The following is a 60,948-nucleotide window of genomic DNA, read 5'->3' as shown; positions in this document are numbered from 1 at the left end:
AAGGAAGGAAGGAAGGAAGGAAGGAAGGAAGGAAGGGCAAAGCAAAAGGAAGGAGATAAGACCTCTATTGTGTGGGCTCAGCAAAGAGAATGGTTCAAAGATGGGAGACTCATAAAACTTGAGGAAAGGATCAGGTTAGAGTGGGAAAACATTAGTTTATGCAAAAGATATGGGCCAGCAGTTTGAATGGGGCTTCGTGCTGAAGGGTGAATAACGTGGAATCAATGGTTAGTAATTCAGGAAGCAGGCTGGGGAATAGTGGCATACACCTTTAACTGCAGATCTAGGGAGGCAGAGGCAGGTGGATCCAGGTGAGTTTGAGGCCAGCTTAATCTACACAGTTATAAAACAATCAAGATCTACAGAGGATGGGAAATCAGAAAACATATAAGAAGTCTTTTTGAGTGGTAGTTCGAATTAGTATGACAGACAATTCCATGATTTACTCTTTATTTGTATGTTTTTCCAGTTCAGTACAAATACGCTTCCCCCTATTTTATCTTTATAGTGATCTCAGTAGGTACCCACTATGGTTACTGTCAAACGCTGCCAAGGAATCTTAGCTTCAGAGAAGGCATGGAACATCCCTAGCGTGATCCCTGTGGACTTCATCACCCTTCACCTTTCTTAGTTATTTGTTAGACTGACTGACTGACTCTCTCTCTCTCTCTCTCTCTCTCTCTCTCTCTCTCTCTCTCTCTCTCTCTCTCTCTCTGTCTTGTGCTTTTGTGCTTATGGATCAAGATGTAAACTCTCAGCTGCTGCTCCAGTAGGAAAATCCTGCTTTTATAAGTTGGCTTGGTGTTTTACTACACAGCAGTAGAGAAGTAGCTAAGGCAGTCACATGAATTCAGAGTATATTCAGGCTGTAATTTAGGTCACTGGCTCGATGTCCTTTTTCATCTCCGAGGCACTCTGATGTACTGGGACAGGCTCCATGGTTAGGTGTGAAAAGACTCCAGGGCCCAGGAATCTCACACCTGTCCACTGTCCCAGTGCCCATGTGCACTGGGTGCACTCCTCATGTGCTGGTGCTAGTGGATCCCTGCCACTAAAAGGGATAGGATCTGCCTCCCTGAGGGCATCAGGAAAGAAATCAAGCCTGTTACAGGAAACAAGGCACTGGGACAATCTCCCATACCACCCATGACACAGAGGTTTGGAGGATGACCTAGCCTCACAACTGACCAGTCCCTCTTGTGACGTGGATCCAGGAGTGCTGAGGCTACAATGCCCATGTTCATCTAGCGGAAGGAGACAGGGTTAGTCCAAAATGGTCTGAAAGTCTGTGCTTAGGGCTGGGTCAGCTGCAGCTTTAAGGATGGTCATTGTCGCCTCTGGGAGCTTCCGGCACAGCAGTTTTTGGGCTGCAACACAAGATGTACTCAACTTTCATTCCAAAGGGGTGAGGTAGTTCCTTAGCCTGCTTGGGTCAAGTCCTGGCCATGTGTAGGCCAGGCGTAAGCAGGAGTCCCACCCAGGAACACACCACCACCACCACCACCACCACCACCTTGGACACACAAAGACCTCAAGCTTGACAATCTGGAAACAGAAGCAAGACAGGAACCTGAGGACCCCCACCCTCATCCCCTGCATCTAGGAAGCGGCCAAGCAGAGGTGTGAAGGGACCAGGCAGGGATCTTGAGTGACACATGTCACCCCATGGGCCTCTTCTGACATAAGAGTCAGAACAGAGGGAGCAAGAAGGAGGAGAAGGAAGCTATGGTCTAGAATACTAGCTCCACTCACCTGGGGGCTGCCTGAGTGGGCCCCTCTCCAGGAGATGGGCATGGAATCTACCATCTAGCTTTGGGTTCACCTAGGCACTCACTGTTTGAGGGGAAGGAGCTCACTCACCTGTCCTCAGAGGTCCCAGGAGACATTTGTAGATGACAGAATGAGCAGCCAGCTTGAGCAGGAAGGCCTGGTAGCAGAGCCAATGTGCGGCTTCAGGAGGAAAGGAGCCAGAGGCCTTTAGTGTCATTCCTGGGGGATCAGACAGAGGCTGAAGAACCCAGCTGGCCACAGACCCTCATGATCTCTCAACACCTCCCTAACCTGCTAGGGCTGAGGCCCAGGAAGGATGGTTGGTTACACTAGCTCCTGAGTGAGTGCATGATGCCCCCCTGCCCCCGCCCCCCCGCCCGCCCACCATGAGACCCCGCCCACCGTGAGAATGCTGGCCCTTGGCCGTCTACGCACCTGGATTCTTGACCTTCAGGATAGCATAGCAGCAGGATGCTTGGCTGGAGATGATGCCCAGAAAGAATGTGAGGTTCTTCCTAACACGCTGGTCAAAGGGAAGCTGAATCACACATGCATGGAACCTGGGCGGGAGCCACAGTGGAGAGGAAGAGGCCCTGGTAAGTGTGCATACACACAAGTGCAAGCTCTCGTCTATGCATACATGTGAATTATAAACAGAGATTCATGTGCATCACATATTTGCGTGTACAAATGGAATTACAACTACAAGTGAACACACAAGCATGTGTGTGTGTGCGCGCACACATGTCTTCATTCCTATATAATGTCATGAAACTAGTCCCTTCCCAGGTACCCTGTGCACCTGCTACGTCATGTCATATCGGGGGTAGACTGCCTGACACTGAAATTGTGTCCTCTATAGCACAAGCTCTTCCCCACACCCAGCCCCAGTGACCAGGAGGTTACTTAGAGGCAGCCAGATCCACAGTGGCATAAATCTGACCTGTGGTTGGTATGACCATCTGCCAACTCTCAGCAGAATGGTGCCCTCTGCTACAGCTCTGCAGGGCAGCTCTCCTTTCACGAATCAAGGGAAACCAATTCCACCCCTACAGGAAACCTCAGAAGAAAGGGCCTACGTATGCTGTGTGCCTATGGTCATGTAGAGTAGTGACTGTGTAATGAATGAATGACATGGGTCTGGCCTAGTGCACCTGACTTCAGATGCATAGAACCGAGGACAAAAATGTTCCAGAGGCATAAGCCAATGTGTAGGGCACATTGGTGGCCAGGATACTTTCAGCTGGGTGCTTGTTGTGCCTTCTGGTGCAAGACTGGTGACACTATCAGCAATAGCTCTGGTTCTCTGCTTTCTGGGGCTCTGGGTCCCCCTGCTTCCCTTTCTCATCTGATTCCTTCTGCGGTGCTTTCTTGGGGGGCTCCTTATGCCAGCATCCCCTCCTGTCTCAAGACCACGGGCTCTGGTTAGCACATAAGGTTACATGTGCTCTCTCAGCACAGGGAGACCAGAAGAGGGTCTTACCTTACAAATATGGGGTTGTGTGGAGACTCAACTAAATGCTGCCTTTTCCTGACTGCATTTCAGTGGCCACCCAACCAGGGGGAGCCAAGAGCAGCTCCGCCTTGAGCTTCAGAACCCCAGCCGACAGCAAGGCCGGCATTTCTGGTCTGTGCCTCCCTCTAGTGGTGGCACAGCCCATGACTCACCTGTAGGCCTGAAGCAGGAAGATCTTGTATATATTGATGCAGACTGTCTGGAGGCTGTTCACCTGGAGTCCCAAGAGAAAGAGAACCATCAGCAATGTCCCTGAGATCACAAATGAACACTTTCTGTGTTGTTGTCAAATAGGATGAGAAAGCCACTTGTGGGGAAACTCCCCCACCAAAATCATGCCAGGCCCTCATGGGGAGGAAGCAGGAGAGAGCTGAGGCCAAAGCCTACCACAGTGGCCCCTGCTGGACAGAGACCTCAGCAGTCATGGCCTAAGAGTCAACCGCCAAGGTCAGGATCCAGGGAACCTTTCTCTCTGTGGGAGCGAATGTCAGGATTGGAAAGTGATGGGGATGAGCAGGGTGAATGCTCAGGGATCCTCAGTACACATCCACTTTTCTACATGTTCCTCACATACACGGCTTGCACCTGTACACACATGTGCATATCCATGAACACCCCTGCCCCCCCAGAGAACAGGATCTATCCTAAGATCCAACAGGTGAGGTAGCTGCCTGTTTGCTCACCTGCAAGTCTAGAAATAGACCGTGACACTTCAACCGCAAGACCGACAGGAGCTTGTTCCGCATGGTCTTCCCAGCTTTGAAGACACTCTGGAAGGTGAGGCTCGTCTTAATTGAGGTCTGGGCATAACTGCAGCACAAAGGTATTCTGTGTGATTCCCACACTAAGCTCCTGAGAGACCGACATCAGTGCCCTTCCACCTCTTGTCCCTCTCTGCCACACAAGGCAGGCTTAGATGCGGTTGGACCTTCACACATGGAACCCATTCCGGCTCTTGGGACTCGCTTACAGCACCGCCAGAGCCCTGGACAGCCAAACCCAACCAGATGTAGTGAACAACATACATCTTATCCGGGCATGGGATTACCAGACATCTTTGCTCATCGGTGGCAAATAAGAGCTGTGAAAATTCAGTTCAGAAGGAATTGTAAATCTATAGGAAGTCACAACCCTGTGTGTGCTTCTTTAAGTGTGACTGCAGCCTGACAGAGCACCTTCCCAACACAAGACTGTGATTGGAGCATATTATCTCCAGTCAGAGTTTGGTGACAGCAAACAGTAAGGGATTGCCTACAGTGGTGTCCAACCACCTGCAGACTGCAGGATGCATCTTGGTCACTTTGGGACAACAGATGGGACATGTCCAGGACAGGATGAAGGGGTGTTGCCTTCTTGTCATCCAGTGACTTTGCATGATCCTCAAAGATGAATACAAGCGACAGGTACAATTACCTCTGTCAGGTTTCTTATTTTTATATGTGTGTGAATGCATGCCGGTGAGTGTGGGTGGAGGCCAGAGGAAGGGGTGCCATGCTTCACGATACTCTGCGGTATTCTGTCACTTCTCATCACATTTTGTATGTGAGGAGAAAAAAGAAATTCTTATGTTCACTATGTTTTCCCTTTAGGATGTTGCTAGTCACTCCGGCTGACCTCCAGACACGCTGTCCCTGGCTCAGGCAGAAGGAAGAGCTGAGCTGATGCATCCACACCGAAGCCTCAGAGGGTGAGCTCACAGCCACTCTTGACATGGACTCTGGAAGCAGGAACCTTATGGTCTACATATGGTCTCTCATGGCCCTTGTCCAAGGCCAGGCTGGCTTCCTAAGGGTACGTTTTCAGGCTCTAGCAGTACGCTCAAAGGGGAAATTCTTCTTTGACTGATTTACCCATGACTCCATGACACTGAAGAGTGCCAGGGGCTGGAGCAGGTAAGTTGGTGTGCTCAGCACTGAGCTGGGGGCTGGGGCAGCAAAAGTGGGCCTGGGAGGCAGAGGGGAAGTCAAGAAGTTTGAGCTCAATCCCAGGGCCTGGATGGACTCAGCATACAAAGGCAGGGAGGCTGAGGAGCCCAGGCCTGTGAGGGCACTGTACAAATGGCTTATCTGCACCCAACTTTTCCCTTACAATGTGACCCTCCAAAGAGCACAATGGAGACCCAGAGTTTGGATCTGAGCTCAGAACAGACAGCTGTCAACACGGCAGGTTATCAGTCTCCTACCGGAAAGTCATAATATTCATACTTTTCGCTCATAAAAAGAAACGGTCCAGCTCTTTTCACCTGTGCCTAACTCACATCTGTCCTATCAACACTGAGACATCTGGGCTGTGAGTTCTTGGTAGGTAGAGACCAACTCCCATCCCTTCCCAGTCTCATACAGAGGGCAGCCTTGGCTCCATGGTCTGCAGGAGACTTGGGACAAGGCTGAGGATGCTCTCATATTGCCCATGCCCATCTCCATGAAGAAAGGGAACACCTTTTGACCTATCACGTCAGGCCTCACGGTCACTTGTGTCTAGAAGTAGGAAACAGAATATAGTACCCACAGCACCATCTGCTCCCATGACCTCATGGCTCCTCAGTGTGCTTACCCTGAGTAGTCACAGAACACCTCCAAAGTCTGAGTGTCCAGCAGCAAGCCACACCAGGGAAACAGGCAGTGAGCAGGCAGCTGGTATGGAGCTGCACCACCCAGGGTACCAGGCTCCACAGGGAAGTTCACCACTGTCTTCTGCAAGTTTATCATGCACCCATACTCAGGAACGCCATGGACCAGGGTGCTGAATAAAAGAGAAGGAACATGTTATGGGAGCCTGGAAGCACCCAGCATGTGCCACACAAGTTCTCAGAGGTGTTCTGGGACCAGAGAGAACAGAGGTTTGTGGGTATCCTGATGGAACACCAGGCACTCTTGCTCTGGACTGTAGCCTAGCTCCCGTCTTCTGTGTAAGCAATGGATCAGTAAGGTCCTCTGCCCAGGCCTCAGACAAGTGGAAAGTTTCACATGACTCTGTGGGTCAAATCTTAGCATCTATGTAGCCAGGAATCCTCTTCCTATGACCCCCAAAGCCTATTTTCTTGTAGTTTCTTTGAGATGCTTGTAGATGTGCATTGCTTCCCCTATCAGCAAATGCTAAACGATAAGACTGTTTGCCTATGGATAGATTTTCCAATAAGTTGAAGGCAGAGGTGTAGCCCCCTCCACAATCCCCCAAGGTGAACTCACAGCAGCAGTCTGGTTCCTGTACCATGAGTGTGTCTACTTGATGTCATCCATTGCCTGTGAGCTCTACATCCTTGTGACTGGTCAGCCCCTGCAGTAAGTTTTTCCTTACAGGTGTCCATGGACAAGCCCACCTAGCAGCCCCTCGTGGTTGCCCTGGCATTCACCCAGGGCATCCTGACATTGCCCTGACAAGGTCTTAGGGGCAAAACTGACTTCTGGAAATTTCCTCAACAGCAGCAGTGTCCTCTGTCCCCAGTGGCAGCAGCCTATGGGACACTTAGCTCCTAAGTGCTACAGATGTGGTGGGGCCTTCATTGGGGCTGGTTTACTGACCTTGAGAAGCAAGGCCTATTGGGCTCTGAGATTCTGTGCTACAAGTATAGGCAGTCTGCACAGAGCACTGGAAACACCAGTATCTCAGTGGTGACAACTTCTTAGGGCTCAATTTCATTAACCACTTTCAGGTTTCTCGTCTCTTGTCAATTATCCTAAAAAGAAGCCTACAAACTTCACAGTACCTGGAGGGAGCCTCTTCTGTAATAGCTGATCTGAAGAAACCTCAAACTCTGCAGTGCCTAAGGAACCTCAATGTATGGTTGCTGCTCTGAAGCTAGGCTGTAGTACCTGATTCTAGTTTGAGCCACAGAAATTAACTTTACAACCAGATGTGCCCAAATCCCTGGCCTAACCTGTATATACTATAAACACAGTCTAGAATACACACTATAACCCACTAGTATGAATATTATGTAAGAGAAGTGATCACTCCTCGTGCAATAGCAGTGCCTCAATACACCAATGTTTAGTAAATCCAAATTCTCTAGTCTCTTCCTAACAATCCCATAAAGAAAAGCGACTCCACAGAACCTGTTCACCCAGTGCTTGTTCGTGGTGTGATGTGAAGTGTCCAAGTTGTCAGGAATGTTCTCAGGGACAACACATCTCCCAGGAGGGCTCTGTGCCTCAGGCCTTGGCAAATAGCCCTTCTGTGGACTCAGCTGGGAGGGATGGGAGTTAATGCCTGCTGTCCTACTTGGAGATTCTTTAAATACTGACACTGACCTGGTCTCTCACTGCATGCTCGGTGAGACCAAGCTGGATCAGCTATGAGTATCAGACTCTCTTCCTTGGTGCTACAGGCGTCCCATGCCTGGATGCACAGGTGAGGTGCCTCTGCCACTTGGTCTTGGTGACCATATGAGCCCCAGGCATGCAAAATTACTAACCAGTTAAATATGCTGCCTTAGCACATTTTATATCTTATACAGATGTAAACACACACACACACACACACACACACACACACACACACACACACACACACCCCTTGATAATACAGTAGAAACCCAGGCATGATGGTCCTTACCTGAGGAAGGTTTTTGCTTGGTCCAAGTGAGGCGTCACCAACAGAAAGTCATCAACAAAACGTAAAAGCAACCTAAATAAAAGACACATCAAGAGGTCTCACAGAGCATCTACCTTTAAGTGAGCCAACTTGTAACACTCTAAGTATAGGGATGCACATAGAAAAAACAAAGTGGTTCTTCAAAAAAAGAGAACAACAGTTTTACTGTCCTAACAAGAATGGCTCTGGGATGCTTCACAGCTTTTCATGAAGCGAAGGCAATGGCCTTTGTGTCTCGAACATAAACCAGCTGTGACACACACTCAGTGACCCAGCCCCTGGGAGCAGTAAAAGGAAAAAACATTTACCCATCCCGCTGCACCTCAGCAAACAGCTTGTTCTCCATGTCTCCGAAACACAGACTGCAGAGCAGGGTGGATAGGCTGGAGCCCTGGGGGATGCCCTGGCACTGCGTATAGCACCTGGTGGTGGTGATGGATATGGTCAGAAGCAGCAGCCGTGATGGGTTTCACACTTGTATCTGACATCCCTCCCCATGTGTGCATGAATAAACAGACACCTTCAGTGAACCTGCTCACAGGCCACATACACAAACAGTGGTATCTACCATTGTCAGCTGCTAAGACCTAAGAAGATAACAAGTTAAGTACTACCCTTATCTCTTCCATTCCCCACTCTTGCTACAACCTGGGGTGGTGCAGACCACATCCCTGTCCACCGACTCCAAGGCTATCCTATGAATAACAAGCAATCAGCCTCCTGAATATTTATCTGGGACAATTCATAGCAGCTTTATTAGTGAAGGGACATTCTTGGTGACAGCCGTGTGAAAAAAGTGAGTGCCTTCTCAGAGAACACAATGGAACCAAACATACATGCAGGTGCAGACACGCAGGTGCTGGCAGGGGTGGGTGTCACCAGATGGTCAGGACAAGGAGGTCACCCAGGCACCCCTCACATTTGCTAAGATCTTCTCCACTAGAGTAACAGGCAGGAAGCTCAGAGGCACTGTGCACTTGGATTTGACTTTTAAGTGCGTCAAGCAGAACCACGTGAGTAGGTTAAGTTTCCTGCCACATGGACATAGACTCATGAGTCTGTGCTCAGTGCTTTCAGGAGTCAGGCCCACCCTTGGCTGTGTTTGTGAGAAGACACTCAGTTGCACACTTGTAGCTTGTGGTGTCCCAGTATGCCCATCTAACATTTCCAATTACATTCTAATACATATTGTGAATTTAGATAATCAGGTATTCCTTGTCATGCCTGACTTCACCTCTAATAACCCTGGAATTCTGTTCAGTATTGGCGCTCCTAACAGTTCAGCAAAAAGGAGCCAAGTACTGTTGTACCAGTCTCACAGGTGGGGACTTTGGGTACAGAAGGTCCAACCAAATGCTTAAGCACTCAACCTTACATCGGATCCAGACACACAAAACAGGCCTTTGCAGGCTGGTGGGCTGCTCCAGCATAGAGCCAGTCTGGGCTCTCTTCACCACAGCAGTGCTTTTTAAAGAGTACCTGTTTGTTGATTTTTTTTTTTCTCCTTGAAAATGGGTTATAAACTGAATTATTTTACAGTGTGTTACATATTTAGCAAATGTCAAGTTACACAGCCTCTGAGTTCTATTGTCAAAAGCCTTTACTGAATCTATTGAGATGATCATGTGATTTTTTTTCCATTTTTTATTAGGTATTTAGCTCATTTACATTTCCAATGCTATACCAAAAGTCCCCCATACCCACCCACCCCCACTCCCCTACCCACCCACTCCCCCTTTTTGGCCCTGGCGTTCCCCTGTACTGGGGCATATAAAGTTTGTGTGTCCAATGGGCCTTTTTTTTTTTTTTTATCTTTAGGAGCAGCATTTGTGTCAGTAAATGTGTTTATAGAACTACACACGTCAAACCATTCTGTGCATCTGTAATTAAAAAAAAAAGAGTGCCTAGCCTGGCTTGTGACTCATGGTAGTCTTGGGCAGATTCAGCCACGGGCACTGTACTCTCTTCTTTGGTGCTTCGTGTGCCCCATGCCCGGCTGCACGGGTGAGGTGCCGCCTTGACAAAGTGGTAACATGAGCTCGAGGCACACAAAATCATTAACTTCACTGGAGCCATGCTTATCCAGGGGCTCCTAAAGCCCCATGGGTAGACAGCTCTGTGGCCTAAAAGCCAGCAAGCAGAAGGCCAAGACAATTCTATGAGGAGGAGCAGGGAGGGAAGAATGAGGAGGAGACAGACACTCGGAGTTCTAAGTGCTGTAGCCAGTCAGCAGGCACCTTGCTCAGCAGCCAGGATAGCCTCTACCTACCTGCACCTGTCCTGCCTCTGCCCACCCTCTGCACACTTGCCCCATGCCTGTGCCCACCTGTCACCAATCTTTACGACACTGTGACGCAGGAAGTGCAGGAAGAAGTCAAACAGGCTGCTGCTGCTCTCATTCATAGAGATGCTCTAGAAAAGCATGTAGACAGACAGGCATGAGGATGCTCAATGCTGCACCCAGGCCGCCACCAGATGCCCACTTAAGCCCAAGTATTTATGATAAAGTTGGGGTGGAGCTAGGGTCAAGTGTCACTGAATGGCTAGGCTGAATTTGACTCAAGGTGACAGGGTATGTAACTTACAAAGCAGTGATGTGACCTTTTCTGTTCCCACAGCACTAGGTCTGGAACCTTGACGCTCACACAGTACCCCAACGAGCCAAATGGCAATCGTCTAAAAGTCTCAGTGAGTATGGCCATCCCAAAGGTAGAATATGTATCAAAGAAGGTTCTATAGAACCACTGACTTTTGCATGGGGAGATCTGTGTGTGGCTTATGGAAACACAGCTTCTGACATAATGGGCCAAGATGGGGATCACAGATCAACTTGTCCAACTTGTCCTCCAAGAGCAGGTGAACTGTCCCTGGATCGTGAGGTCAAAACTGAGGAAGGAGATATCTTTACCAGTTCAGCTTAGGTATGGGAGACAAGAGGGCACTTCCAAGCAACCCTTAGCATGCCCACCTAAGTGGCAGGGTTCTGGTTATGTCATGAGGGCTGCTACCAGTCCTGCTACTCTTGTTCATGGGTCCCACTACCAAGGAGCATGTTGGTCACATTCCTGCACTAAGCAAATAGCCAAGTAAAGGTGGAAAGCTCCCCCCAGGTGTGGCCCATTAATAGGAAGCCCAAGGACCTGCTCGATGACAACGGAGTTCCTCAGTGCACTGGCATCTGAATCCTGCAGATGCTTAAGGAACTGGCCCATGTATGGCTGGAGGTCAGAGAGGGTGGTGACCTGTAGCAAAGAAGAGGTGAATGCTTGAGGGGAACCAGAGGGGCACATGGTTTTTTGGCCAGGCCAGGCACAGCCCAACAACAGAACACCGTGGGACCACGCCATTGCAGAGTCTCGTGTGGGAAAGAGAGACTCCAGCACCCCAGCAGGAGGCGCCACAGTCAGCTTTCCTCAGGCCAGGCATCTCCTTAATTGTGGTTACCAATAATCGCAACACAAGCATCACCCTGATTTCTTCAGAGACTATGTGTGGCCAGGAGGAAGAGCTGACAGGGGTAGGGAGGAGATGGCTCGTTCATCTTCTGCAACGGACTCTCTAGGAGGCCTGACTTTTATCAGAGTGGCCACCAAGACCTGTGTCTGCAAGACAGGATGTCACCAGAAGGAATATAGCAGCATCTACTGATACAGCACAGGAACAAGGCCAAGTACGCTAGGTGTGAGGTATTTAGAGGCGTGAACACTGCAGTCTCTATGTGGCCCTGGCTGGCCTCAAACTTACAAATCCTTCTGCTTCATTCTCTCAAAGGTTGAAATCACACATTGGCCTTGAACTTTAAAAAATTTCCTATGTTAGTCTCCATGTGTGAATATGGTCAAAATGCATTATGCACACTTATGAAGCTATCATACTGAAACTTATGTACCATTAACATGTGATAGCACAAAATAAACAAATATCCCATGTGCCAAGTGGGTTTTCTGTAGTGTCAGGAGTAAAGTCAGAGGAGTTATAGCACAAGAATTAACCTAGAAAAGAGATGCAAGATATATACACAATGCCTGCACTCTCAAAATAACTAAGAGGTTATCAGAAATTAAAATAAATAGCCGGGCGGTGGTGGCACACACCTTTAATTCCAGCACTTGGGAGGCAGAGACAGGCGGATTTCTGAGTTCGAGGCCAGCCTGGTCTACAAAGTGAGTTCCAGGACAGCCAAGACTATACAGAGAAACCCTGTCTCGAAAAACCAAAAAAAAAAAAAAAAAAAAAAAAAAAAAAAAAACCCAAACCCCCCCCCCCCAAAAAAAAAACCAAAAAAAGAAATTAAAATAAATAAACAAAGATTTTTGAACAGGATGATAAAGAACTGGCAACATGCCAGAATGTGCATGGCACGACTGAGAGCTCTTAAAGAGAAATGTGTAACTTCAGGTGTTTACCTAAGGCTGGCACATCAAAGGCTCAACAAGTAAAGACATCCACGGCCAAACCTAATGACTTAGTTCAATTCCCAGAATCCACGTGGTGGATGGAGAAAACTAACTCGTGCCATGCTGTCCTCACAGGTGCATGGTGGTTGCTCTGGCCGAACCAGGGAAGGAATCTCCTGGGTGCAGTGATTATGGATATGCCCTTGGCACAGAAGGCACGTGGCCACTGCACACACATGCATGAGGTTTGCCTGTGAGCCTTGTATGTCCTACCTCAGGGAGAAGCAAAGGAAGTCACTTTGTGCCGCTCCCAGGCCTAAGTGCAAACTTTTCCATTTTTAAACCTGCAGACCCCATCTGCCTATTGAAGAGGTCACTGGATGCATAAATCATGAAGTGGCCCCAGAGACTGAGAATAGTTGCAGGTTATCTCCTGGAAGGGGACGGCTCTCCATTGGGAGTTCCCATAGATGGAGGCAGGCTGGGTCAGACAAATGATCATTGGCACCATGGACACAAGTGTGGACCTATCACAGCCACACCAGTGTCACTGACAGATACTAGATATCCACGACGTGAACAGGCCCGGGTCACCAACATGCTCACAGTCTCGACGAGAGTCCACTATGGTCTTACCTGTCTCCTAAAGGACTTGTGGACTTGGCCTTGGCTATCTCTCCGGACCACTGCATACTGGCGGATACAGTACGTGCTCTCCGAGTGCCTGATCATATTGGCAACAACCTCCACCAGCTTACCCTGGGGGATGGCATCATAGGCCCCGGTCACATCTGCCTGTACGATACATGTGAGTACCATTAAGCATGGCTGGATCCAGGGACAGGGGTCCTGCTGGCTCTGTCCTTGGTGCCTGGGTTCCAACCTGCCCACAGCAAACCTGCAGGAGATAGAGATGCAGGAGGATACTCCACGCTTCTCCACTCCACTACCGCACATTCCCATCCCACGTTCCAGACAAAAGACCCTGGGGCATGGTGGGCCTATAGTCCTCTCGCTATCCCATTGCCCCAGATTGAGTACCCTAGGACAAGGAAAGCCTTGAAGACCCTCGAGGCCTACAAGGGCCCCTGGCTAACCCAGATGCTGAAGCATCCAGGCCCTGGTGGTAGAGTCAGGCTTTACTTCTCTGAAGAGGACCCAGAATCCAAAGGGTCTCGCACAGAGCGGAGACCAGAGAGGTTGGAATGTACTGTCAAGGGAACCCATATAGAGCTCAAGACTGTCCTGGGAGCTAGTTATCAACCCCTCCCCCACCATGGGGTCTTTCTGATCTTGAGAGAACTGGGGGCCATAATATTTTTGGCCTGTATAGGGTAGCAGGCTAACACTCCCAATCACCAACAAGAGGCTGCAACAGGGTCACCCAGCATTGCTTATTTCAAGGAGGTCCCTAGAGCCCAGACCATGAGAGCAAATGTGATAGACAGGAGTCCAAATGACCACCTTAACAAAGTACATCCTGGGTGTCTGGTCCAGAGCACGCACACGCAGCACAAAGGCCCGCCAGGTCCTGTAGATGTCATTCATACCCAGTACAGAAGACCCCATAAGGTGAGGATGTTTTGTCCGCTCATAGTTGAGCATGCTGAAGAGAGTCTTGAGACGCTGGGTGAAATGCTGGGCCTGTGCCAGGGCCATAGAGGACACATTAGAAAGGGACCTGGCAGACTGTTCCCTGACCACCCCGATTTCTCAGAATAGACTCCTATAGCTCAGCCAGAGCTCCTCTAGAGCCAGAGTCTTAGAGGATCTATCTCACTAAGTCAATTGACTGTATGTGGGGCCTTCATCCAACCTGCCTCAACCTGTTCTCATCCTCTTCCAGGGGTAGTGCCTTCTAGAACATGCCCACTGGGCTAGAGTCAGGAGATACTCTAGATGCAGGAGGATACTCCACGCTTCTCCACTCCACTACCGCACATTCCCATCCCACGTTCCAGACAAAAGACCCTGGGGCATGGTGGGCCTATAGTCCTCTCGCTATCCCATTGCCCCAGATTGAGTACCCTAGGACAAGGAAAGCCTTGAAGACCCTCGAGGCCTACAAGGGCCCCTGGCTAACCCAGATGCTGAAGCATCCAGGCCCTGGTGGTAGAGTCAGGTTACTTTGCCCCCCCCCCTGGTTACTTTGCCCCCCCCCCCCCAGCATAGAGGCCATATAGTGCCGACCCTACCTGGCAGGGTCCCTGAGGGATCTCCAGGGTTTGTGTCCCAAGCTCTCTGGGTCTTGGGACCATCTCCCATCTCTAAGCCCTTTCCACATGCTGGGTTTTTAGACTTAGGAACAACAGGTTACTTAGCCTCCCTCAGAACTTCATGAGCCCTTACTTAAGTCAGAGTATAGACTCAACCATCAGTACAGGGGCCAAGTCCGGTCACCTGCTTCCTTCTGCCCAAAGCTCTGGTACCCATGCTATAACTCATGTTCACAATGGGCCGCAGGCCGTTGGGCTTGGGGATGAAGCGCAGTCTGCAGATGGGCATGGCTAGCCAGGTGTCCTGGTGATGCCTGACCTCCTCTTGTGACAGCTCCCGTAGCCGCACTCTCTCAAGGTGTTGCCTGTTACGGAGCGCACCGTGGAGTTATGACAGGAGCATGCAGGGAGTTCATGAGACATGTCCCATCAGGGTGGTTGGGAACTTGGAGCACTTGACACCCGACCATGCTATGGGGCTACATCTAGGACCAGAACAACCCACACAACCCACACACCCCATAGACCTGTCTGGACAGGGTTCATGACACGAAGCCTGGGTCGGCACCTGGGACATCTGGTCCCGTAGTCTGTCCTTGGTGTTTCCTTCTTGGGGGTCCCATTGGCCAGGATATTTTTGAAGCAATCCGCTGACTCTTATGGATATCTTGGCTTAGACACAGGTATGAAAGCAAAAAGTGTCCCTGCCTGCCCTCAGGAAGCCCTGTGCTGGTTGCTAAGGATCCCATAAGCACAATGGGTGGGTGATATATGATCCATAGCTAAGGCTGGACCTCAAGAAAGCTAACATGGAGCTGGGTGGTGGTGGCGCACACTTTTAATCCCAGCACCCAGGAGGCAGAGGCAGGTGGCTCTCTGTGAGTTTGAAGCCAGCCTGGTCTAGGGAACTAGTTTCAGGACAGCCAGGACCACACAAAGAAACCCTGTCTTGAAAAATAAAAACAAAACAAAACAAACAAACAAACAAAAATAGAAAGTTAACATGGTAGTCTGCTCTTTGCAGGCCTTGCCTAGCTGCTCCACTGCCCTCTCAGCTTGGCCTTCTGCTGAGACAACAAAACTCTAGCTCAATCAGCACAGAACCTCAGCCACTCAGAGCCCTGCCACTTCTCAGGGTGGACCCTTGTGGTTTCCCAGTGAGGAGACACTTCCTTTCCTTCAGGGGTAGACATGAGGTGGAATCCATCAGTTCCGCTCCCGTTTGATAAAAAAGCTCTCCTACCTTAAGGATCTTATAGATGGTACAGATCCAATTTATGATTTCACAGGCAATAAAGCAGGGACTCCATTCCATGGCTACAGGGAATCTATGCCCTCAAGGTCCATGCCCAGGCTAGCAGGTGCCACACACTGTGCACCGGTGCCTCTGCGTATGCACACAGGAGACACTGATACCTGAGGGATGCTGTGTGGTACCTGACTCCAATGCTCTGCAGCTTGCTCCACACACTCTTACGGTAGAAGAAGAGCCTGTTCTTCTGGAATGTGCTCTCTGTGATGTAAAAGAATGACCTAAGCAGCTGTACCACGTATGTGTCCATCAGCCAGAACAGGAACGTAGCCAGGATCCTCTCCCTCAGACGGTGCTCTGCAGCGGGGACACGGTCCTTCCCTGAAAGTAGTAGATACTCAACATTCCGTGACTCACCTCAGATCCACAATGTCTAGCATGGAAGCCATAGGTCCCCAAATTAATAAGCTAGTTTAACCTTTGTGTGTGTGCTTTCTTTATGCTGTAAACTAAAGTTCCCTGACAAAGCCATGTCTGGATCCTGCAGGCCGACTGACTACAGATGAAATGCTGCTGACTGACAGGGAAATGTTCTTGAGGCATCCTTCATCCCCCAGTAGCAGCCTCTCACTACCAACCTCTGTATCTGATGTAGCTCCACTGTGACGAACCGGTGATCCTTGTAGGCTAGATTGACTTAGCAAACCCTAGCTTCTATCAGCTCTAAATCAAATTATATCTTCAGATAGGGGATAAGGACATGGCTCAGTTGGTAAAGTGCTTGCTGGAGGGGCATGAAAACCGAGTTCAGTTGTCAGAACCCATGTTTTAAAAGCCAGGAGTGGTGACATGTGCCTGCAGTTCCAATACTATGGAGGCAAAGACAGATGAACTCTAACTGAATCAGCAAGCTCCAGGGGATTAAAGAAGACACGGAGTGTCAACCTCAGACCTCCGCACACATACACAGGCAAACCTCAGTGGCGGCTGGTACTATACTACCGGGTCACTGACTACACACACTCATTGCTACTGAGCAGTGCAGTTCAGAGATGTCTAGAACAAAGTAGAGAACAGGCTGCTCCTACTGCCATGCTGGACATGTGAGTTCCGTGCACCATAACAGCTGTATACACTCTGTGTATCTCCAGATACCACAGGGGCCTCTTTATCTAGGGAAAGGTGGGGTTACCAGAAGTGATGAATATGATGGGAACTTGGGAAGGAGAAGGGGGATCCCAGGAGGACGTACGTACAAGTCAGAAGACAGAATAAACAAAGAAAGGACGACACAGGGCTGAAGAGCTGGCTCAGTGGTCAAGAGCACTGGCTGCTGTCGCAGAGGTCCATGTGGTAGCTTACAACCTCCTGTAACTCTAGCTCCAGTCTGGTCAGCTCCAGCACCAGGCATGTCATGGTGTACATACATATATCCAGGCAAAACATTCATACACATAAAATGATGATTAAAAATAAGTCAATATATGGAGGAAATGGTGTGGAAGGTTAAAACTTTATAAACAAGCAGTGACCTTAAAAAAAAAAAAAAAACCAAGAATGATGTTTAGTTTGGGAATAGAGAGGCTGAAGCCAGACCTAAATCAGCAGAGGGGTAGGAGCTAGCAGAGAAGCTGATCAGAGTTCCAAGTACGCTAAGGCTCGAGTGTCAGTTGATTGCTGGCAGAGAACAGCGCACATAAGTTCTTACTGCTGGAAGGTAGACAGAATGAAAACATGTGCAGCAAGTTACTCAGATAGCAAGACACCAAAGGCACAGCAAGAGACCGGCTGCCGGGCAGTGGTGGCGCATGCCTTTAATCCCAGCACTTGGGAGGCAGAGGCAGGCGGAGTTCTGAGTTTGAGGCCAGCCTGGTCTACAAAGTGAGTTCCAGGACAGCCAGGGCTATACAGAGAAACCCTGTCTCAAAAAACAAACAAACAAACAAACAAACAACAAAGAGCAAACCGGCTAAAGAAATGGCTCAGCTGCTAAGATACTGGCTGCTTCTTTCAGGGGACTGGGGTTCGATTCCCAGCATCCCATCCACGTGGTGGCTCTCAAGCATCTGTAAGGCCAGGCCAGCTCAGGGAGATCTGATGCTCTGTCTGGCTTCTGCAGCTACTAAGCATGCAAGAGGAGCACAGGCATATACATGCAAGCAAAACACATACGCATAAAACTAACAAAAGCAAACTGGAAATAACAGAAGCAGCACATTCACACATTCTTAGGGAAGGAGGGAGGGAGGGAGGGAGGGAGGGAAGGAGAGAGGGAGAGAGAGAGAGAGAGAGAGAGAGAGAGAGAGAGAAGCTAAGCTTCCCAGCTAAGTGACGACTGTCAAACTGGCACGACAGTCTATAAAAAAATTCACCTGCATACTGTGAAAAGACACATCTAAATTCTATGAATTCAGAAAATTTTAAAAAAATTAAAAAAAAATACTTATTTATGCATATGAGTACACTGTAGCTGTCTTCAGACACACCAGAAGAGGGCATCAGATCCCATTTTACAGATGGCTGTGAGCCACCATGTGGTGGCTGGGAATTGGACTCAGGACCTCTGGTAGAACAGTCAGTGTTCTTACCCACTGAGTCATCTCTTCAGCTCCAGAATTCAGAAATCTTAAAAGCAAAACTTAAAGGGAAAAGAAAAAAAATTCATAGCAGGGAATCAGCAAAGCCAGCCCGGTTCAGTTTGAGTAGAGGAGAAACGGCAGGCTTACACTCCTGTAGTCCCCGCTTCCCCAGAAGCTGAGAGGAATGGGTTGGTTGCAAATTTGAGGGCAGCTTGAGATATTTAGAAAGAAACCAAACCTAAACAACAACAAAAACCTCTTTTACGTTCAAAAAATTGCATAATTAATACCCTGGCAATCAAAGATTCTCTAATCAGAAAGATAAAACTCCAGCTGGGTGTGGTAGCTCATATCTTAAATCTCAGCACTTGGGAGGCATGGGCAAGCAACTCTCAGCGAGTTCAAGGTCAGTCATATCTACAAACAAGTCACTGGCCAGTTAGGACTGCTTAGTAAAATCTTTTTTTTTTCTTTTTTTCAAGACAGGTTTCTCTGTGTAGCCCTGGCTGTCCTGGAACTCACTTTGTAGACCAGGCTGGCCTTGAATTCAGAAATTCGCCTGCCTCTGCCTCCCAAGTGCCGGGATTAAAAGCGTGTGCCACCACTGCCTGGCGCTAAAATCTTGTCTCAAACAAATAAACATAAAATGAATAAAAATCTGTAACTAGTACGTACACTTAACAGCATTGCATGTAAATACCACCAGAGTAAGAAGAAATAAGCCCAGCCGACTAGCGAGAAACCAAAGTAGCCCTCTTCTTATTTCATGACCAGAAGGGACGTGGACTTTTCCTGTATATATTTGACATAGTGGACACAAAAAAAAATCTCAGGATTCAGAAATACAGTGAACATTTAGAAAAACTGCCTGTGCAGAGGTACAAGTTTGCAGCACCTTTGAATAACTGGTATTATGCAGACTTCTACACAGAATTGAGGATCAATTTCCAAGGAAAATTCAAAATATTTCACACATTTGGAATATATCGATGTCTCCAAAACAAAAATCAAAAAAAATCACTGATATCAAAATGGCCACGTACAGAAGCACTCGGTGTAGCTAAGGCAGTATCCAGAAGGAAACGTGTAGCCAAATACCTATGATGTATAATGTTGGGGGGGGGGTGGTGGTGGTGGTGAGCCAGAATGAACCTGAAGAGACAGGAATAAAATTCCAAGGAAAACTCTAACAGAGAGCATGCTTAAGTTTTTACAGACAAACTGAAGGTCAAAGGGGTTCTTGGAGCAGAAAAGAGACATGTTCCAACAAGTCTGGAAAGGCAATCATAAAACTGGATGTAAACTGCAAGGACAGGCAAAGTCCAGTCTAAGCAGGAAGGAGCCTGTGTCCAGAATAAGGAGAGCTGCTACCTGAGGAGACAGGATGCTGAGGGGCTGCAGTATCTCCTTTCCTCTAGGGCTATCTCCGTAACCCTGGGCAACTGATACTGACAGCTGTGGGTAAGGGAGACAGAGAGACTTGAAGGAATGAGATGTCAGCACTCAGCAGGTGGGAAGACTTGCATTGGCCACACAGGCTCTGTGCTGCAGCTGGAGAGTCAGGAATGTTCTGTTTGTTTTAGGATAAGGTTTGTTTTAGGATAAGGTTTCGGAGTGTAGCCATTGTTGCCTTAGAATTCACTCTGTAGACTAGGCTAGCCCCAAACTCTAGAGATCCGCCTGCCTCTGCCACCTGAGTGCTTGGATTAAAGGTGTACCCTATCACCCCCAGGGCAGGTATGTTTTTTGCTTGTTTGTTTTCGAGACAGGGTTTCTCTATTTAGCAGACCCCTGGCTGGCCTGGACTTGGTAGGCCAGGTGTCCTTGAACTCAGTGATCCACCTGCCTCTGCTTCCGAGTGCTGGGAGGGTTAGGTGTCTGCCACAATACTCTGCCAGACATGTACTTTTAAAAGCTTACTTCGGAGCTTCCCAAGTACATGGTGGGTAAACATAGCTCTACCATCTTTTCCCCATAAGTTGTTAATATCCTAAGAATTTTGGGGAAGGGAGAGCAGGATAGGGCGTTTGGCCCCTTCCATACATGCACAGGGTGTAACCGGAGGGTTGGCTGAAAGGGAAGGGGTCAGGTAGTGACTACAGAGGGCCAACCTCAACATTAAACCCAGAAAACCAGGCAAGGAGGGCACAGGAGTCCAGGCTCTGCAGCCTTCCAAGTAACACAATCCTCTTTTATGCACCAGGCTCCACTCCCCAGTCCCTTCTCATAGCTAAGATGGGGCAGCGATCTTCACTGTAGGAAACAGTTTTTTTTTTTTCATTTATCTTTCCTTCGTTCACCCTACCCTTTGTAGATCGAGCAGCTGCAAGACCATAGCTTAAGCACGGATCTGCACACTGGGAGGACCATAGCTTAAGCATGGATCTGCACACTGGGAGGACCAGAAGAACCTTTGAAACTCATGCACCACAAGGATAGTGGGTTCCTATGTTGGTCTGTCATTGTTATCAGTGAGGTACCGTTCTACAGGGGGATTATAGATAACCTGGAGTAGTGAGACAGGCTGACTCCTTAATAGGCTTCAAATTGGCAGTCCAGGAGACCAGGCCTAAAAACTGAGCAAGTTCAGGCAAGTAAGTTACTAGAAAAAACAAAAAAACAAACACCCCAGACTTTAGACAGCTAGTCAGAAACTATCCTGCCATTAGAAGCTACTCAGCTACCTAGCCTGAAGCAAGGACAATGGGGCAGCAAGTTTCCAGACCTCCCCATTAACAGTTTCCAACCTCCAACCCCATGCCCCAGTAATGGAATGCCCCTAGAGATGGAGTAAGATAAAGGCCCCCGATCCCCTTAAAATCTATACTTGGTTGTCTCTCCATCTTGGAATGAGAGCAACCCCCCCCCCCCACCTGCATGCTTGATTTCTGCAGAATGAAATGCTCCTTGCTTTGGCATACTATTTGAGTCCGGGGTTATCATTCTTTGGCGAACCACGGGCCCTTACATTAGCTCTCACTAGCGCTTCCAGACTCTCTCTGGTGCACTGTGCCAGAACTCCTATCCACCATGCTCCCCGTCTGCTTATCTGTTCACCACAATGTCCCCAGCCCTGAGAACCTGCCCAGGGCTTGGACAAGAATCTTAGTTTGTGCAAGGCGAGCTGGAGGGAGCTTGGAGTCAGAGACCATAAGATGGAACTCATCCAACCACGGACTGCATAAAGCCACCACACCACTGGGGACCTGGGTTACTGCCACCCATTGTCTCCCTTTTCTGGGCCCCTAATGCATTCAGCTGGAGACCAGCCATGCTCACCCGGGCTGCTGCGGAGCCAGTGGCAATCCTCTACTTTCATCTTCCACATCAGTTCCTGCAGTGATAGCTTGCCGTATTTCCCCAACGAGATGAACTTCTTTAAGTTCTTAAAGAAGCGGCGCTCATTGTGCCTGGTACCCCAGAGACTAGCAGACACCACCTTGCAGAGACAGGCCCGAAGAAAACCATATACCTGCCAGGGACTGCTGTGCAGGCGGAGCAAATCCATGAGGTGCGGTGGGCTGGTGTTCAAGGCATCTGTCACCTGTTGGTTTGCTGTTCGAAACCTGCAATGTGACCTGAGGAGTCTGACATATTGGCACTCTGCATGGTTCACCAGCAGCTGTTGGAACAGGGGCCGCATCTGCCAGTATCGACGCGATAGACGGTGTGTCCTGCAGAGTGGTCCTGATGTCCTAGGCCTTGAGCCCAGAAAGATGATCTCCACCAGTCTCCTGGCCCCAGTCAAGTTAGGCTGGAGGTTGCTGAGTAGGAATGAGGGGTTTAGACGCTCTTGGCCATCTCCCCTGGAGTAAAGGAAATGTCTGGTCTCAATAAATGGCCTGAGCTGAAAGGCATTTTGGCGGGGTGGTGACAGCAGAGATGTGGAGCTGGGCTTGTGTTTACAGCACACCGACCCAGAGAGACTCAGGTCAGACACCTTTCCTTTAGAAGACAAATCTTTCTCTGCAGTAGGCACCTCGGGGGACCGAGCAGGACTTGGCACCCATGATTTGCCTGATGGGGTTGGTAGCACCTGCCTGTGGGGTCCCTCCTCCACTCTCGGGACAGGATAGCATCTGGCCTTCTTAGCTGAAGGCACACTTGTACTGGTGAGACTCAGATGCCTCTTTGTACCTCGAGATGGCAAGGCCAGGGGTTTCGGTGCTTCCTGGCGACTACTGCTCTTGATCTGTTGTAAGAACCTAAGGTTAGTGAAATTCCTGCCCACGGGTCGGGTGGGCCTGTAACTAGCGGACACAGAGGGCCAGATATCCGTGGTGGCACAAATTTGGTACAGGGGAGACCCACACACCTGGTAGGCACAGCTGGGGGGCACCAGAAGATAAAGAGCACAGTGTGCCAGCAGGTAGACCAGCAGGTCGTCGCCCACTCGGCTCAACAGTAGCATCCATGCACCACTGACACGCAGGGTCTCAATAACAGTGTTGGGCAAGTAGCTACGCACGCTACTAGTGAAGGCCATGGGAGGCCCGCCTCTGGCCTCGTTAAGCAGCTCAAAGCCAAAAGCCAGCACGTTTCTCTCGTTGCGCTCGCAGAGTCTCTGCACAACCCTGGCCACCAGCTCTTTCAGGGATGACACCTGGTAAGGAGAAGAGGGTCTTGACACATGAGCTAGACGCACTATCCCACGTCCTCCCGGCTTTCCGCCCCTGACCCATGGGGATCCCGCCTGGAGGCCCACCTGGTGGAAGGAAAGGTCGGCAGGTGGAGGCTGTGAGCCCCAGTGCATGCACACTAGGCATTGGGCAACCAAAGTGCGGTAGATCTTCGGGTCCCCGGGTTGCACAAGCCGCCTGCCCTCGGGCCCCAGGCGCCGCACAAAGGTTGCCAGCGGCCACACCTCCCGGTATCGGCTGCGCAGCAGAGAGCGCACCGCGGGGCAACGAGGAGCGCGGGTCATTGTGCTCAAGGCCGGGATGGGCCTCCCACGTGCGGGAACCAAGATGCAAGGGTGTGCTTAGAAAACAGCCAGGACCCAGGCCACTGAGAGTCCACGACGAAAAAGATGAGGCTGGGAACGGAGGAAGGGGCGGGATTCAGGCGGACCAAGCGTTGTAGCGGAAGGGGCGGGGTCGCAGCAATAGTACTTTTCCGTTGATGGTCACAATGCTGGTGCATGAGGACCAGGTGTGTTCCCCGGCCAAGTTCAGTGGTTGCTGGATGTGTTGGAGTAACGAAAGGGGGCGCACTCATGCAGGATTTCCCTCTACAGAATGCTTCTCGGGCTTCCTTTTCGCCCTGAGCTGGGAATCCCCAGGTGGTCTAGACTGGGGCGAGGTTTGGGCAAGCAAAGAAGCCTATCCTTGATGTATTGAAGGTTAGGTAGGCGGAGGGACCTAAGGTTTTGCCTGTTCCTGAGCTGACTGCTCCAGCCTGCTGTGGTTGACACAGACAGTGAGGTGGGTGGTGGCAATCTCAGTTCTTAATGATTACAGCTGAAATTCTACTATATAGGTTAAGGCTTTATTGTGGTGCGACCATACACTCAGATCCCAAATATGTTCCGTAAACACCCACCACCAAAGGAAGGGGACTAGGTAAAAGCCCTGCGTTAGCTTTTTTCACTGTTCCAGTGGCCTTCACCTCAGAGTCCAGAGCATCATCTCAACTCACGCACCCATAGCAAGGCCAGGGCCATTGGGTGAGGGCGCTTGCCTGTGCACACAGCCAAAGCGGCGACCTCGACCTTAGGATGGCAGCTCTGCTAGGTTGGCAACTGTGATAGTACTTGCACGTGTGAGGCGGGGGTAGGATAGGGGTGGGGGTTGTTGTTGGGGCATATGTAATGACACGACTCTGAGCCATAGTTAGAGAGGGGCTGCTGAATTTTGAATCTCTGGGAAATAGGGAATCTGTGATCTCTACTGTAGCTGAGTTTGGCAAACACTGAAATGCTAACAAATATAACCTTTGGTGCCTTCAGCTTTCTGAGGAAATTGCTTCTATCCACCGACCTAGCATTTGAACAGGCGCGTTTTCATATTTACTCCCTTATAGGAGGTCTGCCGCCTTGTAAATGCTCAGGATTACAGGAGCTATTTTAGAAGTCCGTTTAGTGGACATCAGTCTTTTTGAGGGGTTTGTTTGAGATTTGCTTAGTTCTGCTACTTAGGAGATATGGGCCTGAACTGAGAAATTTATGCCAACAATGAAGCTACCTTAGTGTAGTTCCCCAAAGAAACCAGCATAGAAAACAGTCTCAAAAATAAGAATATCGCGGGGCATGGTGGTGCACACTTGTAAGCTACCTTAGTGTAGTTCCCCAAAGAAACCAGCATAGAAAACAGTCTCAAAAATAAGAATATCGCGGGGCATGGTGGTGCACACTTGTAAGCTACTCTTGGGAAGTAGAGGCAGGATGAGAAGGCATTCAAAACCAGGCCAGCTACATGCTGAAATTTAGGTCCACTTGGGCAAAATGAGACCCTGCCTCAAAAAAACAAAGAAGAGGAGGGAGGGGGTAGCACTTGCTGACTACACAACCCTGGGTTCAAGCATCAGAATCAAATAACAACAGAGTAGAAGAAACTGAAGTGGAAAACGAGTGGAAGTTGTCTACCAGCAACGATGAAGCCAGGAAAAGGGAGCCTTTGTGTAACAGGCCTGCTTTAGAAAGCTGTTCTTAGAGACATGAGGCCAGGGAGAGGCCTTTTTGGGGAGGGGCTGCACCCTAGGAGCTATCCCAGAGACAGACAGTGGTAGAGGTTATAAACCCTGCAGGGAAGGAGGTAGAAGAGAGGACCTCAAGTATCCCTACCCATATAGGAAGCAGGAAATCCTCGGGGACCTGTCATGCTCCAGCCTTCTACCCCAACATGCTGGCAGCAACCGACTCCCACTGGATTCTCCCCCATTCAGAACCAGGGCAAGGCTCTGGATGGGGCTGCTGCTCTGCTGTAGCTTGCCATGTTTGGAGATCACTGGAACCGGTTTACGTCTTAGTGGTCAAGATGGAAACAATCATTCTCATTTACATAGTTTGTCACTGACACAACAGTCTCATACCCACGACTTCATCAACATCGAACAGCTCAGGAAGTATGTGAGTGAATGCCACCATGCACTTTTATAGATCCCAAGGCTGGTGACTCCCTGACTTCCCAAACAGCACCTAAGGAATGTGTACTAGTTCTGGGCTTAGAAGTCCCTGGCACTTGCCAACTTGGCCTCTCCTTAGATAGGTTACCTTGTCCTGTTCTCTCAGTACCCCTCCCTCACAACTGCCACCTTAATCCATGCTGATACCACTCCCATCTCTGTTTGCTTCATCTTGCACATTAAACCATCTATGAAAACCAATAAAAAGTACTTAGGGCACAAAAATCTCTTTGAATGTCATTATTTAATCCTCATGGCTTGGCAAACAGAGCTCAGTTCCTTTTTTACATCTTTGGATTTTTGAGCCCTTGGAAGTTATTTGATGAGATATAAAAAAACAGTAAGATAAAATCATCCACTTGGGGCTTGGAAAGGTTGTATTTGCTTATGGAATTAAGTTTCTTAATTATTCCTTTTGTAAGCACAGGGATGGCCAGCCTATGCGGTCCTTTCTCGGAAAGATGGGGTGTCTGTGAAACCCTTCAGAAGAGATGTTTCTTCCAAGTTGGGCAAATCATCAGATCCAATATGAGTAGCAAGGGAAGGAAGAGAGGTGTAAGATGAAGCCACTGGCTTCTGACTTGAGAAGACTGTTCAGCTTTTCAGTTCTTAAAGGTGACTGATCCCCTCCTTAAAGCGGCAACTCTGCCCCTGCTCAAGAGCAGAGGAAGGCCTACCTAAGCCACTGTGAGGAGATGGCCTTGAGTCCTTCTGCATGATCTGGTTACTACCACCTCTTCTATACTTGACTCGTTTCCTATGCTATTTTCTACTTGACCCATCTACCCCTCCTTCATTTTACATCTGTCTTGTCTTGTGTTTGTTTTTGCCTGTTTGCTTTTTTTTTTTTTTTTTTGAAACAAAGTCTCATGCAGCCCAAACAGGCTTTAATCTTACATATAGATGAGGCTAGCCTTGAATTCCTGATCCCGGTTTTCAAAGGCTGGGATTATAGTTATGTGACTTGGGGTTGAGTACTTATTGTTCTACGATGGCTTAATGGAAACACATGTGTTTGGTTTACAACTTTTAGGGTTTATAGTATTGTCTTAGTCAGGGTTTCTATTCCTGCACAAACATCATGACCAAGAAGCAAAATGGGGAGGAAAGGGTTTATTCAGCTTTCATTTCCACATTGCTGTTCATCACTGAAAGAAGTTAGAACTGGAACTCAAGCAGGTCAGGGAGCAGGAGCTGATGCAGAAGCCATGGAGGGATGTTCTTTACTGGCTTGCTTCTCCTGGCTTGCTCAGCCTGCTCTCTTATAGAACCAAGACTACCAGCCCAGAGATGGTCCCACCCACAAGGGGCCTTCCCCCCTTGATCACTAATTGAGAAAATGCCCTATAGCTGGATCTCATGGAGGAATTTCCTCAACTGAAGCTCTTTTCTCTGTGATAACTCCAGCTGTGTCAAGCTGACACAAAACTAACCAGTACAAGTATGTATCTTTTAAACTATCCCAGTGTACCTTTGATTTGTACTGCATGAGCTTAGTCATATTCGATTTGAGCTTCATTTGCAAAATGCTAAAAGATGCTTTGGTCATCACTGGACCACATATGTGATAGTTGTCTTATGGGACAACACTGCCTAGTGATATTGCAGCCAACTTAGTTTGTAGAGCATACTGTTTACAACAAGGACACACTCTCAGAACCTGTCTCTGCCATTGTGACTCATGATTCTATGAGAATCTAGCAATTGGGATGTTATTGGTGCCTTCTCTGCTAGTGTAGACATAATCTCCAAATGTTATGAACCTCAAAGCATTATTTAGCTTGATGTGGTTGACAATTAAAATGATTTAAGCAACATGAAAGTACATTTTGTAATGTCCCCATATGAGCATTCCCTACTTCTCTGAATTCCTATCAGTGTGTCCCCCTTAGCCACTCCTGCTACTGTTTTGTGTTGAACTTTGTGAAACCCTTTTTGGATCTGAACTGGGTAGCAAATTCTAAGTTAGCAGAATGCACTCATTGCAGTGGTTTAGGTCTTCTCAAGTTGTTCCTACAAGACAGACTCAGCTTCGTCTTCTCTGTGCTTTATGTGTCATGCATCGTTCTAGGCTATTTTAAGATTTTTCTCTGTGGCTGCACCTCAGCAGTTTGATGAGTCCCGTGATGACCTGGAGTTGTGTTTTATTTTCCCTCAGAGTTCTCTGGATTTCCACGTCTTCCATTTTCATGTCTGAGGTTTGCCCAGACATTATTTGTTCAGTACCGTCTCTACATTTTCTCTTCTTCAGAGCATCAACTCAGCTCTAACTGGTTTGCTGGAAGCTTGGCTCCACTGGCTGCTGTTTGGTTTCTGTTTTTCAGATGAGCATCTATGTTTCATAGGCTAGCCTAGAACTCCTGAGCCCAAGTGATCCTGCCTCAACTCCCTGAGTGTCAGTAAGACAGGTGTGTGCCGTATCCAACAATAATAGCACTACAAACAAACGCTTATGTGAAAAACAGAAAAGTAAGACCAGCATTTCAGGGACCATCCAAATCAAGGTTGGCACAAAAATGTGGTCAGTCACAGTGAAGTCTGAACTAGATCTCTTTACCATGTCCTTATTCTATGAAAATGTCAACACATTGCTTTTAGAAAAGTTGTACTACAGAGCTGGGCACTCATTAGCAGTCTGTTGTTGCTCCTCAGTCCATGAATGAAAGATATGTGGACAAACTCCTCATCTCACCACAGTCCAAATGGGAACTTTTGAATCTGGCTTCAAGGGTCAGTTTGGCTTGTGCATGCCTATGGGGGTGGGGTGGGGTGAGACAATATCACAAGATTCTTATCAAAGGGAGTAGAAGAACAAGAGGAAAGGATGAGGTTGGGCCAATGGGCTATATGCCATGAAATAGAAGTTACAGCTTGAGAAACTGAAAAGGTAAGAATGTTTCCTAGAGCCCCCATGCCCAGACCTGTCCCTCCTCAGAGTTAATCTATGGAGACCATCTTACACTAGTTCTAAGCCATGGAATGTAAGCTGACTTTATGTAGTACCCCAGGGTCCTTCCATGGTTGTGTCTCTAAGAGGTTACCATGCTGAAGCAGCTGCTGAAGTCAGGATTGTCTCTCATTGTTGCTTTGGGAAGGAGAATGTTCTAATGTTGGTATGTAGAGACCTTTATTTCCTCAGTGCTTAGAACTGGATATGCTATCACAGGCACAGGTATGGGCAGATGCACCCCTCCACACCCTGGCTACCCATCCTTACACACCCTAAGCAAGTCCCACTGCTTTTGACTTGTGCTGTCTGGTAAGGACCCCCAATTCAGCTTCAAGCCTACCTCCTACCCTAGGATCCAGGTGCAATGAACCTCTGACTGCCATGTGCCTTGAACAACTGTATTGGGGTACCTTTAAAGATCCTCAGGGATGTCCACAGTATACATATCTGAGACTGCGTGTCTGCATTAGCGTTTTAATTGGAAATACTAAAGGATTATCTGAAAGCAACGTTTGCCTTTTGAATCACGGGGTCAGGTTGATACCCAGGCTTGGATTTCAGTTTACTACCCTAGAATCTTATGTCATCCAGGACGGCACAGTAAGGTGTCCCACTTGGAGCATCTTTCCAGGTGACCAACTCTCAGAGAAGAGCCTGGCACCAGGAGGAAGAGGAAAGCTATAGAGGAGCAAAAGAAACCATTTTCAACTACACACAAACTTCAGGGATGCCAAGGCTCATGTTGCCAGAGCATACTTCAACTGTTCCCAACACATTCCTCTTGCCTTTGGAAGCACTTCTTTGCATCCTACTCCTCTCCACAGCATTTCTCCTAAAATATGACCAGCCTGAATGCTGGCAACTATGACCAGCCATTAAATGACAACATGAGCTTGTAGGACATTTGTGGCTCCATAGCTGGGAAATACACTGGGCATCTGCTCCTTTCGTTTTTTAGAAAAAAAAAAAAAAAAAAAAAAAAAGATTTATTTTATGTATGAGCACACTGTAGCTGTCTTCAGATACACCAGAAGAGGGCGCTGGATCTCATGACAGAAGCCCGTGGTTGGGAGCCACCATGTGGTTGTTGGAATTGAACTCAGGACCTTTGGGAGAACACTGAGTGCTCTTAACCGCTGAGCCATCTCTCCAGCCCCCATTTGCTTCTTTCAATGTAGAAACAAACCTATCTTTTGCATTGATCCTTGAGAAAGGTTTAACGTATGATATCCGCAATATTTTCTATATTTTATATTATTAGAGGTTAAGAAAAATATTACAGCCAAAGAAATTTATTTTAAAATAGAAACATACATACATTAGGCTTTAAACAATCAAATTTTAAACAAAAGGGAAAAAGAGCCATTTGATCCCAGAGTCCGTACAGAACGACTTTTGTGTATGTGAAATCCACATAAGGAGCACTTGGACAAGCTGACGTGGAAATCCACCATGCTCCCTACCCTTGCGTGCTAAGGTGTCCACTGGCTGCCATGGGACACTCATGCACTGAGAGCTACCCTTGGGTGACTGCCCACTGGCACAATCACCAAGACCCAAGTTCATGTGGGGTGTATGGTTAAGTGCTATGGTTCCTTCTGAAACACGAGAAGAGAGGGTGCTCAGGGATACTGAGAAATGCTCAGAGGGATTTGGCAACGCAGAAGATGTGGTATCTAGGAATTTTCCCGAAGCCCCCAGGAATACTCATGGCCCAACTGTGCTGTGCAGTACAGTGCCGCCTGGGAGCCTGGGCCGAGATGCTCAGTCTGGATGGGGCTTCCGCTTGGGCTGCTCCTCATAAGACTCCCCAAATTCATTGACCCTGCTCTTATCCACAGGGTAAAGCCTGCAATGGTAGGGATGGATGACTGTTAGCAAGGCAAGTCCTTATGTCCTTGAGAGAACACAGCTCCTCTGAAAACATCCCAGTATCTGGGCTACCTCAACATCTGGAACCTTCATAGGTCCTGGGGCTGCCTCCCATCTCTCATGTGTCCCATTCTGCAGGGTTAGGAAATGAGAGCTGGGCAAACCAGAGAAGGACAGCAGCCCCACAGTAGGGTGGGGCCTTGAGGCCTCCATGTGTAGAACTGTGAAAAGTTCCAGGCACAGTTACAAAAACACTAGTTCTAGATGCTTCCATGGCTTCAAGCACTTTGCCTGCAGCGGCTATGCTCTTCAATACTGAGACTTCCTTTCCCACTCTAGCAACATACCCTGCTTCTATGAAGACACCAAGGTAAGGAGGGATGCTCCAAACAGTGGGTACCACTGTTTGGAATTCTCCCTGGTGCCCCACAAACAACCAGACCTCAGCTTTAATAAACAAGCCCACTTTCACCAAAAGCTTTGAAGCTGGGTCTCTGCATAAATACTCGGAACCACTTCAAGGGCTCTGCTGGCTTGATATGGGACTCCTAAGAACAACCCTGCACCAGGTAAGTCAGGGTTCCCCACAAGCTGACTTCTGCCTTCAGGTGTGTCAGGGAACCAAGTGTGGATATGAAAACGTAGGAACAAGACCTCATTCTGCATGTGGATATGGTGCTGTGCTATGACAACATCCTTCTCAGACACACAGGTGCATGGACAAACAGTCCGAGCCCAAGAACATCTGCAGGCGGCTGACGTAGCTTTGGGAAGCCAGGCTCATCCTGAAGAAGAGGATGGCCACAGCTTAGGAAGCTAGAGGACAGAGCTGTCACCATATGGAGATTGGAGATTGGGGGTGGGGCAGCCTCCACTGCCAACTATTGGAGGAAGGAGGGTGAGGCGGCAACTCTCCATACAGAAGCCTTTTCCTCAACAGAGACTCAAGCTCTGAGGTCAGAGGAGATGGGTAGCCTGAACCTCTATCAGTTTTAAGGTTTGTTTTAGGAAATTCCCAAACCTGGCCCTGCCCCAGACACAGCCCACAGGCTAGGGCTGATGGAAAGGCCAGAGTCCAGCCCAGAGGGGAAAAGGGAGGACAGGCAAGCATTTGCAGTTTATTTTAGTGTATGTCCTAGAGGCTCTTCCTTGGCTAAGCTGGTAGCTTGGCTGTGCTGTTGGTCTGAGGCCCTGGTTGCTACTGCCTACTGCTGCTAGTACAGTCCAGGCCCAGGTGACCTTTACCTGCAGGGAATGCAGCCTAAGAGAAGACCAGCACCCCACCACTACCCCATACTGGAGACCCGTGCTTGAGGACTATTGGCTGGACTCTCAAAACAACTGTGTAGAGAACAATCCTGCACTGTGTTGTCACAAGACACAGCTGGAACCTATTTTGGGCAACAGAGAAAAGCCACCACCTGCCAAGTCTGCCCAAAAAGAGACAAGTGCAGGGCTCTACACTGAGGAGGCGCTGCGTGTACACACTCACCACCGCTGGTAAAGGTAGACCAGGAAGACCACATCATCTCTGAAACAGGCCAGCCGGTGGGATGTGGGCATGGTGATGATGAAGGCAAAGACATCATCAATGAAGGTGTTAAAAGCCTACAAAGCAAGATGGAGCAGTGAAACTCCCACAGAGCTGGAGTCCTATGTTTTATAACCCAAGTCAGTGAGCTGCCCCTCAGCATAGGGTGGGACCTATAACTGTAATGTTCACACCAAGTGAGTGAAGACCTAGTGCAGAGATACCAGAGCAGCACCAGCAGGACAGGAGGTTCCCAAGCCCACAAGGTTCTGCAGCTTTCTGCGCTGGGAGCCAAGAAGTTAGCTGGGAAAGATGAACAGAGCAGCACTGGGGCTGGCTCCTTAGAGAACTGAAACTCCTTCCGACTAGCTCAGCCTCACCAACCCTTTATGAAGGATTCTGGGCACTGCTGGGAAGATACAGGGGTCTGGTTTCAAACACTCAATTCCTGGGCCAAAACATATTTGCATTTTGACAATGCTGCCAAAAAAGGAGCATGGAAAGGAAATTTCACTCAAAATTCCCCCTTTACCATGACTATGAGAACCTTTATCCTGTGTGGTTTGTGGCTTGTCAGAGTCTAAAATGATGTCTTAGTTTTTCAACAAAGTGGACAGGGCCAAAACTACTGTGTGTCTGTGTACATAGGTGAGCTCACATGAATATATCCCACAAAGAGTCTTCTAGCCACTCTTGGCATAGAACTGTGGCTTACCTTGTAGGTAAAGGCCTTCCAAGGCAGGTGTGCCACTGACTTCATCTGAAACAGGAAGAGGTCATAGGTCAGCCAGAGGCAACATAGAGAAGATAGGGGTATTGCCTTAGCAGAGACTCCTCGGCCTTACCTTGTAATTGACAAAAAGCTGGGGCAACATGAAGAGGAAGCCAAAGGCATAGACACCTGTGGAAACAGAAGACATCCATGGAAAAGAACCAAACATACATTCTGCTGGGGCACCCAGCTTCCAAAAGACCTCTGCTGGCCTTGTCACAGTGCAGCTTGCTGGCTAATAAACTCACCAAGAGCCAAGGTCATATCAGAAAAGCAGCACACTTTTTACCCAGGATCAAGCAAGTGCTGGGCACCAGGGACATCAGAGGTGGCCTGGGGAAGGTGCCAGGCTTAAGTCTGGGACTCATCCCTGGAAGCATGGCCACCAGAACTACCTGCTTACTGTGAGGCTGCCTGGCCTTACTACTGCTCACTGGTACCCCAAAGCACAAGAATACAACTCCGTGACTCTTAGCCATGGGACACAACCAGTATACAGAGACCATGTGCTGTGAACCACACACAGAGCAGCAGGGCATCAACTAGCCTCCCAGCATGGCCACAAAAGGTAACTTATACTCTGGGAAATTCTATGGGTGAAATATCAGATGGGATCTGAATGCTAGTGCTGCCTATTTTTTGGGAACGTAAACAGACTATGCACTGGAGTATTTATCCAAGCTCAGGAATGGGCTTGTTTGATGCTCAGGCACCACAGTGCTGGGCACTGTATGCATTCTAAAGGTAAGGGACGAATTAGTCTTTAATCCAAGAAACCTATCCCACAAGTGATGGAGAGGAACAGGAAAGGCAGCACCCACTATAAACATTATCACCAAGGAGACACATGTACTTACCATTCACAAAGCTGTTGATGAGCCAGGAGTACCAACTGAAATAGAAGTAAAGGACTTGTAACCCTCAGAGGCCATGGGCTGCTCAATGTTAAAATGAAAGGAAAGTACCCTCCTCAAAAACTATTTTGACACCCAGGGTAGCTGGGATGCTAAGGCAGCCTGCAGATAGCACTCTGTGGAAGCAGACTCACGTGGGGAGACACCACTCTGAATAAACAGATTTCATTCTGTACACTAACTGTACTTCAGTGAGATATGAACCTATGTACAGCATTCAACCCTGGGATCCTACCTGGCTCATGCTTCTTACCTATCCTAATATCAGCCTGACCCCAGAAACACACTGCCCACATCTCTCCACCTGGCACAGGGTCCCGAGAATTCTCCTAGTCCTCTGACTCTTCCTGCCTAGCTGAAACCAGTGAGCACAGCAGCAGCCTAGTGTTAGCTTTTTCCTCTTTCAAACTGTCCAATCTCTGTACTCAAAAGTCAGTGATGAGGTAGGGGAAAGCTTGCACTTCCCAAATTGAAGATATGTATTCCTCTGTCTACCATGTGGTCCCTATAGCCTTTGTCATTGTCTCTGTCCTCTTCACAACCTGGAGGAGATAAAGGCTTAGTACTGACTTTCAGAGCAACAGCAGATTCTGGCCTGTATCTGAGAAGAGTCCTGAGTTCCTGGCAGCCCTAGGATCGGGGGATTGGAGTTGGGGGTGGGTTACCAGGTGCAGATGCCCTGTGTTCAGAAATCAAACTAGGCTTTCAGCTGAGAAGACTTGAGGGTGTGAATTCTGCAGCACCCACCTCTTATACTTGATATTTAGGAGTGAGTAGACAGCGCCCCCGACACAGAGAGGGTAGAGCAGATAAGACAAGTACTTCATGGCCTGCGAGTAGAGTAAAGGCAGCTTCCAGTTAAATACTCCAACCACCAACCACCTCAACAGATGCATCATCTAACTTACGATGGGAGCAAGCAATAAAGGTGAGACCCCAATAACATTTCGGGTAATAGCACAACTGTGTCTAATGGCCATGGAATTCTGCCAAGATCCCAAAGCAAGACTCTGAATGCATACCATGGGCAGTAGTGACTGTGATGCATCAGATATGCTGCCTGCATCAGAGTGGCAGATTCAGCACGGGAAACCAAGGAAGCCTGTAGTCATAGACCCAGGCTGCACCTGCACCACAGGCCCTGAATTGACTGTGGTTTGTTATTTGTTATTATCTCAATAAATCTAAAATGCAAATATCTGAGCTTTGAATTGAAACACCAAAACCATCCTGCACAGAGACATCCTGTTAAATCCAACACGTCTCACTCCCTAGCAGCAGTGGAAAGCTACTAGAGCCTAAGTGCTAGTGCTTCCTGTGGCCTCTGTATGAATGCACAGAGAAGCCAGCTGGCTAGGAGAAATGATCTCCTAAGCAGCAGGAATTGTACAGGTAACAAACTGGGACCAGTGGCCTGGGAGCACGCTCCTTCCCTGGAAGAGGGTACACCCACATGTTCACTCTTAGAACTGCTATTTAGGCTGGTTCCATTGCATTCCCAGGACAGGTTCCCCCAGATTACTACAAGAACCCAATCCCTTGTGGCGTTACGGGTCCCCAGTTGCTTACCTGAGCATCATACTTCTCAGTCTTCCTCTCAGATTCACTATGGGTACCAAACTGTTGTAAGATTAATATAATGTCAGTTGACTCCGGAGACTATCATCACAACAAAGCTGGCACTGGAGCAATAAACAGTGTAGGCCCACTGCACTACCCTCAGTGCCAATACTGGCTGTACCCAGCCTCTGGCCTAGGCACTGGCCACACCTCCCCCTGTTCCACCATCACAAAGGCCCAGTGTCAGCCCAGTCTTCTGATGAATCAGGTGAAGAAAGAATTAGCAACTGATTAGAAAGCTGATGGGAGCTCTATTAGTGAAGTCCTACACCTAAGAACTACAAAGGCCACTCCCCTGTATGAGGACCCTCCCCATCCCGTGGGGGAGCTCTAGCATGCATGTGCCTGTGTGCTAGGAAGCTCTGTACCAGGCAGCAAAGACAGGATAAAGTATCTTCAGAAGGTTCAAGCACTAACTAACTTGACGGGAACTACAAAATGACAGCTTGGCCAGTCTGCTCAGGAAAAGATGTATCTGGAGTAGTCAGTAGAGGTCTCACCTGAAACACAGGTCTCAAGCCCCTCCAGGCTACTGTAATTTTCAATGCCTTCTTCACTTTCCAAAGCTGAAGGGAGACAGGAAATGGACATTTAATTCTGAGATGTTGGATAAGGAAGACTGGCACCCTCACCCTGGGCCCATTAGTCACTGATTCTCTTCCCGCCACCTCTCATGGCCATCAGTGGACTGGGCAAGCTCTGCACCACATTCACTCATGGCTGTCCACTAGGTGGGATGTGCAGTCACAGGTAAAACACAAGGAAACAGTACTCACACCTACTCTAAATCTAGCCATCTTCATCCTGGGCCCCAAGTCTTTCCCTAGACTCACTAGGATCCATGGCCTCCTCGACATCCTCACTGTAATCTTGTGCCAGTAGCATTTACTAAGGTCAGGTCTAGAACATTGCCTCCGAGATGGATTTTCATGCTGTCACTGTGACACCCATATCTTAATAAGCATTTACAAGGGCAGGTACTCAACAGAACCAACTCTGAGAACTAGACCTCTGGATCTGGCCCACTTGGTGCCTTCCTTCCAGACTGGGCCCCTATGGCTCCTTTCAAGCACCTCACAGCTGCACAGGGTCACAAGGTGTCAAGTGGCATTAACCACTGTCCTCGTGACTGTTCCATTGCAATTTCCTATCAAACCAGGACCTTCTTCAGTGTCATCCTTCTGTTTCACTTAGAGCTTATCAAACTTGTTAATACGAGTCTAACACAATCTATGGTTCCAAGATGTACCCTTAGATACCTATCCAGCAGCTGCCTCTCTAAACCTGTTTCTCGAGGTGTGTAGGTCCTCGGATAGCCTGTTTCAGCACTCAGAGCAGCTGAGCAAGTGTTGAAGTTCACATACCTCAGAAACCCCACTCCTTCTGACCCAGCATGGTTCTGTGAACTCACCTCAATGGCAGCTCCAACACCTGCAGGGATCAGCACCAGCAGGCTTGTCTGTTCATCCAGCAGGAAGAGGAAGATGACCACAGTGCTGAAGCAACGCCAGAGCACTGGGACAGAACACACAAAGGGGTGAGGGCAAATTGTATCTACCCCTTGCACACACGTCCAACCACCTGTAAACCTATCTCCGCTCCCTCCCCCTCTCTCCAGTCAGCCACAAACAGCTGTGCTGGAGGTGGAGCTTAGAGTAGGGCCTGTACCTAAGAGCGTACAGTCCCTAGGTTTTATGCCCAGCACCAGGGGAGACACAGGAGGGATAGCAGACAACCCTGCATCTCTTCAAAGCACTTTAATTACCAGAAGCCAGAGTGGAGTAGAGGGTAGAGGGCATGGTCTAAGCAGGTACCAGATCTGAGTGACAGTCGAGACACTAATAAGCAGATACTGGTTGGCTGCCCGGGCTGAGTGCTTCCATACTCTACTTGCTCTTCTTCTGTACCATTCTAGGGTTTGTTTCTTTTATAAAGCCGCACTTTTGCTCACAGGATGGACTCTGCAGCCGTAGGAGGGCACTTTGGCTACAGTCACCAGATTCAGCAGGAAGCTTCTCCACAGGTGCCTGATGAGACACTGAAGAGCTTTCCTGGAAGCCTTGTGTTTTACACTCACTGGGCCAGATCCTGACAGTCAAATCCAGCTCTTGCTGGAGCAGCCTCTCTATTCTATCCCTTACACTTGCACCTATACTTACCTCAAAGCTTGCTACCATCATGACAACTCTACCTACTAGTCACTGCCCCTTCTTTTAGACAGCAAAACCATCCATCATACTGGATCTTATTCAGTGAAATGATTCTGCAAAGTCAGGTCTCTCTAATGAGGACAGGACACTGCTCCAAGTACGGGTGATTTATTTTGAAAACTGACTCTAAAGCCAGCAGCCAGAGCCCTACTAAGCAGGAGGAAGCTGGTTGACAGAAGGTCTGGTGCTGTACTGGAATCTATGAGCAACCAAGCTGCCCAACAGGGTCATGCACCTTGTGCCTCCATAGGCAGCCTGGCTCCATACCCTCATATAGAAGGCCTGTGCCCCGTGGCCTACAGCCTCAGTGAGATTCAGAGATGCTCACTGACTGCTGAGCCTGCTGAGACAGGGTCTGGGATTATGCTGCCCAACTTAAGAGGCCTCTCATAGCCAAACACAAATCCAGGACTGTTGAGGAGCAGGCAAGAGTTTCGAGCTTCACGGGGAGCCCCTGGGCAGGTGGACTGTTCCTGGGCCCTACCTGCTTTGGTAGACATTCCAATCATGCTCTTCTTTTTCTTCCAGAAACTGATGTCACTTTTAAATGCCAGGAAATCAAAAAGAAGCTGTAAAGGACAGACAGGACAGCAGCTTGCAGTCTAGTCACTACAGCACTTTCACTGACTGAGCAGGCAGGCTACAAGTACCCTAGGCCCAAACCTCAGGTTTTACAAGACATGTTCACTGTCTACGGAACCCACCACTTCACGTCTCAAAGGCCAGAATTGTGGAACTTGGAGGAAGACATTAGTGGGATATTTTTCAAACACACATCTTTGACTCAAATTGCAGGGAGATTATATCTTGGGATGTGGCCAACCAGGTACTCCAACCTAGGTCTCACCCATTACTTGTAACAGTTAAGTTTCTCACTGTGTGACCTCTTACAGTCACCCTTGTAGACAGTGGCCTTATAACGTTACATCTGCTTTGTAGTAACTAATACTCAGAAGGTCCACTATACCCCATGCCCCGCTACTTTGCACCCTGACTGTATCCAGCACACTGTCAGAGAGCTCTCTAGTTCCTCTGTGTACTACATATGACACACAATACACACAGATAGGACCGCTCACTTTCTGAGCTGGGCAACACAGTTCTAGAGGTATTGGCACCTAGACAAGGAACAATAGGGGCCAGAGGCTGTGCAGAACCCAGGAACTATGTCAATTGATCCCAGCTATATGTGCCACCCCAATGTTTGTCTCTATTCACTGTGACAAGAACCCAGGGGACAGCTCACGTGAAAGGCTGCAACAAAGAAGGTCAATGCTAAGAGATATAAGTTGGTGTCTACGAAAATTCCCTTCAATTCATCTGCATCTTTTTCTGAAAACCCTGTAAGGAAAACACATTATAATTCAAGAAGAGCCATTTTAGTCTTATCTAACGTCACACATATTCTTCTGACTGTAGAAAATGTACATCTTGTCTATAGTAAAAGTTAAAAGAAATTGTAGCATTTAAAGACTGTGTTCTGAATAAAGCCGATTTCAGCTAAGTCCTACAGTCACATTTAAGGGATAAAAGGAGCTGAAGCCTGCAAGCTTCTTGACCACAAGGCCAAAGGTGACCACACAAATGACCCCTAGTACAGCAGTGTGGGTCTGTGTCAGCTGTTGAACAAGCAGTCATGGCATAGCTTGGATTCACCATACACCCCATTCCACCCTGGCCTGGGGCCCTGGGGCCACCCACCGAACTGCTGCAGGGAGTACACGGCATCCTGCATGTGGATCCAGAAGCGCAGCCGCCCCAATGAGATCTTGTCGTAGGACACAGTGAGTGGCAGCTCGGTGGTAGATCGGTTTATCACCTGCCGCCAAGAAATCCATAGGTGAAGGAGGGCTATCAAACATGGCCAAGACTCAGTGCAACACCCTGCAGCCATGCACCAGATCCCAATAGACGCTGATACCTGCCAGGTCCCTGCATAACCTTGTGCAGCTCCATGCCAGCCCCAGTGGGCCTTGCAGGGTTCAAGGTCTGATGGAAGGTCATTCTTCTTCCTAGGCTCTTTCATGTTCAGACTGAGCCTTTTCCACAGGGTGGGAGCTCTGCCTGCCAGCTACTATCTCCAACCTGAGCCACCCAGTGACATCTCAGAGCACTCATCTTTTCACCATAGCTAGAAACTGGTCAGCTTATTAGCTGAGCCAAGGGAAGGTAAGAATGCCTGGCTGAGGTACCATGGCCCTGACCTAGACCAGTGGAGACTGAACACAAGAAGGCCATGTCTAAATGCTCTCAGGTGAACCATGAAGAAACAGTACTGCAACTAACACCCTGTAGCAGGTGAAATGTGGTCATGTTGATGGTGCGGGACATGTCATAAGCTGACACACATCATCCATCTAATCTTCCTGCCCCAACCTCCTGCCATGAACACCATTGGTGTCAAAGACATGACAGTCACTCACAATGGAGCTAGTAACCTAAACTGTGTCAAGGTTAAGTAGCCACCAGGCTTAGGACTTGGTAGCTAGGTGCTGGGGCTCTTCACAACATAGAAGCCTGCTTTACTGCAGGCAGTAGAGGTTTCTGAACACACCCTAAATGGCCAGACTTGTCCCAGACATGACACTGTAAGATCCCATCAGACAGCTTGTTGGCTGGACCACCCTAGCAGACCTGGCTGTCCTATAAAGACAATATTCCTGAGAAATGGTTCACATGAGACAAAGCAAAAGATACAAAAATAGGCCCAAAGCAAAGCTAGTTGCCTACACGCTCGCTCACTTCTATGTCTAAGGGTTTGCCAAAGGTACTGTAGTGCATAAGGATTCCAACAAGAAGGACCACTAGAACACAATCTGCAGAGGTTGGCCTATAGCCTCTGCCTCTATCTACAAATGGATACCTAGGCACCAAAATACAGTACTAGACACAAATTTTCAATTGCTTACAAGAAGTCTGCACTATTAGGTCTTGCAGTATGTATAGACAGCCCCAAGTTTATAAAGTACAGCTTGTACATTTCACAGAACCCAGTGTTGTGAGCTTTAAACAAGGAGAAACCAAGCCAGAAAAGGGGAGGAGTCAGTCTGACCTCCTTACTACAGACTGCCCTGTCCCTAACCCACAGGTCATCCAGGTGCAGGTGATACCCCAGGAAAGTAGAGGACCCTGTATTAGGGACTGTGGGGGCTTGTTATACTAAGCCACAACTAGAATAAGCCCAGGCAGGCTCTGAGGAGAATCCTGTGGTAATCTCCCTGCTCTCTAAGCCTTGATTCTGTTCAAGAGATCTAGGCTGGCTGTTAGAGAACACTAACAAATGACAGTGGGAGAGGAACACAGGTACTCACTTATAATCTTCGCTCACCTGTGACCCAGTCAAAACTCTCTTTTCCTATCCCAACTTATTTCCACTGTGAAGAACACTGACACAGCTCCTGGCAGCAACTACTACAACAAACATGAGATTCTAAGCATGGTACTTGATGCAGTGTTAACCACTGTTATTCTCCTTATAATGCAAAGCCAAAATTCAGCCACATTTCTGCTACTCTCAAAACACTCTTGTTCTCTTCGGAAAAACAGCATCTTTCTTGCCTATAACAAGAGCATCAGTAGGCATTTCTCCTCCGCAGGACATTAGCATTGCTCGTGGCTATAGTAAGAGTTGTGGCTCCCTCCAAGGCTTGGTTCAGATATGAATCTCTGGTCCCACAGCAGGACTATCCCTAAGGGCAAGAAGCTGTGCAAGAAGCTATGAAGCCGCACAAGCCTCACATCCCAGGAGCAGGCCTGCAGGCCTTTCTGGTGGAGCTCTGTGGGACTACCACCTAAGATCCTGATGAACACCCTAATAGTCTATCACCAGAAGGAGACCCCACAAGCAGCTACCACAAGAACTAGAGGCCAACCAGGTACTGAGAGCTCTATGTGGGCCCAACATGTGCTAAGAAGCATCACTCCACTCTGAAGGAAGCTCTGTGCCGTATCCAGAGCAAGGCACCGAGAGCATGGCTCACCATCAGGTCTTTCACCCGGTTGCTCAGCTGGTCAATGAACAGGATGGGGAGGTAGTGCACTGTCTTCCCAAGCTGAATCCTGGGGGTTTGAAGCACAACAACTTGCAATCAGTGTCAGATTTATCTCCTTGGGTCACTAAATACATTGAGAAACTAGGAGTATCCCATCCCACCCAGCATCACTGTTGGCTGCATCTTGGCTACTGGCATCTTAGAACTTTCCAAACAGAAGCAAGAGATGGTAGCATCCCACGACATCAGGTACAGCCACCAAGTAGGAAGACCCACACACCTCTGTCTAAGAGAATGGTAGGGCACTAGCTATGACACAGGGTAGCCTGGAAGGAAGCTACCCAGACACTGTAGGAGGGTATCTGAGAGGAAGGCTGGAGACAAGGTCAGAGCTGGTCCTTTCTGTACCAAATGCTTAAAATCTGGAGCATGTACACAAATCAGAATTTATATATATATAAAAAATGAGGGTTGAGGATTTAGCTCAGTGGCAGAGGAGTTCTTGTTTAACAGATACAATGTCCTATATGAAATCTTTGACAATACCAGAGAAATTATCTGTTGTGAATAGAAGTGACTCTCAGCCAGCCACTCTCAGAAGTTACATGGCACATGAGGGCACACTGATGGATCTTGGTGCTGGGATTCCTGAACACCATCACAGGTACACATAACTAAGAATGTCAAGCAATATTTAGGCCACACAACCTAGAGATGAAATCTTTAAGGGAGTCCAGCTACAAAATCCCACATTTCATGGCCCAGGTAGCATGAGGACATAGCAAAGGCCAAAGAGTGTACAGTAGTCACAGCTAACTTGTGTTTTTTGTTTCAGTGCAGGTGGGACACTTTCCTAGACTAAAGGGCAAGATGTACCAGCTGGATTTTCACTCTTTCTCTCAATCTTGTCAGTCAACTTGGTTATCATAACTTCCAAGTGGTTAGCAAAGAGCTGGATGGGTTCTGTGGCAGGGCAGCTCACAACACAGGCAAGGTCCAGAACTCAGGTATGGCATACTCTATTTGGGCTCACCAAACTGATGCCTGCTCTGCTATCAGTTCTAAGAGTAGCTTCCCTCCCTGGGTTCCATTTGAGACTTACATCTTCATGTACCGATGCACATCTGCAGGCAGGGAGGAACCATCAAAGACAAAGTCATCCACCATCACATTCAGGGTCAGCCTTGGTCGCCAGTGAGAGACGGGTTCATCCAGGGCGTTTGATGGCTTCTTCTCGGCTTCTATCTGTTGCTATAGGATAGAAATTGAGGCTATACTACCTGAGACCAACCTGTAGCAACAGAGTGGTCTTGGCCTCCATCTGAGAAGCCACTGGCTCCCTATACTGGCAAAATCCTACTTGGCTGTTCTAGCAACCTTGGGCTATCAGTCTCAGAGCACATTCTCCTTCCTCCTACCTGGTTCTATGAGACCATGAGGAGGCAGTACTGAAGGGTCAGCGACTGGGGCTCTAACAGGTGGCCTGCATTCCTGTCGGCTGGGGAAAGACTACCAAGAGTCAATACTAAAGCAGGTGTAAGTGAATACGGTGCAGTCTTGGAAGGAGATGCACAGGATCAGGATCTGTTGTAGATAAAACGAGACCCAGGGAGAAAACTCTGGGCAAATCAAACCCGGACGATGCGGCTAGGAAGCAGCACTACCCTATTCCCTCCTGAACAACAGCTCTCACACAGCAACAACGGCCACAGCCCACATGTAATGGTTCCTGAAGCTCCATATCCATCACAAACAAGATACCAGCCTTCTCCTAACACTACCATCACGAAGCCCTCTCCATATGCACCCAAGAAGACAGTGGAACACCACAAATAGGAAGAGGATTTTAAAATATGCTTCCACCCCTAGACTGTGGCTGCTTCCTGCAAAGCTGCCATCATTCTTATCTTGTGACTTGTCTTAGCTTCTACTCAATATGGACCCAGACAGTGAAGATCTGTTTTCTGCCATGGGTCCATGAATGATTCCCTTGCTTCCAACAGTCTTGGTCTATAGCTAAGACTGGTCTGGAACCTATGGCAACCTTCCTGTCTCTGTCTCAAGCACTAGGGTATCAGAAATGAGCCATCTTGCTTGACTGAACAACCACTTTTGTGAGTAAAATTTCCTTTGCATATAGTTTTCTACAGGTGAACAAAATATAAATAGTACCTATACCCTCCTTATAATTTTGAATTACAAGCATAAATGCCCAGGCATGCAGTCCTACACTGTGTGTGTGTACATGCATATGCCTGTGTATACATGACGACTCTCACCTGAAAGTACAGGTGAACGCTGAAGAATAACTGCCCTTCCAAGAAGGCATATACACTCACCCAAAGATGCAGAAGGCCTTGAGCGAGATAGGGAGTCTGCCTAGAGTGCTATGAATCTCCACTCATCACTAACCTCATGTACTGTATCTACAAATCCATGGGATACAATTCAAATGAAAGATAATTAATTCAAATTCCTTTAAGCTGACATTAGAAGACATGCACATAAACTCTGAACAAGAGACAGAAGCCCGCTACAGTGACCTGTTACGACTCTTACCTGTGTAGCAGACTCCCCAGTGAGCAAGTTAATTTCTTCTGGTTTGGGGATCATGTAGGTAGTCAGAGTACTGACCACATGTACCTGTTTCCCATCTTGCCAGGGTAGAATCCCAGCATGATGTAGGAAAATATATGCATACAGCGTCCCATTGTTTCTTGTTTTCTTTGGTACAGAAACATTAACTGTCCTAAAACAGAAGAGTCATTTTAAACATGCATATGTTTAGGTTCCATGCTTAGTACATAGCCCAGACAGTCCTCAAACTCAAGTTCTTCCTGCCCCAGCTTCCCAAGGAGCTGGGATTAAAGGTGTGCACCACCATCCTGTTTTACATAGTTTATACACATGTCAGCTAATCATCACTTTAGATTTACACAATCTAATTTTAGTTCAGAACTGCTAAAAATGAAACCCACCTGCCTTGTGACTTTACTGACGTCAGAACACTACTGTGTCCTAAGCACTATGAAAGTTACAACACTCCCCACCTCTGTTAGAGCCTCAGACTACAATTTGCTTTAAAAGGCATGGTGGGAACTGCTACAGAAGCACACAGGGTGTAGACTCCTCTAAAGCTTCTAAAAAGAGTTGTTTCCACTGGGGAACTAAGAGGGCTCTGAATACACAGGTGCTGTCTCTACGGACTATTCTGCTGTGGTGTTTCTGGCGGGTACAAACAGACGTGGAGCTCAGGACCAGGACCACTCATGCTTCTTCAACTTCTTCCAGGCTCTAAAATGAATGTTTCACTATCTATCCTGGCACAGGGTGATGAATAGGAGGCGGGATTTGCCCCTATAAAACTAGTGAATGGCACCAGGACGTCCAACCTCCATTTCAAGAGGATGGGCATGGGTAGTTAATAACTACCCTAGGGCCACAGGCTAATAGGCATGGACAGTGATGCACTGGGTGGGAGCTAAAGACTGGTTGGCTAGTGAGCTTGATACCTGTTGGGCAGTACAGGATCTTGATTGGATGAGCAATTTTACAAATTTTATTTGAACTTTTGCACGTTAAAATCATATGTCAAATGCTAAGCCATGTTAATTCCCAAAAGTTACTGTATATAGCTGAGCATTGAGATTTATATTCTAATGCCAAAGGTCACTTACTTGTAAGTAACAAGTGAACTAACTACTCTTACTAGGTAGGCCAATGTATCATTCCTTGGGAGACTACATGGGCTGTAGTAAACCACGCTGCCCTTAGATTGCAGTAAAAGCTACTTGCTAAGTGACAAACACCTGTTACTTTCAGCTTGACTGTTTACACAGACCCTAGACAGGAGTGCTTCTATAGGATGTCCTCACTCTACATACAATGCTATCCATGACATCCTGGAACCCATCTCTGGCAATCTGTCCCACATCCACACCTTTCAAATTTGGAATCCACATCAAAGTCTTCCACGTTCAAGATCAGGTCCACATTGTTCTCTGCACCAAGGCTGGACCGTGTGGTGGTGTAAACACTCAGCTGGAAAGAGTGAGCAAGAATGAATAGCCAAAAGGTCCTGATAGAAAACATGTAACTATTGTGAGAGGGTAGCAATCTGAGGGCTACCTCTCAGAGGGTGAGCTTGGGCAAGATGGCCTGTGTGACACTGCTGTGAACAAGGAACCTAACTGTAGAGCTGACCTGTCCGGAATTCCCACTAGAAGCAGGAAGTGACACAGGTGATAAGAGGGCAGAGCTAGCAGCCTGACTCCCATATGGCTGGAGATCTCCTGTTAACTTCCACTGGGGTCCCGTTAGGAAACACGTGTAGGGCAACTGGATCTCAGTTATAATCGGGGTAGGGCAGAGCACCAAGGGGTAACAAGAGAGCAGCAGAGAACAGAGAAGTCTCAACTCCAGCTCTCACTGCCACCTAACCAGAACATTGGACAGTGACATCAGTGATAAGGGGCAAAACTGGTAGCCCGAAACCCTCTGACCAGTGCCAGTAGGGGGTGGGTGGTAGCACCCGGCCGGGAGGCGCCTTCTTAGGGCTCCCGGACGCTCACCTGCAGTTTGGGCCGCAGGGCCAGATAGGGCTGGATGCAGTTGGAGTCACCCGAGCACGGACGGGTATAGACGATACCGTACATGACCCAGCAGGTATGCACCACGTACACCAGGAACACGCCCACCACCAAGCTGGTAAAAGAGCTGCGGCCGCTCCACATGGCGCCGCAACCTGCGGGCCGAGCGCCGCCGCCGCCCGCCGCTCACGGGAGAGCCGCTGCGCGCCACCGCCACCGCCGCGGGGAAACCAACGCGCCTCGCGCGGGCCGCCGGCCGCCCCGCATGCTCCCGATAACCCACACCCGGCGCTGGGGGATTGGCCGGATTTGCCGGCCACCGCTTCCGGGAACCGAGCAGCTGGCGGAAGTGGACGCGCACGGCCCTCTGGGAGCCAGACGCTCCGCCACGCACTCGCAACCTCACGACGACCGCACGACCGGCGCGCGCGCGTGACGTCAGCCTCTTGCGCCGTACTCCCGGCATGCCTGTGGGAGCCCAGGTCCGCCACCAACCTTGGCGGCACCCGGTTCTTGGAAATTTTTTCTTTGCGTTGCTCTTCTTAAGGCCCTGTGCAGCCTTACGGCGGCGCCCCAGGATGATGGCGGGGACGACCCTGATCCTGGCTCTTCAAAGTCTAGGGGAGCGTCCAAAAGTTAAGAAAACACGGAGGAGACTCAGGAAACTCAAATACCGATTTCTCGGGTGTGAGGTTACTGTGTTGATAACATGCAGTTCAAGATGGCCAGAAAAGGTCAAAAAGAGTTTTTACAGGTCACTTGCCCCTTTTGTCAGAAGAATAAGTTCCTTTGCGGTAATATAAATCTTAATCCTGGCTAACATGCAAAGGTAGGTTATATCTCAAGAAGATCTTTTTCCCGGACTTCCCATTACTCATTCAGATAAAACCATCTGGGTTCTTAAATTTATTTATTCACTTTACATCCCGATGTCAGCCCCTACTCTCCTCTTATCCTCTCCCCTGTCCCCTCTCCCCTTCTCATCTCAGAAGGGGGTAGGCCACTCAGATAAACCATCGGAGTCCATTAATTGTTCACTTTACGTCCTGATGCCAGCCCCTACTCTCTTCCCTACTCCCTCTCCCCTTCTCTGAGAAGGGGAGGCTCCACTGGGTACCAACCCACCCCTGGCACATCAAGTCACTGCAGGACTGGCCACATTCTCTCCCACTGAGGCCAGACAAGGCAGCCTAGTTAGGGGAACGGGATCCACAGGTAGGCAACACTGGGACAGACCCGGGTCCATTTGTTGGGGAACTTGAATGAAGACCAAGCTGCACATCTGCTATATATGTGTTGGGGTGGGGTGTAGGTCCAGTCCATGTATGCTCTTTGGTTGGTGGTTTAGTCTTTGGGAGACCCCCAAGGGCCCAGGTTAGTTGACTCTGTTGGTCTTGTGGACTCCTGTCCCCCCCAGATCTCAATTCTTGCTCCAACTTTTCTATAAGACTCCCCAAGCTCTGTCTAATGTTTAGCTGTGGGTCTCTGTATCTGTTTCAGTCAGCTGCTGGGTAGAGCCTCTTAAGAGGACAGTTATGCTAGGCTCCTCTCTGCAAGAATAACAGAGTATCAGGTTCTTCTGGCCTTCATTTTAATCTTCTTAAATATTTCTTGGTTTAGGGTATACACAGTTTCTAGAGTGAAGTGGCCAGTGCTGTGACAGCCCAGGACGATGGCCTGCAGAGATCAAGCAAAAAATGATATTTCCTGTTTTCAGAAGCTTGTTGGCTGTTGGTGCTTTTCATTAGTGACCAGCTCCTTACTCTATGGTGGCCTCAGAAACTTAAGTTTTGGAGCTCATTGTTCTCAAAACGGCATTCTCATGTTTCTCACACGTGTAATCAGAAGTGTGATTGGGCATTTTCTAAAAATGGTGCTTTTAAATAGAAGGTTTCAGAAATGGAGCACCTATTTCAGCATGAGGGTATCTTAGGGTTTCTATTGCTTCGATGAACACCATAACTGAAAGAAATTTGGAGAGGAAAGGGTTTATTATGCTTATGTATCCACATCACTAAAGGATATCAAGGAAGGTTCTGAAGCAGAAGCCATGGAGGAATGCTGCTTACTAGTTTACTCCCATGGCTTGCTCAGCTTGTTTTTCTATAGCACCCAGGATCAACAGCCCACGGGTGGCACTGCCACATTAGTCATCAATCAAGAAGATGTACCACAGACCAATCTGGTGGGGACATTTTCTCAGTTGAGGTTCCCTCTTCCCAAAAGACTTTCAACTTGTGTCAGACTGACACTAAACCTCCTAGCACAGAGCTTGGGAGGAATCACGGGGACACTGGCTTCGTCTGAACAGGTGGGGACAGGGTTTGTGGTTACAAAGACAGGGGTGGTACTTGGTTACAAACTCCTTTGGGGCTGGAGTAGGATCATTGAATCCATCTGAGACTTCTTATACTTCTACACCTTTATCAAATGGATCTCTTCTTCAGAGTCATTTATTCCTATGATTTTGTCAGCATTGCAGTGACATTTGACAGTCCTATGTCTCTGGCCTTCCCTCCAGTTGATCTCGGTGATGTAACCCTAATGAACAGGAAGCCGTCAAGCTCTTTGTAAAATTGCCTTGCTCACAGGTTACTCTTCCTATTGTCGTCAGCCCGTGGACGAACCTATGATCTTCAGTAGACTGGTGGAGTGAGGCTCTTGGCAACTACAAATGCTAGGATGAAGGGAGGCCTCAGAATTGAGTTTCAGAACCTAGGAGCTCTGGGAATTCCCACTATTTCCCAAAAGCCTAATTTTTTCATCAGGTTCCAGGTCTATTTTTATACCTGGAAGGGGCTTGGTGGCACCTTGGTCACTCTCCATTTGTGTTGTCATCCTTGCTGGCAACTTCAGCTTCAAGAGTGGGCCATTTGCCATTTGGAGTTTCACAGAGAAAGAGTCTATACAACTTCACAGATTTCCTAAGAGATTTGCTATTGTGGATCCCTCTTGGGGCCTGGTCAAGTGTTTTCACACACACCCTACCCCCACTTGGGCCCTGAACAGGAGGGAACTCCAGCTGAAGTTGCCATCCTTTGTTAAGCACCAGTTCCAGCAGGGCCCCTTGAATTTACAGTTTGTCTCTCAACATTCTTCACGGGGTAGAAACTTTTTGTTTAAATCCCAGAAACCAGTGTTCTGCCTTTGCTGGGCCCCTGCCCTCATAGCACATCCAGTCTCGGTTACCCTGGACAACTAGGTGTAATTGAAGTCTGTCTGTTCAGACATTAGGGATAATCCCCATTTCTAGCACTGACTTCAGTTTCATGAACACTGACCACACCACACCACACCACACACACCACACCACACCACACCACACCCACACCACACCACACCACACCACACACACACCACACCACACCACACCACACCACACACACACCACACCACACCACACACACACACACACCACACACACACCACACCACACCACACCACACCACATGACACCACACCACACCACACCACACCACACCACACACACCACACCATACCACACCACACCACACCACACCACACCACACCACACCACATGACACCACACCACACCACACCACACAGAGGGGGGTGGAGAGAGAAAATAAATATTTTAAAAGGAGTACTGGAGAGTCAAAGTAGTAAAATTGAGACAGATTTACTTTTGGTTCTGCAGAAGCCATAGATCAGCCCAGACAAAATGGCTGGCATATAGATTCCATGCAAAGCAGTGGTTTTTATGTTCCTAATCACATTATTTTTTTAAAAAAGATTTATTTATTTTATGCATATGAGTACACTGTAGCTGTCCTCAGACATATCAGAAGAGGGCTTTGGATCCCATTACAGATGGCTGTGAGTCACCATGTGGATGCTGGGAATTGAACTCATGACCTCTGAAGGAGAAGCCGGTGCTCTTAACCACTGAGCCATCTCTCCAGCCCTCCTAATCACATTCTTATTACCCCAAAATTTCTCATTGAGTTCTTCATGGAGGTACAATGACATGGTATCTAGTATCGTTCCCTTTCCAAGTTCCTCATTTTGTTGGTTCAGAACACAAAGCCTTATCTAGTGTATTTCCTATGCCTCAAGTTTCCTCCTTTTCTGATACGTGGTCTCAGTCATGTAATATACTGCCTGAGACATTTCAACCCGCAGATGAACAATTCTCACAGAGAAGAGAAGATACTATATATCATGGATCTGTAAGAGCATGTACTGCTCTTGCAGAGGATCTGAGGTAAGTTCTCGGCAATCACAGCCCTCTCCCTCCCAGTCCCCCCTCACACACGCATATGTGTGTGTGTATATATATACACATATACATACACACCTACATATTTATATATGCATGTATGCTATATCCATGTTAGCAGGTGATACATTTAGCTTTTAAATGTCTTATCAATTCTTTTACTTAGAGTCCCTTAGAACATTCCAGAAAACATGTTCAGGAAAAAAAATTACCTGAACCTTTTTGTTTGTGTTCAGTGTGAACTCTGACAGTGACATAGTGATAATGCAGGATGGTCGGGGAAGTGCTAACTCAAGACACTTGTCCTTTTGTGAAATCCTGGGCCATGATCAGAACACAGGGAGCTGGGATGGCTTTCCCATGATGCGCTGTCCCTTCAATCTTGGGTAAGGGAGAAGAGATACAGGAGAATAGGTGGTAGGGCAGGCTCTTGGCTTTGCATGGTGGACACAGCCTGATTTGGCTTCACTGATTCAGGACTGGGACTAAATGTCAGCTATTTGGGTAAAGAAGGCATGAAACCCCTGCTTCATGTTCACCCAGGGCTTGCATTTCAGACTGCAGGCTGGCAGGTGCATTCGGTCATGTTTAATTACAGTCTTCTGTTTGTGGCTCAGGACTCCTCAGTCCTCTGTATAGTCCTGGGGATGATCACCCCTCCCACCCAATGCTATAGGTCAGAAACTTCTATCTTCTTAATTGGGTTGGGGGTCACTAGAATTAGAGGGGGTGGGTGAAGTTGGTAGGCAGTAGAGGCAGGCTTTTAAACATGAAGATTTGGATTTCTTGACTCCACCGATGCAAACTGATGTAGTGTGGACATTGCTGGTCCTCTGGGGTCATTACCCTCATTGATGGTCCAATTCTACTGAAGGAAAATCAATGGGGTTGCCAGTGTCAGCTGTAAAACACAGCCCTGTCATTATCGTACACAGAGCCAGGCTAGCCTCCCACAGAGCTGTCAGTGTGATTCAAGTCTGGGGTTTATAGTTACCTCAAGAAATCTAGTTTTGAGCAAATAATAGATTATATTCTCTGGAGCTCATGGGGAGCTAAACAGCTTCTGACAGCCAACAAGCTCATGGAGATGGCTCTTTTCATGGCAGACAGGAGGCTGCATCTGTTGTCTCATCAGGCCTTCAAGCTCCAAGCTAATGCCTTTGCTAAGCACTGAATCGTCCCTGGCTGTCTCTGTAATTGCCCCCTTGACAAGTGCCATAATGACAGCTCTGGATCTACTACCTCAAGACCTAGTGCTAGGGCACAGAGCCTTTCCTGAGTCAGGGAAAGTTACCACAAATACAGAAGATAATGGATTCCTAAGACATAAATGCAGGCACCTAACTGTTTAGGCACATCAGAGAGAACACCTCATTACAAGGCACACCAGAGGAACCCATCAAGAATCAATGCCAAGTGGGCAAGGAAAGGTAAGTATATGTGACAGCCTCTTGCTGAAACTTGTTCCCACAGTCACTCAGTTCACACACTGTTCCCAAGTTGGAATCCAAAAGTCATACTGTATAGATGAGGAAACTGAGCCAAGAAAGTATTTCCTCTAGCTATTTGAGGCATCCCTTTACAGGGGCATCTTCATTAGGTTAGTTGAATCAGGATGATATACCCTAAATGAGGATGGCCCCATTCCTTGGCCCTGGAGTCTGGACTTCATAAAAAGAAAAATGTAAGTTGAACACGGTATTCATTTCTCCCTGCTTCTTGACTGCTAATGAAGCTTGACCAGCGGCCATAATCAATTGTCTGTTACCAGGTCTTCCCATTGTGATGTACTGGATCCTTGAACTGTAAGCCAGAGACAACTATTTCTCCTTTAAGTTGCTTTTTCAGGATATTTTTATAACAACAACAAGAAAAGTACCTAAAACCCACAGGCATTGTCTGACTTCCACTTGAGAGGACACAATTATTTAAGTAACAGCAATAAAACCAGTGGAGAAGACCTACATTTCTTACCCATGTAGATGTTCAGTTGCCCTGACATTGCATCCTTGACACACCCAATGGACATCTGCAACTGTCTGTTCAAGTATATTCCTCATAATAAGTCAGGACATATAGGAGAAATATCTCAAATTCTTTGAGCCACTCTAGGAAGTTATTGAACCCAGTGTTGGGGAAAGGAAAGTTGTAGTCAATGTGGGTAGAAATGTGAACCCTGAGGATTGGAATCTCCTTGTGACTGGAAGATGAAGTGGGGATCTTTATGATGCGGAGCCCTTATCCTGTAGGCTCTATACTGAACCAGTTCGTTGATGCCAGAAGTGGATTAAAAGGTAACATACCCAGTTATTGCCCACAGAATGCTGGTGGGTTGCTTAGGTGAGAAACACATGTACATTTCAGGTGAGATGTATTAACAAAAGAAAAAAGTTTCCATTCTTGTTTCCTTAGTGAATTCCCACACTCTTCATGTACATCCTAGTTTTTATCCTCATGGTGCAGATGATGACACATTAGAGACATCTTTCCCCTTGACTTTCTCTGCATTTCTATCTTAGTTACAAAAGCCCACACTGGTTTTTATCAGGCAGGCTTCCGTGAACACAGTGGTTGACCTGGCTCTTCATAATGAAAAGAAAATCAATTGCAGTTCAAACACAAGACAGCCCGTGAACCTGTGAGCTTCTTGAGCCACAGACCAAGGCAGCTGTGAGTCTACTGCCTACAGGTGAAGATGGCTGGCAGGTCACCCCACCCCAGGCTAGGCCCCACTGAAGATCTGCTGAGGAAACTAGAAACTCCTAAGGGGCTTTCAGGGGTTGTCCGATGAGTGTGTTGGCCTGCTGGAATCGGATGTTGGACTGCCTAAAAGACATATGTGGGATTGGTCTCATGACACTTAGATTTGCCAGGCATGGAGAAACCTGAGCTGAGTACTAGCTGGCATACAGAGATTCATCATTTCTAAGGATTCCACTATATGTTGACTTTTCCAGGAACTTAGCACAAATCACATACAATGAGGACAGCTTGGGTTTGTTTAGAATGTCCCAGTATTTAATTATTCCCTGTGCTCACTTGTGGGTTATCTGCATTAGCCATGGACTCATGGCTTGCGTTCCAAGAGGGATGATGGTTCTCTTCGTGATGTCAGAACACCAGAGCTCCCAGGAGTGCTATCCTTGTCCAGATCACTCAGATAAAGTGCACTAGTTTGAAATACTGTGAAGATGGGGAAAGATGAATTCTTGAATATTAGTTTTCATGGGACAATTGTACAGACATGTAGAAAAAGATACATCTGAGCCATTTCTTCCTGTTCAGTGCCCATACTCAGTTCCAGCACAACTCCAAAGTGCCAAGGATCTAAACATGGAAAACATGAGCTTGCCTAAGAATTACACTGCAGGTGCCTTGTGGGAAGGGAGCCATGAAAGCAAAATAACAAAATGCTAAGACATTCCACCATTTTAAAATCAGCTCATCCAAACAGATCTCAGCAAGGTAACACAGAGCTATATCCACAGACTGCCTCTACAGACCTAAAGTGGCCAGCGGAGAGCTAGGAGAAGTAGAACAAGGTAGGAAGCTGGCAAGACTAACTTGAGTACTGCACTCCTTACTTTACCAAAGTACCCGAGAATACCTTAAAAAGAGGAATTGCTTATTTTGTACAGTTTATGTCAATCGTGGTGGTGGTGGGCAGTTTATATTAATAGTTAGGAAGCAGAAAAAGGAAGTAGAAGGAACCGTAGCAAGATACAGGCTGGGACACTCTCAGAGACCTACTGTCTCCATGTCAGCCCTACCTACCTTTTCACTACCATCCAGTGGTACCATCACACTGTCAGTCTATTGAAGGGTTAGCATGCTGATCAGGTCAGTACCTACATTTCACTACCACTCAGTGATACCATCACATTGCCAATCTATTGAATCAGTTCCCTCCTGATCTAACTGTGTTGGGAAATGTGCCCCCTCATACCCAGATGTGCGTCACTAATGTCCTAGGTGCTTCTCAGTTAAGTTGACAGGATGAACCATTTCATGACCTGTTGGGCAGCTGCAGTAAGCAAGAAGTTTTGGTACCAGTGAAGGAGCAGGCAGATGTATCAGCAGAGTAGAGAGAATTCAAAACTTGGACCATGAGCATAGTCAATTTACTTTTCACTTGGGAGAACCACTGGAAGGAAGATAGGTCTTTCACTAAAAGGCAGGGAGCAGCAGTTAGCTACATATAAAAACACAAATTAACTTCAGGTGCTTGAGACCAAAAGTTAAAATGAAGAATGACAAAGTTCCTGGAAGATAATATGAAGGGGAAAAAAAAAACCAACAACCCAGGCTTCACAGATGCATTTTCTACACAACATCAAAGGCACAGCACAGAAAAGAGAAACAAGCTGGACAAACGTGCTACATACTATGTGGGGCAGTGAAGAAAAAGGCTTGGACTCTAGGGGAGAGGGAAATGTAGGAAGGCTTCACCTTCTCAGTTTTTCTGTGAGCCCAAACTTTTCCAGAAACATGTTTATTTTAAGAAAACTAATGTTAAGATGTACAAAAATTAAGTCAACATCAAGTCAAAAGCAGACATCTCCTGGATCAGCTGAGACATGGGGCAAGGGCTGGATGCCTACCCTGGCCCAGTGAAGGAAAGAAGTTGAGAAGGAATGCAGAGCATAGCCTTCTGGCTTTCTATGGGTGCAGCTGGTGAGTACGAGGCCACAGCCAGGGTATCGCGTAGGCACTGAATCCTGTGTTGTCATTCCTACAGCATTGAGTGGATGTGGCTCCCTCAAAAACAACAGAGTAATTGAAAGGTTGGAAGGCAAGGCAAACCCTGTGGAAGACCCACACATATCACAACAGGACCAGGCTGTTGGACCAAAGTAATAAGAATGAGGCTTTTCCACTTTGAAAGCTGCAAGCCTGAGATCATAGTGTCTTCAGCTCCTACTTGTCTGAGAATTGACTGTTCCCCAACTTTCTGGGCTTCTTAGGCTGATGGAAAGAGGTTGAGTTCCTTAGCTCATGGGCACATCATTCAATACCTGCAGCATTCCACATGATCTCTTGCAGTCTCTTCTTATAAAGACATGTGAGTTCTTAGATTTAGGTTCCATCTCAATCCGATATATCTCATCTTAACTAGCACATCTGCAAAGATCTCATTTCTAAGCCATATATCATTCTAAGGTATTTGGGGGACTTGAATTTGTGGGACACAAGTTCCCCAGTCAGTCTATCGAATGCCATGGGGGCAGGGGCAGATCTCAAATGATTTTGAACACAGCTCTCACACTAGGTATCTTGACCAGATCTACTCTAAGGAGTACTTTTTAACTAGTAATTTTAAAATAGTTTACTGAAGTTTTCAATATAGTGCAGGGAATTCCAACACATTCCATATCACTTCCCCCAAGGCCAACAGTTTACATTAGCTTAGTACAGGGTTCAGTTAAGGTGCTGATTCCACTATGGTGCTGAGAACTGTGCGGACCTCATGTACATGTCGTGGCCCAGTGTCCAATCCAGGACCTCTCACTGCACCTCAGCTTCTCCCTTCAGTGACCTTGGCAGGGGAGCCTATGCTCCAGGATTGGTGGTTGTCAATGGGCACTCAGATGCTGGGCTGCCATCTTGTCTGTTGTATAATGTTGAGCTGGAGCTTATGAAGCAGTGCCCAGGCCACTCCATGGTGCAGACACCACTTGTTCTTTCCTTGGGGTAAGACTTGGTGCTAAGTGACAGGTCACTACTTACATTATTTCTAAGTACCTAATGTCCTTTGGTGGCTCTGGCCACATTATTGTGCTGTTTGATGGATGACCATTCCTGGTTCCCATCACTCTGGGGTGTGGACTTTTCATGCTTTTCAGGTCGGCTCTGCCCTCTTGGCACATCACTTTGGAACCCTGCCTTACTTGTGAGGAACTGGTGCTCGAGGGTCCCCACAATGCCCCCGACTGGAAAAAGGTGTCAAAAAGACTTGAGCTGTGGAAGTACTCAGGGGCACTGGGTACCAGTGTCAGGTTTTTTAGGAGGCAGATGAGACACATGTTGTGGTGCCAACATCTATGCTGTGTTCCATCTGCACATGACAGCTGGCTGTGTGTCTGTGTGCCACTTAAGTCCAATTCCACAGCTCAACCTGCTGCTTCTCCCCATCCTGATCATTTTCATTCACAGCTCATCTTTCCAGAGCAACCCTTGCTGTCCATATGATAGCTTCTAGCTACGTCTTGTTGTGACATTGTGTGTGTGTGTGTGTGTGTGTGTGTGTGTGTGTGTGTGTGTGTGTGTGGTCCAGGACCATCCATGTGCTGAACAAACAAGTGCTCCACCCCTGAGTTCCATCCACAGCCCAGTTGTTTTGAGCAGGGTCTAACTATGTAGCTCAGGCTGACTTCTCAAGTGCTGAAGTGAAAAGGTGTGACCCCCTCCCCCAGCTCCTGAGCTCTCAGTGCATTCTGGGTAAGGGTTCTGAATTCACCTTTTGCATTAATTCCCACAAATTATGTCACTTGTTCTGATTACCCATAATATGTTTGTTTGCTTCCCAGTTCTGGAACACACACAGTGATTTCAGAATTGCTATGTCTCATCTCTGTGTCGACCAGCTTCACAAATGAGGGCAGTGCACAGCTTCTTTTGCCTTTCATCTGCTAAAACTCTACTTCCACAAGTGCACTCAGAGAAGTTCACTGACTTCTCAGAGCCACCTTTGGACTGGATAATATAAACCATGTTTCTTATGAGGGTCTGGTGTATTTCTGTGCCCCCCACCCCAGACAGAATACCAAGTCCTTTGCAGCAACTAGCATCTATTCCTTTAGGTAAAGGATCTCTGTTTGTTCTCTCCCCTAATCCTCTCACCTTTGCAAGGAGTGGAGATGATCTTAGAAGAAGGAGAAAGATAGCAGGGTTGCAGAGAAGTAAGGGTACCTATAGGTCCTGTCTGGCCTGGTGCAGGGTACCCAGTGAGTGGTCATACACAGTATTCCCTGGGCATTTATGTGGGGGACAGCCCAGCCAGGGATGCCCAGGTGAGGCAAAGAGGGGCTCAGGCTAGGTAGAAAGTCCAGGAACTCAAGAGGGTACTAAACTCTATCTGTGCCTGAGGAGATGTAGTGATGATGATATCCACTTTAAACCTCACAGGGAGAGGCTTGGGTGAGTTCTGGGGAGACCTGGGTGGAGTAAGATAGGATCAGGCACCATTGGCAGGCCATCATTTCCCCACCAACACCAAGGACACCGAAGCCTCAGCAAAGTTCAGGTGAGACCAAGGTGCAAATGCTAGCCCTCCAGATGCTGCCAGTGCAGAGAGTCTTGGCAGGGCTTATCCTCAGCAGGCCACAAGGTCCTGATGCTGGGGGGACGTCTGGGGATGAATGCTGAGCAGCTCTGGAGCCCTTTGAGGGCCTGTTTTCTGCTGTGCTTCAACCACAGCTTTCTTTTGCTACTTCCCCTTACTGTTAAACTCTCTGGCTGAGTGGCCACACAGACACCCCCTCCAGAACCTGCTTTTCTCCAGACTTCACAAGAAAAGCAGTGCACTTTCTTCTCATGATTCTCTCCCTGGCCAACTTGTGATTTTCACTCCTGTAGCTGACAGAAACAGGACACAGGTGAGTGTTCTAGGCTCCTGTGAGTACTTTATCAGAGCACGTACACACTCAGATATGAACACACATGGATCCACCCATATAAGCATCGCTATGTAAAAGCAAACACAAATTCACTCCACACTCCCACACATATACACTTACACATATGCCTTGCACACACGTGTTACCAACTTTCTGAGTGCTACAGAAATGCTGCTGATGCTGGGGATGTATAGCTCTCTTCCTTGGACTGTAGGGTGCTATGCAATGGTCATGGCCTCTCCATCCCACAGAGTAAGAGGCTAGTAGTTCAGCTGAACTTACCTTGACTGTGTCCTGTAGGTTGAAGAGGGTTGCAATGCAGGCACAGTATAAAGATGTATGATCTCAGGGCTAGAGAGATGGCTCAGTGGTTAAGAGCACTGACTGCTCTTCCAGAGATCCTGAGTTCAATTCCCAGCAACCACATGGTGGCTCACAACCATCTGCAATGGGATCTGATGCCCTCTTCTGGTGTATCTGAAGAGAGCAATGGTCTACTCATATACATAAAATAAATACATCTTAAAAAAAAAAAGATGCATGAGCTCGAGGTGGGAGTGCCTGACAGCCCTGCCTGCAACTCTGTCCTGATCGTGACAGTAGATTTTTCAGGTGCATTAATTTACTTTCTCATTGCTATGACCAAATAGCTGACAAGGAACAACATAGAAAGAAATAATTTATTTTAAATCATGGCTTGAGGGTACCCATAATGATGGTTGAAGTGGCTCATAGCTATGGTGGCAGGAGCATGAGGCTGCTTCCTTATCTTAGGAAGCCAAGGAACAGGTGGTGGGGCTGGAGCCAGAACCAGGGCAAGTCCTGTGACCACACAGGGCCTTCCTGTGACCCACTTCCTCCTAAAGGCCTCTACCTCCTAAGGGTTTCACAACCTCCTGAAACGGTACTATCATCTGAGGAGCAATTGCTCCATTATAGGAGCATGCTGTGTACAATTTGCATTCAAAGCGTAACAACAGAGGTCTAACCCCACTCAGTTATAGAACCCAAGTACTCCCGATCCTCCTGGCAGCCAATCTGAAAGGTATTATATGTAAGAACATGCAGTATGGTCAGTTTTATGAGGGTCCTTATCAGAAAGAGGCTGGCAGACATACCCTTTTGTCTTAGTTAGGGCTTACTGCTGTGAACAGACACCATGACCAAGGCAAGTCTTATAAGGACAACATTTAATTGGAGCTGGCTTATAGGTTCAGAGGTTCAGTCTAGTATCATCAAGGCAGAGGAGCATGGCAGCATCCAGGTAGACATGGTACAGGAGGAGCTGAGAGTTCTACATCTTCATCTGAAGGTTGCTAGTGGAAGGCTGACTTCCAGGCAGCTAGGACGAGGGTCTTACAGCCCACACCCACAGTGACATACCCATTCCAACAGGGCTACACCTTCTAATAGTGCCACTCTCTGGGCCAAGCATATACAAACCGTCACACCTCTCAAGGCTTGCTGCTGCATCTGGTCTGCTCTATGGACATGCCTCTGAGTCCAGGTGACAAATGACCAGGCTGACTTCTCTAGTGTGTTATTTCTGATGATTCTCCTGGGGTCCACACTGATCTTCCCTTACCCTTTGAGAACAAAGACAACAGAACTGGCTTCTGGAGTCTAGTGTGTCTGGGCAAAGCCAGACAAAAGGACAGTGGCTTTCCTGAGCCTTTGCTACCTAGCCTGCATTGGCATTTGCACACAAGTGTGTGCTCCAGCTGCTCCTATCACCAGTGCTGCACCAGAAGTCAAGATAGTCTTGGCCTCTCCCCAGCCTCCAATAAGGCTGTAGGGTCACCAGCCAGTCTATGAGAACTGACAATCAGTAGTAATCTAGGGTCACACGGATTCAGGACACTCCTTGCTCCCTTGTAAGCACTGGCACCATTTAATGCCTCCAGTCCTTTCAACAACCAACCGGGCTGTATCGCAGGCACCCCATGAACAGATGAGAAACTCCAGGATCAGCAGTTTGGAACCTTGTTTAGGGAGAAAGGAGTACTTGGGCTGTATAGCCCCAAGTCCTCCCTCCCTCCCTCCCTCTCTCCCTTCCTCCCTCCCTCCCTCCCTCTCTCCCTTCCTTCCTTCCTTCCTTCCTTCCTTCCTTCCTTCCTTCCTTCTTTCCTTCCTTCCTGTGCATCTCAAGAAGAACAACCATGCAGGGGAACCAAGAAGTGGGAATGGTCTAGAGCAAGGAGCTGTTTGCTGCCCTTGGTCATGGATCATAAGTGGTTGATTTCCCCCTCTCTCACTAAGCTTTAAAATTAGTACTTTTCGGATGATAGAACTTTTTAAGATTTTAGATTTTATATCTCTGAGTCCACAAAGCTTCCAGGATATCTGCATATCCAGGGGCTGATGACCACAGTCCAAATGTCAACCTCAAGCCCAGAGCCAGACATGGGCTTAACCATGGACCTACAGGACTTGGTTGATGCAGTGTGCAGCTGACGGGCCCATTGAGGCCAAAAGCATGATTTTAAAAGGGCATTTCTGCCTCACTGATACTCTGTAAATATGTACACCATCCAAGTGTAATCAAATAAAATGTCCTGTCTGATGGAAGCCCTCGTCTATATGGCAAATAATTCCAAGGAAAAGGAAGCTTAGCTCCTGGAATAAGTAAAATTATTTAAATTCTAGACAAACATCCTTGGTGTTTAATACATTCAACATTGATTCTGTGTATGAAGTTTAGTTATGAGTGGAATCTTTTGCATTTGCTCAGGAGAACAGCATTTTAAAGCAAGTGCAGTTTGGGGATTTTTTTCTTCTTGCATACCATTCTCCTCTGGTGTTTGACACCCATCTTGGGGACCTCCTGGGCTAACAGCTCTAAGGGATTGGGTCTCCAGGACATGCTGTGCCCACCCAGAGGCTTGGGGTATACTTTTTCAAAGCATGGTGATTTATCCTCTATTATTTTAGCCCTTCGAGGCAAGACAGGAAAGAGCAGAAGCGTGGGGGTGAGCCGCCTGAACTTGGTATGAGATCCTGTGGAATACATATGCTGTGTCTTTGCTTTTCATTTATTAGGTATTTGGAGATTTCATGTAATGGGTTTTGATTATATTCACTCCTACTCCAACTCTTTCCATCCATCCAGATCTGTGTCTGTTTCAAAATAACCATCAAAACCAACTTGTGCTTCCCAAGTATTCTCAGATATATGTCCTTCCTCTGGAGTGTGGTCA

General features: G+C 47.9%; 2 protein-coding genes across 4 annotated transcripts, besides 7 other annotated features; both read right to left on the bottom strand.

The window, feature by feature from the left end:
* Positions 1-433: 433 nt before the first annotated feature.
* On the bottom strand, positions 434-23,366 carry Tert (telomerase reverse transcriptase). 3 transcript variants are annotated; one of them, NM_001362387.1, is made up of 17 exons: positions 23,029-23,366; positions 22,639-22,926; positions 21,603-22,129; positions 15,930-16,125; positions 14,677-14,857; positions 13,741-13,920; positions 12,913-13,071; positions 11,020-11,121; positions 10,206-10,291; positions 8,188-8,301; positions 7,841-7,912; positions 5,840-6,028; positions 3,970-4,096; positions 3,439-3,500; positions 2,206-2,330; positions 1,861-1,989; positions 434-1,367 (listed from the first exon to the last, which is right to left on the bottom strand). In NM_001362387.1, the coding sequence occupies exons 3-17, from the start codon at positions 21,964-21,966 to the stop codon at positions 1,264-1,266; spliced, it is 2,190 nt and encodes a 729-aa protein (NP_001349316.1). In that variant the 5' UTR covers positions 21,967-22,129; positions 22,639-22,926; positions 23,029-23,366; the 3' UTR covers positions 434-1,263. The 3 variants fall into 3 exon arrangements, with proteins under 3 accessions (NP_001349316.1, NP_001349317.1, NP_033380.1); NM_001362388.1 differs by having other exon boundaries at positions 21,796-22,129; NM_009354.2 differs by having other exon boundaries at positions 21,603-22,926.
* Positions 22,886-23,686: a DNAseI hypersensitive site, noted in NCBI's record as "mHS1; the nucleotide coordinates are approximate for this feature". NCBI's record gives the evidence for it as "EXISTENCE:in vivo cleavage assay evidence [ECO:0001075][PMID:19270068]".
* Positions 22,886-27,733: a biological region, named in NCBI's record as "Tert 5' regulatory region". NCBI's record gives its function as "regulatory_interactions: Tert".
* Positions 23,277-27,733: a promoter, noted in NCBI's record as "-4472 promoter". NCBI's record gives the evidence for it as "EXISTENCE:reporter gene assay evidence [ECO:0000049][PMID:11025212]".
* Positions 23,427-23,447: an enhancer, noted in NCBI's record as "mTERT-EE". NCBI's record gives its function as "Nfat5-induced enhancer" and the evidence as "EXISTENCE:reporter gene assay evidence [ECO:0000049][PMID:20937271]".
* Positions 23,588-23,607: an enhancer, noted in NCBI's record as "NFkB site". NCBI's record gives the evidence for it as "EXISTENCE:reporter gene assay evidence [ECO:0000049][PMID:10970902]".
* Positions 23,588-23,607: a protein binding site, noted in NCBI's record as "NFkB site". NCBI's record gives its function as "positive regulation of promoter activity" and the evidence as "EXISTENCE:protein binding evidence [ECO:0000024][PMID:10970902]".
* Positions 23,778-23,811: a protein binding site, noted in NCBI's record as "Zfp637 site". NCBI's record gives the evidence for it as "EXISTENCE:protein binding evidence [ECO:0000024][PMID:25032857]".
* On the bottom strand, positions 29,638-46,275 carry Clptm1l (CLPTM1-like). Its single transcript, NM_146047.2, has 17 exons — positions 45,878-46,275; positions 45,247-45,347; positions 43,866-44,055; positions 42,409-42,557; positions 41,295-41,373; positions 39,016-39,133; positions 38,561-38,655; positions 37,799-37,883; positions 36,516-36,619; positions 35,605-35,670; positions 35,054-35,104; positions 34,232-34,314; positions 33,428-33,462; positions 32,644-32,699; positions 32,514-32,558; positions 31,760-31,875; positions 29,638-30,244 (listed from the first exon to the last, which is right to left on the bottom strand). The coding sequence occupies exons 1-17, from the start codon at positions 46,037-46,039 to the stop codon at positions 30,160-30,162; spliced, it is 1,620 nt and encodes a 539-aa protein (NP_666159.2). The 5' UTR covers positions 46,040-46,275; the 3' UTR covers positions 29,638-30,159.
* Positions 46,276-60,948: the final 14,673 nt, after the last annotated feature.

This window comes from Mus musculus, chromosome 13 (genome assembly GCF_000001635.26).
Source record: "Mus musculus strain C57BL/6J chromosome 13, GRCm38.p6 C57BL/6J".
Taxonomy (NCBI): domain Eukaryota; kingdom Metazoa; phylum Chordata; class Mammalia; order Rodentia; family Muridae; genus Mus; species Mus musculus.
The sequence above is the reverse complement of the archived record's forward strand: the minus strand, read 5'-3'. Positions and strand labels throughout refer to the sequence as shown.

Excerpts from the sequence above, each read along its gene's own strand:
- Clptm1l (NM_146047.2), bottom strand. The coding sequence starts at position 46,039 with ATGTGGAGCGGCCGCAGCTCTTTTACCAGCTTGGTGGTGGGCGTGTTC. Across the intron at positions 36,620-37,798 it reads TGGAATGTCTACCAAAGCAG|TGCTCTGGCGTTGCTTCAGC; the intron begins GTAGGGCCCAGG and ends GTTCTGTCCCAG. Across the intron at positions 34,315-35,053 it reads CTGAGAAGTATGATGCTCAG|GCCATGAAGTACTTGTCTTA; the intron begins GTAAGCAACTGG and ends CTCTACTCGCAG.
- Tert (NM_009354.2), bottom strand. The coding sequence starts at position 23,247 with ATGACCCGCGCTCCTCGTTGCCCCGCGGTGCGCTCTCTGCTGCGCAGC. Across the intron at positions 16,126-21,602 it reads CTGGCTCCGCAGCAGCCCGG|GGAAGGACCGTGTCCCCGCT; the intron begins GTGAGCATGGCT and ends TACTACTTTCAG. Across the intron at positions 14,858-15,929 it reads CTGCAGAGCATTGGAGTCAG|GCAACACCTTGAGAGAGTGC; the intron begins GTACCACACAGC and ends GCTCCGTAACAG.